General features: G+C 43.5%; 2 protein-coding genes and 3 long non-coding RNA genes across 5 annotated transcripts; 2 read left to right on the top strand and 3 right to left on the bottom strand.

Moving 5' to 3' along the window:
* Positions 1 to 12275: 12275 nt before the first annotated feature.
* On the bottom strand, positions 12276 to 13112 carry LOC121401152. The gene is made up of 2 exons (XR_005966146.1): positions 12915 to 13112; positions 12276 to 12364 (listed from the first exon to the last, which is right to left on the bottom strand). It is a non-coding gene; the product is annotated as an uncharacterized LOC121401152 (long non-coding RNA).
* An 18126-nt stretch (positions 13113 to 31238) lies between these two features.
* On the top strand, positions 31239 to 39744 carry LOC108704360 (protein FAM180A). Its single transcript, XM_018240863.2, has 3 exons — positions 31239 to 31563; positions 38088 to 38188; positions 38518 to 39744. Exons 1-3 carry the CDS (start codon positions 31488 to 31490, stop codon positions 38872 to 38874), a joined length of 534 nt encoding a protein of 177 aa, XP_018096352.2. The 5' UTR covers positions 31239 to 31487; the 3' UTR covers positions 38875 to 39744.
* A 2874-nt stretch (positions 39745 to 42618) lies between these two features.
* slc13a4.L (solute carrier family 13 member 4 L homeolog) lies at positions 42619 to 58144 on the top strand. Its single transcript, XM_041585480.1, is given in 14 exon segments — positions 42619 to 43005; positions 43982 to 44110; positions 45960 to 46096; positions 50108 to 50147; positions 50431 to 50505; positions 50693 to 50877; positions 53731 to 53850; positions 54226 to 54327; positions 54473 to 54574; positions 55161 to 55267; positions 55469 to 55599; positions 55721 to 55882; positions 56073 to 56210; positions 57531 to 58144. Coding segments are annotated over 14 exon segments (1665 nt in total). The 5' UTR covers positions 42619 to 42906; the 3' UTR covers positions 57669 to 58144.
* Positions 58145 to 60033: 1889 nt separating this feature from the next.
* LOC121401151 lies at positions 60034 to 61772 on the bottom strand. Its single transcript, XR_005966145.1, has 3 exons — positions 61738 to 61772; positions 61579 to 61655; positions 60034 to 60309 (listed from the first exon to the last, which is right to left on the bottom strand). It is a non-coding gene; the product is annotated as an uncharacterized LOC121401151 (long non-coding RNA).
* A 3718-nt stretch (positions 61773 to 65490) lies between these two features.
* Positions 65491 to 67139, bottom strand: LOC121401366. Its single transcript, XR_005966182.1, has 3 exons — positions 66999 to 67139; positions 66056 to 66132; positions 65491 to 65920 (listed from the first exon to the last, which is right to left on the bottom strand). It is a non-coding gene; the product is annotated as an uncharacterized LOC121401366 (long non-coding RNA).
* Between the last annotated feature and the right edge of the window lie 4950 nt (positions 67140 to 72089).

Raw genomic sequence — 72089 nt, 5'->3', positions numbered from 1 at the left:
GGGTGCCTCTTCCGTCGGTCTCAGCCCCCCCCCCCCGTCTTTGGTTCCCCTGCATTTGCAGCCGCTGACAAAATGTAGAAAGAAACCCTCCGAAGAGGATTATTAGTTGAGATTATGTTAATGCCAAATCCCACACAGAAGGGCACAGTTATTCCACGGCGCTGACCCTGCTCAATCATTTGGCAGTTTATTTAAAGGGCACGTTGTTTTCCATCGCAAAGTCGCGCCCCTTGTTCTAGATAAGTTGGCAAAGTAGAGCCTGGGAATGAAGAGGAATATTATTTATCTTTAGAGGATAAGCCGAGAAGTATGTGCCCCAATGAGGTATCCTGGGATTCTCTTGCACCCCATAAGTTCTTTGGCATTTATGTGGGGCATGGAGAGTGTTAGTCTATATAAGAAGGTGCCAAGGGCTCCTCTATTAAAGTGGTGCAAAGTGCCATGTTTTTCCCACCAAGCGTCATGTCATTATCCAGCGCAAATCTTTGCATTTGATTCCAGTACCAGATCGAGCCTAGTGTAGAGTCTTGCAGCGGGTGGGGTATCATGGGTTACCTGAAAAATAGCAGGTAGTGGTCCAAACAGGTTCTGGGTCCAAGTGAAGGTTGTGGGTCACGGGTTTTTATAATTGAACCCACTTAACAATGAGTATACGTCACTTATTTGCCGTTGCCACCTGACACAGACGGCCATGGGTTGACCCAAATATGAAATTATGGCCCTTAGGTCAATGAAATCACATGGGGGGCCAGTAATACAATGTGCAAGCTAAGCCTTCATTTCTACACCAGGGGCTTCCTTTACCTCCTTCTGCTCTACATTACTTTACTCCACCAGGAGATAACTTAAGAAATATTCCTTTAAGGGACGTTCTGGGGCCCATCACCCTGAATCATCCCTGCTAGTGCTTGTCAATGTTACACTGCGATAAAACATAAGAATGGCAGATAAAGTGTATATAGTGTATAAGGGCTCACTGACAATTCATCTGACAACAAACCTATGGACGAAGGAGAGAAGGTCATTGGAGGATCCTCTTGTATCATTTGGGCTCCTGGCTCTTTCATTTTTACCCAACCCTCTGGTACTTGGTGGTGCTGGACTGGAAAATGAAATCTTAGCGCATCTTATTCTCGTTATTTTCTCATTAAAAAATGTAACTGGATGCAGATTCCCCGTAATGCCACTCATTGTCTGAGGCCTCAATCTTGTTATCTGTAATCTATAATGGCCGGACTTTGGCGGAACTGGCTTTGTAAATTTTCTGACTCTTTATAATGTGCGTGACGTCTAGGAGGAAATCCTCTCTAAGCACATTAATCCTCGAAGGGACCTCTCCCTACTATCAGTATGATGGGTGCAATGACGCATATTAACTAAGCCTTGCTTGGCTCCCACGCATGCCTTCTGTCTATCATCTGCCTATCTATCTATCTATCCATCTATCTATCTATCTATCTATCTATACATCTATTTATCTATCTATCTATTAATCTATCTATCTATACATCTATTTATCTATCAGGTCATTGAACTATAATCCACAGCAACCCCCATCCTATACAACTCCCACAATACCCAACATATTATTAAAGGGTAAAGCATGCTGAGAGCTATACCTATCCGTCTATCTATCCATTATCTATCTACCCACCCATCTATACATTATCTATCTATCAACTCATCTACCTATCTATCAACCCATCTATCTATCAACCCATCTGCCTATCTATCTACCCAACCATCTGTCCATTATCAGCCCATATGCCTATCTTTCTACCCAACCATCTATCTATTATCTATCTATCAACCCATCTGCCTATGTTCCTACCCAACCATCTATCCATTATCTATCTATCAACCCATCTGCCTATCTTCCTACCCAACCATCTATCTATTATCTATCTATCAACCCATCTGCCTATGTTCCTACCCAACCATCTATCCATTATCTATCTATCAACCCATCTGCCTATCTTCCTACCCAACCATCTATCCATTATCTATCTATCAACCCATCTGCCTATCTTCCTACCCAACCATCTAACCATTATCTATCTATCTATCAACCCATCTGCCTATCTATCTACCCAACCATCTATCCATTATCAGCCCATGTGCCTATCTTTCTACCCAACATCTATCCCTTATCTATCAACCCATCTGCCTATCTTCCTACCCAACCATCTATCTATTATCTATCTATCAACCGATCTGCCTGTCTTCCTACCCAACCATCTAACCATTATCTATCTATCAACCCTTCTGCCTATCTATCTACTCAACCATCTATCCATTACCTATCTATCAACCCATCTGCCTATCAACCCATCTATCAACTATCTATATATCCATTATCTTTCTATCAACCCATCTATCCTCGCTTTGTCAACCCAACCATCTATCCATTACCTATCTATCAACCCATCTATCTATCTATCTATCTATCTATCTATCTATCATTGAACTATGGTCCACAGCACCCCCCATTGTACACAACTCCTGCAATACCCAACATATTATCAAGGGGTAAAGCATGTTGGAAGCTGTAACATAACATTGGGGATAGTCTAGTAAAGTTTTTGTGCTGCCTTACTTTCCAAAGAAACAACCACAACATGCAAAGGATGCTCCAATGAGAATCAGCCATCTTGCTCTTCTCTAACATAGGGAGATTACTGTACAATTGTTGTGTGCCGATAAAGTCAAGTGTTAAAAGAGCAGGTTCTTGAAGGTTCTAACCTTTCTCCAGTTGGGCTGTAATCCAGCAACATCAGTATACTTGATCAATAGTCCTTGATAAAACTTTTCTCTATTAGAATGAGAAGAATCCCAGATGATCTGTGTAAATTTGACTAACCCCACAGTTTTTAGCACAAAAAAAAAGTTTGTATAATAATCCCAAAATGACAAAGTAGTCTCCTCATGTAAGATAAAAGCAAAGGCTCACATAGTGCTGCTAATCAGCATTTTCATTGGTCAGTCATCTTGCATATATAATGAAGTTCTATAGAGAACTAAGGGGAGCAGTGAGGTTGGGTTTAGATCCTCTTTAAAGAGAAGACAGAACAGTAATAAATTGTGCTGATGAAGGAGCCCAAATACGCGGACAGATCATGTTTCATTAATTCATTAATTCATGTATCATTAATTCATTAAAGACGCAGTCGGATGAAGTTACTGTTATGATACTCGGGCGCAAACATCCGTGTATCCCCAGCCTGTGCTTACTAACATTATGTACCAACAATAAATCAATGACATAAAAGCATTTCACTTAATGTCACAATCGGCAAACGCACGTCCGACCGACAAATAGAGAGCCGCGTCGCTGCCGAGCGTTATTATCTTCCAAGGGACGGCCTGTCACTGATACAATGGGAACACCAAATGATCATTCAGATATATTGTTATTATTCCAGATTCATCCCTTTTGTCACTGAAGAATGTGATGTAATAATTAGTCATTCTAGAAACACATTTCTTTCTTTCATTCTTTTAATTATATCTTGCCATCTGGGATCAAACAGCTTCTGCAGCTTCTCCCTCAGGGGATGGACACCCAAGCCCTAGTTAGTGATTATTCCTTGAGAATCATGGAAAAAGCATAACAAATTACAATCCTGTATGTCTGTTTAATATAGTGGCTGTCAAACCTTCTTGGTTTAAGCCCTCTTTGAAGGTCCAACCTTAGGCCAGGACCAAGTTTATGGTCCCACCTTTGGCTAGAGCCCTCATTTAAGGTCTAACATTTGGCCAAGGACCCTGTTGAAGTTCCAGCCTTTGACCAGGACACCCTTGAAGGTCTAGCCTTTGGCCAGGGCCCTCATTAAAGGTCTAACATTTGGCCAAGACCCTTGTTGAAGGTCCAGCCTTTGGCCAGAACACCCTTGAAGGTCCAAGGCCCTTGTTGAAGGTCTGAGTTTTAAACAGGGACCCCTTTTGAGGTCCAGCCTTTGGCGAGGACACCCTTGTTGGTTCACCCTTGTTGAAGTTCTAAGCTTTAAAGAAGAACGCAACTCCCCACTAATAAAAACCCCTACCCAGTACCCCACATTGTCCTCTCCTCCCTGCTCTCCCCCAGCATAGGTAATAACACCTATAAGTGCCCCTAATCCTTTACTCAGAGTAAGTAAAGTAAGCACAGAGGAGCTCACAGGCACCATCTTCCATCTTTTCAGACTTCTTTGGGCCCTGTTTCTTCCCTTGTGCAATTTCCATCACTTTTGGTGCAAGCGCAGTTGCTACAAGCCGGAAGACTGCTCCAACTGCGCATGCGCCAACATGGCGCTCACTTCCCTAAGAAATCCGAAGAGCCATAAGATGGAGTCCATGAGCTTGGCTGCGCTTAGTCTGCATCTATAGGTGAGTAAAGGATTAGGGGCACTTATAGGTGTTATCACTTATGCAGGGGGGAGCAGGGAGGGAGGACTATGTAGGGTACTGGGTAGAGGTTTTTATTAGTGGGGGGGTTGAGTTCTCCTTTAAACAGGGACCCAATTTGAAGGCCCTACCTTTAGCAAGGACCTCATTGAAGGTCCAAACTTTGCCCAGGGCCCTTACTGAAGGTCTAACCTTTGACCAAGGACCACCCTTTGATCAGGAACCCCTTTGAAGGTCAGGCCTTTGACCAAGGACCACTTTGAAGGTCAGGCATTTGACTAGAGACCCCCATGATGGTCCAACCTTTGGCCAGGACACTCTTGAAGTTCCAACCTTTGGCCAGAACCCTCAAAAAGGGTCAAACATTTGAAAATACCTCCTTAGCTCATGAAATGAGTACAGATATAGGAAAATATATCTCGCCCTGATTGACCTTCAGCCCAAGTGCCCGTTTCAGAGCCATGCCATTAGATGCCAGCACCCAAGGCAATATCCACCCCACCCACTTGAACGCGACCCCCCCCATGCTTGGTCATCTGCCGTCCCACCAGCCCCTAACCCTTTCCTGACGCTCTTCTCTCCGTCAGCCTCACATTGACTCTTCATTATGTCAAAGCTCTGCTAAAAACAGTCTCCTCAAAAAAAAATCGACTTTTGTGCAGAAACGGGCAAATAGCATTCCATTAAAACTAATCTTCCCCTCTAATTACTCTTCCTCCTTCATTATAACTTTTAGAAGAATTAGGCATTCTTTTGTCACCCGATCGGCTAATTGCAAAACTTCCAACCCGAGTTACCGATTGATGCAGAAAAAAAAATACATGTCAATAATGCAGCACTTGCCGTTGCCGTGGATACGGGGAGACGTATTAGAAGAACAGAAGAATAAAATATTTAGGTTTCTCTTAATGATGATGATCATTAATCTTAATCAACTTAATTAGCATTTTGCAAATATGTCGGCCTCGTCGGAAGGTGGCGGACTGAAAGGCCTTTTAAGGAAATTAAAGGCAATTCTTGAAAAATAAAAGTTTGTAGATAAGTAAAACTGAAATGAAAGTAGCACTTTTTTATTTTCTTAAAGGAACGGTAACATTTAGATAGCAGAGGAGCCCACCTGGATTAGTCTTCCTGTAGCAGGCAATTGATATAGAGCTTTCTGTAGAATTCTCCTACTGCCTTACTTCTTATCCATTAGATATAGGCAAGGTCATTTATCCAGCCCCCCAGTAATAAAATGTTTAAAGGGATACTGTCATGGGAAAAAAAGATTTTTTCAAAATGGGTCAGTTAATAATGCTACTCCAGCAGAATTCTGCACTGAAATCCATTTCTCAAAAGAGCAAACAAATTTTTTTATATTCAATTTTGAAATCTGACATTGGGCTAGACATTTTGTCCATTTCCCAGCTGCCCTTGGTCATGTGACTTGTGCCTGCACTTTAGGAGAGAAATGCTTTCTGGCAGGCTGCTGTTTTTCCTTCTCAATGTAACTGAATGTGTCTCAGTGGGACCTGGATTTTACTATTGAGTGTTGTTCTTAGATCTACCAGGCAGCTGTTATCTTGTGTTAGGGAGCTGCTATCTGGTTACCTTCCCATTGTTCTGTTGTTTGGCTGCTGGGGGGGAAAGGGGAGGGGATGATATCACTCCAACTTGCAGTACAGCAGTAAAGAGTGACTGAAGTTTATCAGAGCACAAGTCACATGACTTGGGGCAGCTGGGAAATTGACAAAATGTCTAGCCCCATGTCAGATTTCAAAACTGAATATAAAAAAATCTGTTTGCTCTTTTGAGAAATGGATTTCAGTGCAGAATTCTGCTGGAGCAGCACTATTAACTGATTCATTTTGTAAAAAAAAAAAATGCCATGACAGTATCCCTTTAAGTCCCGACAGTATACAATAAAAAAACTATGACTTTAAATAACAAAATCGATACTTTTTTAAATTGTTACCTTTTTAGACTCAATTTCTTCCTGAACATTCAGAACCCAAAATAGCACTTTCAGCCCTGGCTCCTCTAAATAATTGGAATCCTATTAAAGGGCACAGTGGTTCTTTAGGGAAATCTATCCTGTCGGTTCCCCATATAATCTGCTCTCGGAGAGATATAATGTCATTACTCGATAACATCACTAATTGGCTTAAATATTCCAGAAATGAGCCTGGGCCAAGCCCCCGTCACTCATTCAGATAGATTTCTGCACAGGCAATTTCACAGTAAAAGAAGACTTTTGTGCTTAAAGAACGGGGTTCTCTTCCTAAAGACTATCAGAAGGGAAAGCTTTACATATGATGGGGCTGGGGCAATACAGACTTATGTCCCCATTATATACAGCAGTGATCCCCAACCAGTAGCTCGTGAGCAACATGTTGCTCTCCAACCCCTTGGATGTTGCTCCCAGTGGCCTCAAAGCAGGAGCTTATTTTTGAATTCCAGGCTTGGAGGCAAGTTTTAATTGTATAAAAACCAGATGTACTGCCAAATAGAGCCTCAATGTAGATTGACAATCCACATAGGGGCTACCAAATGGCCAATCACAGCACTTATTTGGCACCCCAAGAACATTTTTCATGCTAGTGTTGCTCCCCAACTCCTTTTACTTCTGAATGTTGCTCACGGGTTCAAAAGGTTGGGGATCCCTGATATACAGTATATATACTGTATATATTTAAAGTAGGATGGTCCAGCCAATGGTCCAATTCATAGGAGCTAACTAATGAATGGCTGCTGGTTGTGCAACACTGATATAAAGTGTCTTCACCTTCTGTCTCCATCTTATCCTAGGATCACTATCAGCTTGGTTGTTGCCATCTCAGTCTATTTTCTTCATCTTGTTCTACTCTTTCCAAGGTATTTTACAGTCTCTGTCTTTCCACACATTCATCTCGTCTTACATTTGTCATTTGCCCCTACCGTGCCCATTCTGCCATGATATCTCCAATTTAGTTTCACTATCCTGCTTGGTTGTTGCCATCTCATTCTGAGATAGTTATCTTGCTCTGCTTTTGCCAACATATTCTACGGTCTCCATCTTCCTTTACCACTGACATCTTGTTTTACTGTCTCCATTTTTCTCCATCTCCATCTGAACCTACTGTCTCCATCTTGCTCTGATCTTGCTCCATATCTCCCTATCTTATCCTACTGTCACCATCATGCTCTGTTGTTGCAATCTTGGTGTACTGTCTCCAGTTTGCTCAGTTCTTGCCAACTTCTTCTACTGTTTCCATCTTGCTCAACTGTATCCACCTTGTTCTACTGTCTTGATTTTTCACTGAGCTCTCCATCTTGTCCTGCATTTGTCATTTGACCCTACTGTCTCCATCTTGCTCAGCTATCACCATCTTACCATCATGCTCTGTGGGTGCAATCTCAATCCTCTCCATCTTAGTCTACTCTTGGTGTTTTGCCATACATCTGCATCTTCCCCTGTTCTCACTATCTTGCCTTATGTTTGCTATCTCACCCATCTTTTCCAGTTGTCACCATCTTGCCCTTCTCTCCACTTGACTCTGTTGCCACAGCCTTGTCCTGCTATTACTCATATGTTGTCATCTTCTTTACTGTCTCGATCTTGCTTTTACCATCTTGTCTTATATTGTTATCTTGTTCTACTGTTGCCATACACTTTACATATTGTCCTGTTTTTGCCATTAGGCTGTACTTTTGCCATCTTGACCTACTGTCTTCTCCTGATGTTTCCCTATTATCTTTGTATTGTCCTGCCATTGCCAACATGCCCTTCTGTCACTGTCTTTCTCTGCTGTATTTGCTTCCCCACACTTAAATGTCCAAGTGCTGTTCAGCAGAACCTCATATTTCCACAGTTGTCCCACCCAAAAATAGCTCTGACCAATAAAAGTAGGATGTTTCAACCAATGGTCCAATTCACAGGAGCTGAAGTTTGTTAACAAATGAATGGCTACTGGTTGAACAAAATTGATATACAACGTCTCCATCTTGTCCTGCTGCCTCTATGTTGCTCTACTATCTGCATTTTTTGTTTTACAGGCTCCATCTTGCTGTCTTCATCTTATCCTACTGTCACCATCATCCTTGGTTGTTGCCATCTCGGTCTACTTCCATCTTGTTCTACACTTGCCAAAGTGTTCTACAGTCTCTGATACTGTATCCACCTTGCCATGCTATCTCCTTTTTTGTTTTAGTGTCTCCATCTTGCTGTCTCCATCTTATCCTACTATCACCATCATCATTGGCTGTTGCCATCTCGTTCTACTTTCTACTTGTTCTACACTTGCCAAAGTGTTCTACAGTCTCCTCTACTGTGTCCACCTGGCCATGATATCTCCATTTTTGTGTTACTGTCTCCATTTTACTCTCTCCATCTTATCCAACAATCACCATCATCCATGGTTGTTGTCATCTCGGTCTACTTTCATCTTGTTCTACTCTTGCCAAAGTTTTCTACAGTCTCCTCTACTGTGTCCACCTTGCCATGCTATCTCCTTTTTTGTTTTAGTGTCTCCATCTTGCTGTCTCCATCTTATCCTACTATCACCATCATCCATGGTTTTTGTCATCTCGTTCTACTTTCTACTTGTTCTACACTTGCCAAAGTGTTCTACAGTCTCCTCTACTGTGTCCACCTGCCCATGATATCTCCATTTTTGTGTTACTGTCTCCATTTTACTGTCTCAATCTTATCCAACTATCACCATCATCCTTGGTTGTTGTCATCTCTGTCTACTTTCATCTTGTTCTTCTCTTGCCAAAGTTTTCTACAGTCTCCTCTACTGTGTCCACCTGGCCATGCTATCTCCATTTTTGTTTTACTGTCTCCATTTTTCTGTCTCCATCTTATCCAACTATCACCATCATCCTTGGTTGTTGTCATCTCGGTCTACTTTCATCTTGTTCTACTCTTACCAAAGTTTTCTACAGTCTCCTCTACTGTGTCCACCTGGCCATGCTATCTCCATTTTTGTTTTACTGTCTCCATTTTTCTGTCTCCATCTTATCCTACTATCACCATCATCCTTGGTTGCTGCCATCTCGGTCTACTTTCATCTTGTTCTACTCTTGCCAAAGTGTTCTACAGTCTCCTCTACTGTGTCCACCTGGCCATGATATCTCCATTTTTGTGTTACTGTCTCCATTTTACTCTCTCCATCTTATCCAACTATCACCATCATCCATGGTTGTTGTCATCTCTGTCTACTTTCATCTTGTTCTACTCTTGCCAAAGTTTTCTACAGTCTCCTCTACTGTGTCCACCTGGCCATGATATCTCCATTTTTGTGTTACTGTCTCCATTTTACTCTCTCCATCTTATCCAACTATCACCATCATCCTTGGTTGTTGTCATCTCGGTCTACTTTCATCTTGTTCTACTCTTGCCAAAGTTTTCTACAGTCTCCTCTACTGTGTCCACCTGGCCATGATATCTCCATTTTTGTGTTACTGTCTCCATTTTACTCTCTCCATCTTATCCAACTATCACCATCATCCTTGGTTGTTGTCATCTCTGTCTACTTTCATCTTGTTCTTCTCTTGCCAAAGTTTTCTACAGTCTCCTCTACTGTGTCCACCTGGCCATGCTATCTCCATTTTTGTTTTACTGTCTCCATTTTTCTGTCTCCATCTTATCCAACTATCACCATCATCCTTGGTTGTTGTCATCTCGGTCTACTTTCATCTTGTTCTACTCTTGCCAAAGTTTTCTACAGTCTCCTCTACTGTGTCCACCTGGCCATGCTATCTCCATTTTTGTTTTACTGTCTCCATTTTTCTGTCTCCATCTTATCCTACTATCACCATCATCCTTGGTTGCTGCCATCTTGGTCTACTTTCATCTTGTTTTACTCTTGCCAAAGTGTTCTACAGTCTCCTCTACTGTGTCCACCTGGCCATGATATCTACATTTTTGTTTCACTGTCTCCATCTTGCTCTCTCCATCTCTCCAAAAAGTCCATCAAGTTCAACCCCTCCAAAGGAACCCCAGTGCATATATATATATATATATATATATATATATATATATATATACACACACAACCCAGGTTCAACAACAAAGTATTGGAGCAACACTATTATGGAAGGTTTACGTTCCCTTTAAGTATTCAGTCAGAGGCTCCAGACTTTAAATGTGTTTGGGAAATAAAAGAAAGAGAAGCAAAGATTAAGAAAGGATCATATAAAAGGTTTTGTGCTGCAGTGCTCAGTGTGATCTGAGGACATGAAATTGTTTGCTGGTTCCTATTATTTGTGTCTCAAAAGTAAGAAGAAAAAAAAACATAACTGGCCTATTGAGCGAGGGAAAGGAGAAGACAGATACAGAAGCATTTGTGATAGATGGTAGATTTGTGTTTGTGAGCAGGAATATTACTGCTTAGAAATCTCTGCAGGTATTAAATTAAGCCGATGCCCGCGCCTATCTCCGTATATATCTTTATCAGCCGCGAGAGAAAATAACCACTCAGCGTTTCTCTATGGCGTCCGTTTCGCCAGACTTGTTTGGAGCCCGGAGATAAGTGATAACGTTTCCTTCAGAAATCAGAATTCTGTTTTGATGGAATAAATCCTCAGATGTGTTTCTTTTTGTATTTGCAACAGAATGGGGTGTCAGTGACCCAGCCTGGGACTCAGAGGGGAGCTGATTGGAGGCAATTAACTGTGAAGTTTCCGTAAGAGTGTTAGTCCCACCCACTGCTTGAGTGACAGACTCCCAGACCTGTAGAAATAAAGAATTCCATTCTCTTACGTTAGGCAAAATTTTACATTATGTGATCCCACGTGTTCCTCTATGAGGGGGCGGCCATATTTGTACAACAATAGTCCATCGGCATTAGCAATGTGACAGGTTGAGAAGGGACAGTCTGGTTGAGAAAAATAGGTTTAATACCTTCCAGTAATAATTCCTTACAAAAGCAGCCGTACCAGGGAAAAAACCATCAACATGACCTATAGGTAACTTTTAATGGACATTCATTTTTGATGAGAAGTTTTTTTTAGTGTCAGTATCACTTTAAAGGAACAGTAAAGTGTTTTAAAGATATGAAAATATCATGGCTGCCCCCATGGCTACACAGCAGCTTGTTTATATAAACTATAGTAGTACTTATCTGTTATCTACTGTGTATCCTGTGCTTGAATGGCTGCCCCCATGGCTACACAGCAGCTTGTTTATATAAACTATAGTAGTACTTATCTGTTATCTACTGTGTGTCCTGTGCTTGAATGGCTGCCCCCATGGCTACACAGCAGCTTGTTTGTATAAACTATAGTAGTACTTATCTGTTATCTACTGTGTATCCTGTGCTTGAATGGCTGCCCCCATGGTTACACAGCAGCTTGTTTATATAAACTATAGTAGTACGTATCTGTTATCTACTGTGTATCCTGTGCTTGAATGGCTGCCCCCATGGCTACACAGCAGCTTGTTTATATAAACTATAGTAGTACTTATCTGTTATCTACTGTGTATCCTGTGCTTGAATGGCTGCCCCCATGGCTACACAGCAGCTTGTTTATATAAACTATAGTAGTGCTTATCTGTTATCTACTGTGTATCCTGTGCTTGAATGGACGCCCCCCATGGCTACACAGCAGCTTGTTTATATAAACTATAGTAGTACTTATCTGTTATCTAATGTGTATCCTCTGCTTGAAGGGGGTACTTTATTCACTATATATTCTCCTATCTAATTAGTTTATAGTCTGGAGGTGCAATAGCTGACTACATTGTACAAGCCAAGAGCTGGCAATCTAATGCCACACTGATTCAAAATAAATTACAAATCGTTAATGGACTGAAATAGACCAGGGGCGCAACAGTCCATGAGAAACAAAAGGCCTGGGGACATAAAATTTCTATAATAATAATAATTACAATCTAATATCATTTATTCCCTATTTTGGATTCCTTACCAGATTCATGACCACGTAGATAAAATACACCAGGTTCGCCCTAGTCAGGTACTGGTGGGTGGCTGCATATCGGATCAGGAAGTTGGCTCTGAAAAAGAATTGCCATTGAGCATTAATACAAGGTTTTATCTACTGCTGCATTGCATTTCTACTAGGGGCCCTGGTTAACCTATATAGAGCCCAAATGATCCAAAAACAGTGAAAATAAAAGGGCACTAATAAAAGAACAATTTCCGGCAAAATAATCTTTTTTAGAGATAGTTGAAGGAGGAAAAGTCAGCTATAAATGTTCTAAATTGCTTACGATGAATATTTATAAATAGGGCCCTTGTGTGGAGCCGATGGGCAAAGTCCATCCAATCTTGAAGCAGGGGGTTTATTTACTATGTGATGCTGCAATTAGAGAATGGGTGATTGGGTGCATGTGTCTGGCCCCTGGCACACCTTGTACTTTATTCAGACCCCCAAGTGATAGTGTCTCAGGGGCCAAACAATACAGGACAGGTCAGTTGACCAAATTCTGAGGCCAATGAGGGATCCCATTTTGCCCCCTTATCTCTCCTACACACACCCCCCCCCCCCCCCCCGGGGCAATGGCCAACAATTCCCAAAAGTAAGCAGATTTCTCTTTTACTTACAAGTCGTCGATCTTCCCGAACTGTCTCCTGTAGTGATGTTCTGCAAGGGAAAAAACATTTCCATGAAACACTGAGCTAAAGGAGGGAAGGACATTCACATATAATAAACTAGTGCTACAGCCTTTGCCTTTGAAACCCTAGCAGCCTACTGAGAAGCCCATTGAATGAAGGAATGGATGATTAATATAATATTTAGTGTTGGACTGGCCCACAGGGATACCAGGAAAACTCCCGGTGGGCCAAGGTGTCAGTGGGCCCTCATGCTGCTAAACTTTTGGCCAATTTCATGGCCATTCCCTTTTTCTATGAGAACAAAGAGGCTAAATAGATGGAATAATTGATTATAGTATGTATAGAAAACAGACTAGGAAAATAGAGGTTGATTGAGGAGATGAAGTATAATAGTACTGAGAGTGGCCCCTGGTCTAAGGTTTTTGGGTGGGCCCCAGGTGTCCCAGTCCGACACTGATAATATTTTCCATAAAAATAGAGGAGACTCTCAGTGTCTGTTTCTTCTTCCAACTGTCACATCCCCAGGTGTGAAGTCACCTCTGTTCCCTGCTCTTAAAGGCAAGTGTCCCCTGTTAATGAGTGAGGTTTATATGGCATTTACTTCTAATTAGATGTGCAGTACATACACAGCCTATTAAGTACACTGAGCATTGCTTTGTATGTGTGGCCTATTGAGTCAGCCAATGGCAACCCACGTAACAGAGAGGAATGCTGAAGCAGCAAACATAACCCATTAGTGAGCCAGTACAGAGCCATATGGGTAAGTCATTAGACTGCAGGACATTGATTCAGAAATCTCTGGATCATCCACAACAAAGAGATGAGAATTAAATGTCTGGCCGTTCTGTCCCTAATTGTTGGACAGATTTTCCCCCTTCTCTCGGGGCGTTGAAAAAACACCATCAGGAAAATGAATTTTTATGCATAAAGTGTCCAAGAATCAAAGCCAAACATTGGTTATAGATTAGAGAGAGAGGCTTCAGTTATTTACATTGGGGCAGTGCCGGCCGCCTCTTTAATTTCAGTTACTGTGAACATTCAGCATCTCATTTATAAAGTCGCTACTTGAGAAAAGCTTGGCAGAGAAAGTGCTAACATGGCGCCCGGACGCCAATGGCTGCCAACTGCCTCCCTATCATAACTGGATCCTTCAGAAAATGTTGCTCATTGCAGCAAATGTGTAGAGTAAATTCCCTTTAAATAGTGGCCAAATGTGCCCTCTCTGTATTTCAAGAGCTGAATGTGCCTCCCACTCAGAATATTAATGTATGTACCAGGGGGTTACAAGAACTCCAACAGCAGAGTGTCTCATCTGCTAGCAAAAGATCAATTAAAGAGTGGAGACAGTAGGGTAAGATGGAGACAGTAGAGTAAGAAAGTGACAGTAGGACAAGATGGAGACAGTAGGACAAGATATAGACAGGACAGTAGGACAAGATGGAGACAGTAGGACAAGATATAGACAGGACAGTAGGACAAGATGGAGACAGTAGAGTAAGATAGAGACAGTAGGACAAGATGGAGACAGTCGGACCAGATGGGGACAGTAGAGTAAGATAGTGACAGTAGGACAAGATATAGACAGGACAGTAGGACAAGATGGAGACAGTAGGACAAGATATAGACAGGACAGTAGGACAAGATGGAGACAGTAGGACAAGATATAGACAGGACAGTAGGACAAGATGGAGACAGTAGAGTAAGATAGAGACAGTAGGACAAGATGGAGACAGTAGGACAAGATGGGGACAGTAGGACAAGATGGGGACAGTAGAGTAAGATAGTGACAGTAGGACAAGATGGAGACAGAAGGACAAAATGGAGACAGTAAAGTAAAATAGGGACAGTAGGACAAGATGGAGACAGAAGGACAGAATGCAGACAGTACAGTAAGATAGTGACAGTAGGACAGGATGGAGACAGTAGGGCAAGATGGAGACAGAATAACTAGATGGAGACAATAGAATAAGATGGAGACAGTAGGTCAGGATGGAGACCTTAGAGTAGGGCAAGATGGAGACAGTAGGGAAAGATGGAGACAGTAGGGAAAGATGGAGACAGTATGGCAAGATGGAGACATTAAAAAGGCTGGACTTGCAAACTGTGAGTTCTGGAAAATGTCAGAGGGGCTGCTGTAAGATGCCACAGACAGTAACTATAGATTGGGCTGGTGGGGAGCTGTTTGTGTCTCTGTAAAGTAGGGTAAATTGGTTACTACTACATCTTACTAGGTAAGATGGTGAAGGAATGGAAGATGATGACAGTAGGGCAACGTGGTGGCAGTCTAGCAAGTTGGCCAATAAAATAGCAGTATGGCAACTGTAAGACAAGTGTAGGGTAATACTGTATGTGACAGTAGGGAAAGATGGCAAATAGTGACAGTAACAATGTAAATCAGTATTGCTCAAGCACCGAGCAGGGGATACACTACTCTGATGGTACAGAGAGGAGGAACCCCTAGTTACTTGGACCAGTGAGGTCACTCAATGCTAAATGAATAAATAGAAGCCGATTGGCTCCCAAGCCTTTGATTGGCCAAAGCTGATGTCCTACTTTCATTTGCTACGGCAGATTTTCTCAGAAGCCTTCAGATCCCATGAGGACAACTACACTGAGTTTCTCCACCCTCACACGCTATTGGCACCATCTTTCTACATTCTGTTCATTTAATATTGAACCTAGAGTTTCTGATTCACCAAGTTGCTGTAAATACACTTAGTGTCTGAGAATCAGTGTGATTAATCTGTTCCATGGTTGCTATGGGTTACAGGACTGATGCAAATCCTGGTTACGAAAGAACTCTGGTTGATTTATATTGTATCCATGTTACTGGGTGATACATATGTACTTTTATTATTTAGAGTCATTCAGCATAAAATGAATTTAGTGTCAGCGTTCTCTCCCCGGCATCGGCCCACCAGACGTTGGAGAATCAAAGAAAAGTCTTGAAGACATCTGGGTATGGAATGATGAGTCCATGTGTCTGCCCTCCCCCAGGATATTCTTTCTTTTATCTTGTAGTAGCGATGGTTGAAGGTTTCTTTCATAGTCAGGAGGAAACATTTGTAGCAACATGGGGCTGAGATCCTACAACAAACCTCTTATGTCCATATTGAGGTTTACTTCCTACACTGAGCAGATTCACTTTCATCTACATCACATACATTCTGAGATTCCTACAGTATTTCTCTCTTATTGATGCCAGATTCCTCTCTGCATGGATTCACCCATCTACCTCTTACTTCTACATCATGTTCCTATCTGCTTCTTGCACAAGCACATACAATTACTTGGGAATTGTTTGTACAACTACTCCAGAGAAAAACTCATCACATGGAGCCTGTAGTAACAGTGAATAATAGTCTCTGGGAAGGGAGTGTGACTGTGGGATAGCAGGTATAGTAGGGAGAGATGGTGCCTATAGTAACAGTGGATAATAGTCTCTGGGAAGGGAGTGTGACTGTGGGATAGCAGGTATAGTAGGGAGAGATGGTGCCTATAGTAACAGTGGGATAATAGTCTCTGGGAAGGGAGTGTGACTGTGGGATAGCAGGTATAGTAGGGAGAGATGGTGCCTATAGTAACAGTGGATAATAGTCTCTGGAAGGGAGTGTGACTGTGGGATAGCAGGTATAGTAGGGAGAGATGGTGTCTATAGTAACAGTGAATAATAGTCTCTGGGAAGGGAGTGTGACTGTGGGATAGCAGGTATAGTAGGGAGAGATGGTGCCTATAGTAACAGTGGATAATAGTCTCTGGGAAGGGAGTGTGACTGTGGGATAGCAGGTATAGTAGGGAGAGATGGTGTCTATAGTAACAGTGGGATAATAGTCTCTGGGAAGGGAGTGTGACTGTGGGATAGCAGGTATAGTAGGGAGAGATAGTGCCTATAGTAATAGGAATATAGTAGAAGGAATATCAGGGAGTTTCTCCAACTAAGTGGCCAAACCTTATAACCCCTGGAACCTGCTCTATGTCAGACACCTCCAAGGTTGTAATTTAACCCCATCCTTCCCAGGATCCCAGTTGATGGGTCAATAAAAGCCCATAGTCATGTGATGCAGGGGGGGGCCAGTGTTCAATCAGTTAATATTTAGAGAGCGGCGTCAGCACATTATTTGATCCAGATTATTTTTGGTGAAACCTTTTTATTCAGCAGAAAATCACATATTAACCACAGGCAGAACATTTCCGGAAAACAAAGGCCCTTTGATGTTCAGATCCAGTTTCCATTGGATTTATCTTTCATACTTTACCAGTCACAGAAGGAATGTCGGGCGGTGCGGCTGATTAAGAGAGGCCCCTTCTCATTGGCCAATGCCTGGCTTGTTTGATAAATAGGAGCAGACACAATACCCATGATCCTCAGCGGCACCAGCCAGACCCACTCACATGGGCTCAGAGAATAGTGTCATTAAATGTTCCGTGTAATTACCCTCCTGGCCTGCAGATGTCACTATAGAGAAGAGAAACAATATCTGGAGAGGTGCTTTCAGTTTTATGTTTAGACCACACCCATTTTGTGACCACGCCCCTATATACCACTCCCATTTTATCAAAATATACCCCAGACATGTCAGTATATGACTAATGAGCATATTAACCCCAGGCGTGCCAGTATCATCATTACATAAAATGGCTAATGGGCATATTAACCCCAGGCGTGCCAGTATTATCACTACATAAACTGACTAATGAGCATATTAACCCAAGACGTGCCAGTATCATCACTACATATACTGACTAATGAGCATATTAACCCCAGGCGTGCCAGTATCATCAATACATAAAATGACTAATGGGCATATTAACCCCAGGCTTGCCAGTATCATCACTACATAAAATGGCTAATGGGCATATTAACCCCAGGCGTGCCAGTATCATCAATACATAAAATGACTAATGAGCATATTAACCCCAGGGGTGCCAGTATCATCACTACATAAAATGACTAATGAGCATATTAACCCCAGGCGTGCCAGTATCATCACTACATAAACTGACTAATGAGCATATTAACCCCAGGCGTGCCAGTATCATCACTACATAAAATGGATAACGAGCATATTAACCCCAGGCGTGCCAGTATCATCACTACATAAAATGGATAACGAGCATATTAACCCCAGGCGTGCCAGTATCATCACTACATAAACTGACTAATGAGCATATTCACCCCAGGCGTGCCATTATCATCACTACATAAAATGGATAACGAGCATATTAACCCCAGGCGTGCCAGTATCATCACTACATAAAATGGATAACGAGCATATTAACCCCAGGTGTGCCAGTATCATCACTACATAAAATGGATAACGAGCATATTAACCCCAGACGTGCCAGTATCATCACTTCATAAAATGACTAATGAGCATATAAACCCCAGGCGTGCCAGTATCATCACTAGATAAAATGATTAATGAGCATATTAACCCCAGGCATGCCAGTATCATCACTACATGAAATGGATAACGAGCATATTAACCCCAGGCGTGCCCGTATCATCACTACATAAAATGGATAACGAGCATATTAACCCCAGACGTGCCAGTATCATCACTTCATAAAATGACTAATGAGCATATAAACCCCAGGCGTGCCAGTATCATCACTACATAAAATGACTAATGAGCATATTAACCCCAGGCGTGCCAGTATCATCAATACATAAAATGGAGAACGAGCATAATAACCCTAGTAATTATTGATAATGGCTAGAGTACTTCTACTACAATTAATTTAATACTGGTTATTAGGGTAACTGCTTAAATCACATATTTCCATTAAAGGGGTGGTTCACCCTGATGATAACTTTGAGCGTGTAATCGAATGGCCAAGTCTAAGCAACTTTCATTACTTATCTTTTATAGTTTTTGAATGATGTGCGGTCTTCTTATAACTCTTTCCAGCTTTCAAATGGGGGTCACTGACCCCATCTAAAAAAAAACAAATACTCTGTATTGTTACTTTTTATTACTCATCTTTCCATTTAGACCTCTCCTATTCATATTCCTGTCTCTTATTCAAATCAATGCATGGTTGCTAGGGGGATTTGGGCCTTGGCAACCAGATGGCTGAATTTGCAAACTGGAGAGCTGCTGAATAAAAAGATAAATAACTCAAAAACCACAAATGATAAAAAAGTTAAAACCAATTGCAAATTGTCTCAGAATATCACTCTCTACATCATACTAACAGTTAATTTAAAGGTGAACAACCCCTTTAAGTTTATTTAAGGTGCAATAAGCAAACTTAGGCTGATTTTGACTACATTGTGCTAAAAGAAGAGCACGGAAACTGCAATTCAATGGCGCCACCTCTTGGCAGTACCTGGGAGTAACAAGTAATGGATATTTAAAGGGCACATGTCTCAAGTTTATTTAGTTTCCTATTTTGTGCCTACTCATTTCTTGGGTTTTGCTTTCCCTTTATAAAGCATAACGAGATACGAATGTGCAAACTTGGCAATGTACCACGATGCATCTCTAATGTATGTTGACAATCGCAGTCAATGAGCCTGAAACCTGTTAAGTATTATGTGCAATGTGAACCCCCTCCCCCCCCATAGTGAAGATTTACATCCCGATGTATTGAAACCAGCTAGAACATATGGCTGGAAGCCTGTAACTCCTGGGACATATGGGAAGTATTTGGGGCTATATAGAATAAACGCATGAAATTACTGGGAATTAATTGTACCCATGTGTAGCTGAAGAGCCCTGAAAGATTACCCAGTGCATTGAAAAATGTTATTTTGGGGTCTATACCTTTAAGGACTTTGGGGGTGAATATGAAACTTTAGTTTTCCCATTAATAGGAAACACAGGATCTGTAGGAAGAGAAAAAATGGAAATGATGTTGTTAGTCTTGTTGAAACCTACATTACTAACATGCACCACAGGGGGGCGCTGTCATCAGCATCTGAATCACATCAGGGGATAATTCCTCTCTCAAGGTGCCAAGAGCAGGAGCAGCCAAACTGATCAGTAATGACCTTGAGATTTCAGCAGGAACAGCACAGTGGAACAGTCAATGTTTTCTTCCACTTTTGGATGATCCTTTGGATGAACGCTGATCCCTCCTGATGACTGGGGGCCTTCCCGGGATATAAAAGCCCAGAATGTGCTCCTGTCCTGTGCTTGAGAGTGATAAATATTCCAGGACAAAAGATAGATAGAGAAAGAGAAAGACAGAGATAGATAGACAGACAGTCAGAGACAGACAGATGTTAGATAGATACATAGATAGATGATAGATAGATAGATAGATAGATAGATAGATAGATAGATAGATAGATAGATAGATAGAGAGATGATAGATAGATAGATAGATAGATAGATAGATAGATAGATAGATAGATAGAGATAGATAGATAGATGATAGATGATAGATAGATAGATGATAGATGATAGATGATAGATGATAGATGATAGATAGATAGATAGATAGATAGATAGATGATAGATAAATAGATAGACAGACAGACAGACAGACAGACAGATAGATAGATGATAGATGATAGATGATAGATAGATAGATAGACAGACAGACAGACAGACAGACAGACAGACAGATAGATAGATAGATAGATAGATAGATAGATAGAGATAGATAGACAAATATACATATATATAGAGAGAGAGAGACAGACAGATAGAAAGAGAGAGAGGGATACAGAGAGAGAGAGAGAGAGAGAGAGAGAGAGAGAGAGAGATAGATGAATAGATAGATAGATAGATAGAGACAGTATCGGACTGGTCGGTGGGCCCCGACCCTAGTGGGCCCCCGCCGGGCCAGACCCTCTCTCCCAACCAGTTTTTTTTAAAAAATAAAAAAATTTCGGCGCATCGCAGCGCCGTTTGCGCATGCGTGCCGAGCGCCGTTTGCGCATGCGCGATGCGCTGCCTGGGCAATTATGCCGAGCGGCAATTCGCCTAGGTAGCGGGGGCCAGAGGGGGGCCCTGGACACCAGTCCCGGTGGGCCCCGGGCCCCCCAGTCTGACCCTGGATAGAGATATATATATATATATACATACATACAGAGAGAGAGAGAGAGACAGAGAGAGAGGGAGAGAAATAGATAGAAAGAGAAAGAGAGAGTGCCTTCACTGTGACTCCAGAAACCCACCTGTCAGACCATAATCAAATACTTCTATATATTAAATCTAGCAACAAACCACCGGCACAACCCCACCAGCACAGCCTCCACAACCTTCCCTCTCCCTTTAAATGGACCCAACACTCTGCCATGAAGTACAGGGAGGTCCCCAAAAGATCTGATGTCAAACAACTGCTTGAAAGCTTCCAAAACAAACCATACGAGAGAACCCCACGAGGGGTGAACAAAGCAGCAAAGGAGCTCAACTAAATACTACACTTCGTAGCGGAACTATCTCAGCTTAGAAGGAGCAGCTGCAAGAAACAAGCCAATAAAACCCCCAATAAATGGTTTGACAGGGAGTGCAAGGCAATAAGGAACTGCCTAAGGAAAACCTCTAACCAAAAACATAGAGAGCCAGACAAGCCAGAGCTGAAGGCAGCCCATCACAACATACAATACCAATACACACAGATCCTTCGAAAGAAAAAGCAAAATCACATCTCAAACAATCTCCAACAATTGGAGGATGCCCTGCAAGAAAACTCATTCTGGGACATCTGGAAAAACATGGCGACCCAATAACAATTCCCTCCATATACAAAATGGCAACATCTGGCTAAATTATTTCAAAGATCTGTACAAAGAAATTCCCCCAGTTGAGCAAACCCTGGAACAAAAGCAGATAAAGACAAAGCTTCATCTTCTGGAAGCAAAAATAAAGGATTCCCAAACCCCTCTAGACACCCCAATAACAACACCCCAAGAATTAGCAGAGAAAATAAAAGACCTACAATGTAAAAAAGCTGCCGGTACAGATGGAATCCTGCCGGAGATGGTTAAATACAGCCTCCCAAAACTCTTGAACCTTGTCCTTAGTGTTGGCCACTTCCCTCAGATATGGAACCAAGGCCAATACAAAACATGGAAAAAGATTTGCCTGTTTTGTAGATTTTAAAAAGGCTTTTGACTCAGTGTGGCGCCCAGGTCTATTCCTGAGACTTCTGGAGAGTGACATCGGAGGGAAGACATATGATGTCATAAAGAGCTCATATACGGAGAACCAATGCAGCGTGAAGATTAACGGGAAGAGAAGCGAAGTCCAACTCTATTTAACATCTACATCAATGAACTGGCAGCAGCATTAGATTCCTCCTCAGCACCAGGATTGAAATGACAGAGAGGTGAAGTTCTGCTGTATGTTCCTGATCTCCTTCTCCTCTCACCAACAGAGAGTGGCCTGCAAGCCTGGCAGTACTGGAGAAGTACAGCACAACATGGGCACTGCCCATTAACCCAAACAAAACGAAGGTCATGGTTTTCCAAAAGAAGAATAAACAACACAAAAATCCCTCCTTCATACTAAACAACTGCACACTGAATGGCACTGACCGCTATACCTACCTTGGCCTAGAAATCAGCCAATCAGGAAGCTTTAAACCAGCAATAACTGCCCTAAAAGACAAGGCTTGCAGGACGTTCTATGCCATCAGAAGACACCTGTACCACCTTAAACCACCAGTGAGAGTCTGGCTTAGAATCTTCAACAGTGTCAACGCTCCAATCCTCCTCTATGGAAGCGAAGTGTGGGGTCCTGTCACTTACCCAGACCAATCCAAATGGGATTCTAGCCCAACAGAAATATTCCACCTGGAATTCTGTAAGAACCTTCTCCAGGTCCACAGGAGCACCTCAAACTCTGCCTGTCGGGCTGAGCTGGGCAGATTTCCCCTAATGTTTGCCATACAGAAGAGGGCGCTCTCATACTGGGCACACCTACAGAACAGCAGCCCCATGAGCTACAACCATAAAGCCTGGCTGAACAACCAGACCCAGGGCAAACCATGCGCCCTAAAACAACTGATCAGCACCCTGAAATAACAACTCATCAGCACCCTGAAATAACAACTCATCAGCACCCTGAAATAACAACTCATCAGCACACTGAAACAACTCATCAGCACCCTGAAACAACTCATCAGCACCCTGAAACAACGCATCAGTACCCTGCCCACCCAACACTCCCACCAACTAGGGATGTAGCGAACGTCGGAAAAAATGTCCGCGAACATGTTTGCGAACTTCCGGACAAAAATGCGAACGGTTCGCGAACGTCGCGAACCCCATAGACTTCAATGGGAAGGTGAATTTTAAAAGCTAGAAAAGACATTTCTGGCCAGAAAAATGATTTTAAAGTTGTTTAAAGGGTGCAACGACCTGGACAGTGGCATGCCAGAGGGGGATCAAGGGCAAAAATGTATCTGAAAAATACATTGTTGACACAGCGCTGCGTTTTGTGCTGTAAAAGGCAGAAATCACACTACGTCACTCAGGTGATGTTTCTGGACACGGAATGTGAAAAAGCTCACACAGCTAGGTGGCACTTGGTTAAAGACTGGGCAAACAATGCCTGCAAGGTCAACATATACACTACAGCAGTGGATACGGAATATGTTATTGCTGCTTGAAAAACGTCACTCAGGTGGTGTTTCTGGAGACGGTATTATTATTGATATTTAGACAGAATGTGAACAAGCTCACACAGCTAGGTGGCAGTTGTTTGAAAATGAAGAACACACTGGGCAAACAAATTGAAACAATGCCTGCAAGGTCAACGTATACACTACAGCAGTGGATACGGAATATATTATTGCTGCTTGAAAAACGTCACTCAGGTGGTGTTTCTGGAGACGGTATTATTATTGATATTTAGACAGAATGTGAACAAGCTCACACAGCTAGCTGGCAGTTGTTTGAAGAACACACTGGGCAAATAATGCCTGCAAGTGCACTACTATTGGTGCACTACTATGAAGAACAGCAAACAGCACTGGACACGTTAAAGAACAGTAAGATAAGTAAAATAAAAAAATATATATATATTAAAAAAAAAAAATTACTCTGGTTGGTGCTGAACTACTAGGAGCAGCAGCACACCAGTCCCACTCCCCAACACAGCTAGACTAATAGCACTGGGCTCTTATAGTAGCAAAGTAAAAAAACAAAAAAGAAAATAAAAGCAGTCCTTACAAGGACTATTGGGTTACAGGCAGCAGTCAGCAGATGAGAGATCAGCAGCAGTGCCCACAGCAGCTACATACAGAGCACTGCAGTAGAAGGTAGATTACTAGTCAGCAAAGCTAACTAACCTAAACTCACTGTCCCTCAAATCCCTGCAGAGTTCTGTCCCTACAATACAGAGCAGTATCAAGTAGATTACTAGCCAGCAAACTTACTATCAACTGTCCCTCAAATCACTAACAGCTCTCTCCCTACACTAGCTCTTCCAAGCACACACAGGCAGAATGAAAAAACGCTGCAGGGCTTCAGTTTATATATGGAAGGGGAGTGGTCCAGGGGGTGTGGGGGTGGTCCAGGAGGGAGAGCTTCCTGATTGGCTGCCATGTATCTGCTGCTCTGGGGTGAGAGGGCAAAAATAAGCGCCAGCTAAGGCGAACCCAAATTGGCGAACGTCGCGCGACGTTCGCGAACATTCGGCGGACGCGAACACCCGATGTTCGCGCAAACTAGTCCGCGACATCCCTACCACCAACTGACAAAAGGCCAAATAACACAAAAAATAAACAAAGTCAAAGAGCAATACGTCTGTGACTGGAGGAAGGAAGTATCAAATTCCCAGAAACTTTCTATCTACCAATCACTGGGGAGAGAGTACAGACTGGCCCCATATCTGGAAAGGCTACAGAACCCCAAAGCCAGACAGATCGTGAGTATGTACAGACTGAGTGGCCACAACTTGCAGATAGAACTGGGACGGCACAGACAGACCTACAGACCCAGAGAGAACAGACTGTGCCAGCGATGTCACCAGGAGGCCATGGAGGATGAGCCCCAAATACTCAGCACTGAGGGATCCCCACTTCCAGAGATTCTCCTGTCACATCCCAGAGTTCATATTCATAAAAGAAGAAACTCCACTTCCTACTGGGAGAAGAGACACTGACAGTAACAATAGCTGCACAATATATAAGAGACTGTCATAGACTGAGAGAGACCCCACTTTCCCCTATTCCCATAAACTGCCCCCCCAACCCCACCCATTTCACCCCTCTACCTGCTTTGGCAATGCTTAATGTATTTGGTCCTGCCAATAAAGCTCATTTGATTTGAGAGAGAGATAGACAGACAGAGAGAGAGAGATAGAGAGAGAGAGAGAGAGAGAGAGAGAGACAGAGAGACAGAGAGACAGAGAGAGAGAGAGAGACAGAGAGAGAGAGAGAGAGAGAGAGACAGAGAGAGACAGAGAGAGAGACAGAGATAGATGGATAGATAGATAGATAGATAGATAGATAGATAGATAGATAGATAGCGAGAGTGAGAGAGAGAGAGAGAGAGAGAGAGAGAGATGGATAGATAGATAGAAAGACATAGATATAGAGATAGATAGAGAGACAGAGAGAGAGAGACAGAGAGAGAGAGAGAGAGAAAGAGAGATAGATAGACAGACAGACAGAGATAAAGATAGAGAGAGAGAGAGAGAGAGAGAGAGAGAGAGATAATAGATAGAGAGATGGATAGATAGATAGAGAGAGAGAGAGAGAGAGAGAGAGAGAGAGAGAGAGAGAGGGAGAGGGAGAGGGAGAGGGAGAGAGAGAGAGAGAGAGAGAGAGGGAGAGGGAGAGGGAGAGAGAGAGAGAGAGATAATAGATAGAGAGATGGATAGATAGATAGATAGATAGATAGATAGATAGATAGATAGATAGATAGATAGATAGATAGATAGATAGATAGATAGATAGATAGATAGAGATAGATATAGATAGATAGATAGATAGATAGATAGATAGATAGATAGATAGATAGATAGATAGATAGATAGATAGATAGATAGATAGATAGAGGGAGAGAGAGAGAGGGAGAGAGAGAGAGACCCCCCACCCAATTTGAAAGCCGGATAGAGTCAGAAAAAAGGACAAATAATTCAAAACCTATAGAAAATAAATAACGGAGACCAATTGAATAGTTGTATGCTAAAAGGGGACTTAGGGCTGGGACACACTGGGCGATTTGGGGAGATTTAGTCGCCTGGCGACTAATCGCCGCGACTTTCCACGACCAATCTTCCCCGAATGCTTCCCCTCTCTCTGCGCCTGGCTAAAATGAAAAATCGCCTGCGCTAATCACACGCGGCGATTCGTTTTCCGAAGTCGCCCGAAGTTTCCTCGTGAGGCAACTTCGGGCGACTTCGGAAAACGAATCGCTGCGTGTGATTAGCGCAGGCGATTTTTCATTTTAGCCAGGCGCAGAGAGAGGGGAAGCATTCGGGGAGAAAAGTCGCTGCGATTAGTCGCCAGGCGACTAAATCTCCCCAAATCGCCCAGTGTGTCCCAGCCCTTAAAGTAACTGCTAATAACATAAAAACTAGAAGAAGAAATTTGTGAAATTCAAAAGTGCTCAGAAAATTGCTCTGATTTTGCATTCGTTTGTTTTGAGCGTTTCATTCCCTGCCAGACTGTTGTTTCATTCCTTGAAATCATTATTTCTCAGGGGGATTAGAATATGTTTATAAAACAAGACAGACAATTACTTCTCATTAATCCTCAATCCTCATATAACTGCTGTTTCCTGTGTTCAACACCACTGATTATCTACTGATATAAACTGTAATCTACTGGGTCAACTATCACACTTACTGCCCCTAAACTTGAGAAATGATGCTTAGTATACGGGAATACTTTAGGGCTATGAGCAACCTTAGGGACTGTTCCTGCTGAATTGTGCTTAGTACAGGGAATACCTATGCTGCCATAGTTTTATGGGATCTCTCTGTACAGACTATGAGCAACCTTAGGGACTGTTCCTGCTGAATTGTGCTTAGTACAGGGAATACCTATGCTGCCATAGTTTTATGGGATCTCTCTGTACAGACTATGAGCAAACTTAGGGGACTGTTCCTGCTGAATTGTGCTTAGTACAGGGGAATACCTATGCTGCCATAGTTTTATGGGATCTCTCTGTACAGACTATGAGCAAACTTAGGGGACTGTTCCTGCTGAATTGTGCTTAGTACAGGGAATACCTATGCTGTCATAGTTTTATGGGATCTCTCTGTACAGACTATGAGCAAACTTAGGGGACTGTTCCTGCTGAATTGTGCTTAGTACAGGGAATACCTATGCTGCCATAGTTTTATGGTCTCTCTGTACAGACTATGAGCAAACTTAGGGACTGTTCCTGCTGAATTGTGCTTAGTACAGAGGAATACCTATGCTGCCATAGTTTTATGGTCTCTCTGTACAGACTATGAGCAAACTTAGGGGCTGTTCCTGCTGAATTGTGCTTAGTACAGGGAATACCTATGCTGCCATAGTTTTATGGGATCTCTCTGTACAGACTATGAGCAAACTTAGGGGACTGTTCCTGCTGAATTGTGCTTAGTACAGGGAATACCTATGCTGCCATAGTTTTATGGGATCTCTCTGTACAGACTATGAGCAAACTTAGGGACTGTTCCTGCTGAATTGTGTTTAGTACAGGGAATACCTATGCTGCCATAGTTTTATGGGATCTCTCTGTACAGACTATGAGCAAACTTAGGGTCTGTTCCTGCTGAATTGTGCTTAGTACAGGGAATACCTATGCTGCCATAGTTTTATGGGATCTCTCTGTACAGACTATGAGCAAATTTAGGGGATTGTTCCTGCTGAATTGTGCTTAGTACAGGGAATACCTATGCTGCCATAGTTTTATGGGATCTCTCTGTACAGACTATGAGCAAACTTAGGGACTGTTCCTGCTGAAGTTAATATAAATCCCTGTACTGACCGTTGCTCCTTCCCTGTAGTACTGAGCTACTTTGCACCTGGTTGCACTGCTCTCAGCCCCACATATTAAATGTAGCACAAGGTGCAGAAGTCATGTCTCCAGGTGCAGCAGGTAAGTACATGGCCCATAGGGGGTCGTTTTTAACTCCTTACTGCCCTCAGACATGGATCTGTGGGTGTCAGGGGGGATGTGAATGGCAAATTAGTTCAGGCTCAATCCTCGTTTGCTCTATTTATTACCAGTACAGTAACAGGGGGTCAGACAGAGAGGAAGGAAATGATTATAATGTGTTTATATACAAACTATTAGTAATTACCTTGTACAGCACATTCCCTAACACAGCTGCCTCCTGTATATCCACATCCCCCGCACCTTAGTTATGGGTTTTGGGGTGATTTACAGATTCATGCCACAAACTGCTGTCCCATAAAATCCACAGATTACAAATATATATAAATATATAGAGGGGCTCATCTCTCGTCAGTTCCAGGAAATCTGATGGATTCAGTTCATAAAACATCCAGGAAATCTTCATTTCAGTGGAATCTGCCATGTGCTCATGTTTAGCCACCCAGACTGTCCCACCCCTATATCTGTATTTCTTACATTTTCTTTATAGAATGGTAGTTAGAACACGGGAATACTTCAGGGCTATGAGCAAACTTAGGGACTGTTCCTGCTGAATTGTGCTTAGTACAGGGAATACCTATGCTGCCATAGTTTTATGGGATCTCTCTGTACAGACTATGAGCAACTTAGGGGACTGTTCCTGCTGAATTGTGCTTAGTACAGGGAATACCTATGCTGCCATAGTTTTATGGGATCTCTCTGTACAGACTATGAGCAAACTTAGGGACTGTTCCTGCTGAATTGTGCTTAGTACAGGGAATACCTATGCTGCCATAATTTTATGGGATCTCTCTGTACAGACTATGAGCAAACTTCCATAAATCTCCAGTAATCAGCTGGCACCAAGGTCAAAACTAAATGATCCCTCTTCTCAGGCTGGATTGGACCCAAGAGATTAAAAAACAGTGGCAGATAATTGAGAATCTGCAGTACACCCCCCCCCCCATAGAAAACTGTCACACAAACAAAAGAAAGACTAGTTAAAATTCTCAAGAAAGTGCAAACCGAGGAATGTTTCTGATAAAGCTGCTGAGAAAGGGGAAATGTGCAGCAATCCCAGGAATTTCCTTCATTTTCAACATTACACTTTCTGCCCAGTTTGATGAAATTAAAACAATAATGTTTAAAGAAGAACTGTCCCTTCTATAAACACCAAGATTGAAGAGGAGGCTTAATAGCTATATGTTATATAGATATCTAGAATCTCAGCTGTCATAAAGCAGGACAGGACTGTTGCTTACAATGGGGATCAGATAGGATCTGTGCAGCCACTGGGACAGAATGTTCTGTTATACAGATAGCTAGAATCTCAGCTGCCATAAAGCAGGACAGGACTGCTGCTTACAATGGGGATCAGATAGGATCTGTGCAGCCACTGGGACAGAATGTTCTGTTATACAGATAGCTAGAATCTCAGCTGCCATAAAGCAGGACAGGACTGCTGCTTACAATGGGGATCAGATAGGATCTGTGCAGCCACTGGGACAGAATGTTCTGTTATACAGATAGCTAGAATCTCAGCTGCCATAAAGCAGGACAGGACTGCTGCTTACAATGGGGATCAGATAGGATCTGTGCAGCCACTGGGACAGAATGTTCTGTTATACAGATAGCTAGAATCTCAGCTGCCATAAAGCAGGACAGGACTGCTGCTTACAATGGGGATCAGATGGTAGATGAAAACAGTAGGACGCGATGGAGACAGTAGGGCAAGGTGGAGACAGCAGGAAGAGATGGAGACAGTAGGAGAAGATGGAGACATTAGGGCAAGATGGCAAAAGTAGGAAGAGATAGAGACAGTAGAACAAGATAGAGATAATAGGAGAAGATGGAGACAGTAGGGCAAGATGGAGACAGTAGGGAAAGATGCAGACAGTAGGGCAAGATGGAGACAGTAGGAAAAGATGAAGAAAGTAGGACAATATGGTGAAATAAGGAAAAGATGGAGACAGTAGAACGAGATTGAGACAGTAGAACGAGATGGAACAGTAGGAGAAGATGGAGACAGTAGGGCAAGTTGGAGACAGTAGGGCAAGATGGAAACAGCAGGAGAAGATGGACACAGTAGAAAGAGATGGAGACAGTAGGAGAAGATAGAGACAGAAGGGCAAGATGGTGACAGTGGGACAAGATGTCAAAAGTAGGAAAAGATGGAGACAGTATAACGAGATGGAGACAGTAGGAGCAGGGCCGGATTTACATGGCGGGCACCCCTAGGCCCACTGGAGTTTGTCGCCTCTGTCCCCTCCCCTTTATTCGTGCAAATTTTCAGTGTGACTGGAGAAATGGGGATTGACTCATGGGAAATTTAAAAAAAGATTTTATCTCCTGCGGATGCCCAGTTTTTTTTTAACCAATGTGGGTGTGACTGGGCAGCATGCCGCCCCCTAAAATCCTGCTGCCCTAGGCCTTGGTGGCCTTTCCACAAATCCGGGCCTGAGTAGGAGAAGATGGGGTAAGTCGGTTAAGATGAAGACATTGGACAAGATGGAGACAGTAGGACAAAATGGAGACAGTAGGAGAAGATGAAGACAGTAGGGCAAGATGGAGACAGAAGGACAAGATGGAGACAGTAGGGTAAGATGGAGACAGTGGGGTAAGATGGAGACAGAAGGAGAAGATGGAGACAGTAGGGTAAGATGGAGACAGTAGGGTAAGATGGAGACAGAAGGACAAGATGGAGACAGTAGGGTAAATGGATACAGTAGGGAAATATGGGGACAGTAGAATGAGATGGAGACAGTAAAATGAGATGGAAATAGTAGGAGAAGATGGAGACAGTAAAATGAGATGGAGACAGTAGAACAAGATGGAGATAGAATGAGATGAAGACAGTAGAACAAGATGGAGACAGTAAAATGAGATAGAGACATTAGAACAAGATGGAGATAGAATGAGAGGGAGACAGTAGAACAAGATGGAGACAGTAGAATGAGATGGACACAGTAGGAGAAGCTGAAGACAGAAGACAGAGGAGACAGTGGAACGAGATGGAGACAGTAGGAGAAGATGGGGTAAGCAAGAAAAAGATGGAGACAGAAATATATTATATTAGTGCTAGCCACCAGTAAAGCCTCACTATGGGTAGAGTTGTACAGCTGAAGGGCCATTATTTGGACATTCCCATTTCACATATATTTAATCTGTTCCAGAAATACTTCTGCATCTGACCCAGGCACCAGTAAGTACAGCTGACAGGCTAAAGCTGAAATTCTGAATAAATGTAAAATTCCCCATTCTGTGGGGGGGGGGGTCACCCTGAGTCTTGGCACCGTCACAGCCATTAATTCATTCTCCTGGGTCAGGCCGAGAAGCAATAAAACCCAGCACTGGGGTCCTTCCCAGGAACAGGGATGTGCAGTAGAGAAACTGGAGCAGCTTCACGTGCCGCATTCCAGACTCCGGCCAGATGTGAGTGAGGGAAACAACCTCGTCTGAAGTCAGAACACAGGCAGCGCCGAGGGTAGAACCCGACCAGTGAGGGACGGAGACCCGGAGAGAATCCCGAGAATTCCCGAGAGAGAGAAGCCGGAGCCGCAGGAAGGATGATCCTGGAGTCGTGCCTTTTGCTCCTGTTCTATAATTGTGTAGAGGGCAACTTCACCAGCAAGTGGCAGAGAGGTAAGGGCAATACATGGGCATCTCTATTCCACATTATATGGGATTCTTCATCTCAAATCCAGAACAGCAGAAAGTTCACCAATGGACCAGTTGGGCCCCTATAACTCCTGGGGCCCCTATGCATTCACAGGGTCTGTTTTTTTCTATAATAACACCCCATTACTCCATGTGACACCTATAGAATGATGGGGAGGTGATAACCCTAACCACTAGTTTTATGGGGTGTGCTTTGGGGTCCGGTTTGTATGTATCACTTTAAGAATCCACACCTTGATTCAAAACTCTTACCTGATGACTTAACCCCCACCCAGTGTTAAGTCAGGATTCTCAGTGTACTCTGCTATTAGTCTACTATTAGTCTGCTATTAGTCTGCTATTAGTCTACTATTAGTCTGCTATTAGTCTGCTATTAGTCTACTATTAGTCTACTATTAGTCTGCTATTAGTCTGCTTTTAGTCTACTATTAGTCTACTATTAGTCTACTATTAGTCTGCTATTAGTCTACTATTAGTCTGCTATTAGTCTGCGAGCACTGCCCCTGCTGGAGCCATGGGAGAACTGTCGCTCCAAGCAACTGAAAAGGGGTCTTTATACTTTGATGTTATTATTGGGGGGTCGGCAGAAAGGTATAATCGACTGAAAAACATCCATTTTGCTGAATTTGTCTAAAAAGTCAATAAATGCAGGTAGGAAATTTGTATTTTTCCCATGAGTTGGGATTTCTCCGGGAGCCGGCTACACCCCCTGCCCAGAGTGAATTCAACCGAGAGGAAAGACTGTGCATTTAGTAGGGATGCACCAAATCCAGGATTCGGTTCGGGATTCGGCCAGGATTCAACCTTTTTCAGCAGAATTTGGATTCGCCCGAATCCTTCTGCCCGGCTGAACCAAATCCTAATTTGCATATGCAAATTAAGGGTGATGAGGGAGAATTATGCAAATTAGGGATTGGATTTGGGTTGGTATTCGGCAAAGGCTTTGGGGGTTCGGCCAGAATCCAAAATAGTGGATTGGGTGCATCCCTAGCATTTAGGAATCCTTTTTCAGCTTTTCATTGGCTGCCGAATAATCAGCTTCATTCAGCATCAGAGATACACAGAGAGGGGCAGACGGGGTAATAAACAGGGGGTTCAAGCCTCAGCGTGGGCATGGTGGGCCCTTACAACTATGTCACCCCCAAAATTTCAATCTAATTAGATCATGCCCCTCTCTGCCCTGGTTTTACCTATTGCCCCCAAACTTGCCCCTGATCTTTCACAACTGCTGCCTGTTTCTGGGAACCCTCTGTGCTCTTCAAAGCCAAGATTAGGGGTCCCCAAGGCAAGGGCTCCCCCACACCCTGCTCCTCTCAACTTGACACGCACACGTCTCACCCCCCCACACACACACACACTTTGGTGTGTCTCTTCTGCCTACCCCTAGTCGGCTGTGCAGGGGGGCCTGCTAACTATGTAGGCACAATGCCTGTGATGTCATGCTATGATGTCATCATGAGAATCCAGGGTAACCAAGGAGGTGCTCCAGTGAATTCTTTTCCCCGGTCCCCCAGAACATGAAGTTAGATATGTTAGAGACTGGCATCAACCAGTGTAGTTCCCGGCACTCATTCTATGGGTATAAATATACATACGGCTGGAATCTTGGCACCGGCACGTGGTTACTGCCGTGGCAACAGGAATTCATGAGACTGTGCCAAATACTCAGTAATCCTGTTCCACCTTAACCCCCAACAATATCTGCTTTTAATAAACTCAACAATATCTGCTTTTAATATTGTTATTATTCTTACATAACGGTAATTACATCTTGCTGTTATTTACTAACAGGCAGAACAACGGGTGCAAGGTTTTATTTCTAAATAGTTTATATGCCCGGCTGCTGTATGTTATGTTTACTCTAGACCCTACTGTATTATATCCTGTATTCATGGTTTATTTGTAATACATACTGATATAACTCTAGTCTTCTCACCTGAGCACAATTCAGCAGGAACAGCCTCCTAAGTTTTCCTGCATCACTCCTCTCCCAGTGTTCACTCTAGTGTCATTAAAGAATAGGAACAATTTGGATGCCCATATGGGTTTTGTTTGGTCCCATCTTAGGAAATCCTGATCAAAGGTTCGGTGAGATTTATAGACTTTAACTGTTGTGATCTTTGCCCTTCCACATATTGATCCCATATGGGTCCCTATTAGCTACAACTTCCCTTATATCTCCTCCCTCATCCCTCCCTCCAACAGTGACTACAGACATTTATTTATCATATAGCACAAGCTGGAAGTATTTATATATTCTCTGGCACATTCAGTGTAGTAGGGAGAGATGGTGCCTATAGTAACAGTGGATAATAGTCTCTGGGAAGGGAGTGTGACTGTGGGATAGCAGGTATAGTAGGGAGAGATGGTGTCTATAGTAACAGTGGATAATAGTCTCTGGGAAGGGAGTGTGACTGTGGGATAGCAGGTATAGTAGGGAGAGATGGTGTCTATAGTAACAGTGGGATAATAGTCTCTGGGAAGGGAGTGTGACTGTGGGATAGCAGGTATAGTAGGGAGAGATGTTGTCTATAGTAACAGTGGGATAATAGTCTCTGGGAAGGGAGTGTGACTGTGGGATAGCAGGTATAGTAGGGAGAGATGGTGTCTATAGTAACAGTGGATAATAGTCTCTGGGAAGGGAGTGTGACTGTGGGATAGCAGGTATAGTAGGGAGAGATGGTCCTATAGTAACAGTGGATAATAGTCTCTGGGAAGGGAGTGTGACTGTGGGATAGCAGGTATAGTAGGGAGAGATGGTGTCTATAGTAACAGTGGATAATAGTCTCTGGGAAGGGAGTGTGACTGTGGGATAGCAGGTATAGTAGTGAGAGATGTGTCTATAGTAACAGTGGGATAATAGTCTCTGGGAAGGGAGTGTGACTGTGGGATAGCAGGTATAGTAGTGAGAGATGTGTCTATAGTAACAGTGGGATAATAGTCTCTGGGAAGGGAGTGTGACTGTGGGATAACAGGTATAGTAGGGAGAGATGGTGTCTATAGTAACAGTGGGATAATAGTCTCTGGGAAGGGAGTGTGACTGTGGGATAGCAGGTATAGTAGGGAGAGATGGTGCCTATAGTAACAGTGGATAATAGTCTCTGGGAAAGGAGTGTGACTGTGGGATAGCAGGTATAGTAGGGAGAGATGGTGCCTATAGTAACAGTGGATAATAGTCTCTGGGAAAGGAGTGTGACTGTGGGATAGCAGGTATAGTAGGGAGAGATGGTGTCTATAGTAACAGTGGATAATAGTCTCTGGGAAGGGAGTGTGACTGTGGGATAGCAGGTATAGTAGGGAGAGATGGTGTCTATAGTAACAGTGGATAATAGTCTCTGGGAAGGGAGTGTGACTGTGGGATAGCAGGTATAGTAGGGAGAGATGGTGTCTATAGTAACAGTGGGATGTGGGAGTAGTAGTAGTAGATATTATAGGAGCAGGTGCACTTTGACGTCAGGCAGAAGATTACTTGTGTATGTTACACCCTGGGATGTGTATGAATCACCTACAATATTTCTATTCATTTCCAGTCTCCACCCAATAGCACACTGACCAGCTTGGCACCAAATGTTCCTTCCTTGGCCACATCTGTATGCCAACTAAATACTTTTCCAGTGTTTTATGTGAAACCTAACTATTTTTAGAAAATTCTCTAGAAGATTCATGGAAACACTTGTTGAGTCACATTCAGTACAGTTCTGAAAGTACATACTGTACATGAGCAGAGTCATCAGAAATAGGGATTGGTAACACTAGATAGGTACCTAATATATAGAGACAAGAGGAAAGTGTTGGAAGGGTTACTGTCTGCTCTCTCTCATTTCCCTACAGAAATAGGGATTGGTAGCACTAGATAGGTACCTAATATATAGAGACAAGAGGAAAGTGTTGGAAGGGTTACTGTCTGCTCTCTCTCATTTCCCTACAGAAATAGGGATTGGTAACACTAGATAGGTACCTAATATATAGAGACAAGAGGAAAGTGTTGGAAGGGTTACTGTCTGCTCTCTCTCATTTCCCTACAGAAATAGGGATTGGTAACACTAGATAGGTACCTAATATATAGAGACAAGAGGAAAGTGTTGGAAGGGTTACTGTCTGCTCTCTCTCTCATTTCCCTACAGAAATAGGGATTGGTAACACTAGATAGGTACCTAATATATAGAGACAAGAGGAAAGTGTTGGAAGGGTTACTGTCTGCTCTCTCTCATTTCCCTACAGAAATAGGGATTGGTAGCACTAGATAGGTACCTAATATATAGAGACAAGAGGAAAGTGTTGGAAGGGTTACTGTCTGCTCTCTCTCATTTCCCTACAGAAATAGGGATTGGTAACACTAGATAGGTACCTAATATATAGAGACAAGAGGAAAGTGTTGGAAGGGTTACTGTCTGCTCTCTCTCATTGTGAGTTTCAGTTCAGGTTGGACACTGAGTTTATTATTTCGTGACTATTTAGTGTAATGAGTCAGCTGTGTACAGACTTTAACCCACGAGCAGCCAGACCCAAAAATGTGCCAGACATCTGTAGTAAATAAAGGAATTCTGGAGTTTTATTGCCACTGAATGAAAATATTTTACTGACGAAAAGGGCAAAAAAAGCATTAAAAACTGACTTTATCTAATAAAGGGGATATAAGCCTGTAGGTAAAATGTTTCCTAATAAAAGAAAATGTGAAAAAGAAATATAAAATAGGGGCACTTAGGCCACGCCCTGGTCTGTCTGGCCACGCCCAATTCAAAAAAAGCACCACCTCTTTTCCAGATTCAATATCTACGTTGGCCCTAAACTTTGGGGCCCAATTTTTTTCAGAGGCAAATGAAACCCACCCATTAAGATTCCACCAAAAGCCAACTCAGATCCCAGCCCCCCCCCAGCACTGGTTTAATATTCTTCTCCCTTTTAAACTGGAAATTCCACTTTGTTGGAAGGGAAAAGCTTCCAGGGAGGATTAGGGAGGAACAGAGTGTTCCTTTCACAGGAGCCAAAGGATTGGACTTTCCCTGCAGGTGCCACGGGGCCTCCCCTTCTCTTTAATGGTAAAGTCGGGGTCACTGGGGGGAGGAGCTACTTGGGGCCCCTGGGAATGAGGGTCCTGTTTATTATTATGGGGACATACAGGGCTGTTGTTAATGGGACACAGTACATCAGCTCTTCGTGTTTATTTAGAAAGTACCTGTATCTGTGTTTTGTTTCCCCTTTAATATAATGCAATTGGCCTAGTGCAGAAGTCACTGCGAGTATCCAGCACCCCCTGCACCGACTACTGCGTCTGTGTCTCTGCAGTAGCCAATCCCCTTCTGTTTGTCTGGCTCAGTATAAAAGGCAGAGAGTTGGGCCAAACAGAACTGGTCCAGGCAGAACCCCAGTCCAACATTCCACTGGATCCCAGTACTATACACACCCTGTCCTGTATATACGTCTCGCTCCTTTAAATTAATTAATAACTGCTCATTCCCCCGATGTCTGTACAACACTATGTTATATGCAGGCGCTGCTTTACATCAGAATGTCACCCCCGAATACAGCTGCTTCTTATTTGCTTTGATAGATTCTTGGCTGCACATGTTTTGTACAACCTGAGTCGCCAGCATCAATATTTGTAAGGGCTGGAAATTCAATGTTTTTTTCGTTGAATATAAGGATGGATCATTCTCAGGCTTGTTGTATTAGAGACAATTCAGCAAGAACAGCCTCTAAATTTGCTCATAGTCTGTACAGAGAGATCCCATAAAACTATGGCAGCATAGGTATTCCCCTGTACTAAGCACAATTCAGCAGGAACAGTCCCCTAAGTTTGCTCATAGTCTGTACAGAGAGATCCCATAAAACTATGGCAGCATAGGTATTCCTCTGTACTAAGCACAATTCAGCAGGAACAGTCCCCTAAGTTTGCTCATAGTCTGTACAGAGAGATCCCATAAAACTGTTCCCCTGTACTAAGCACAATTCAGCAGGAACAGCCCCTTAGTTTGCTCATAGTCTGTACAGAGAGATCCCATAAAACTAGGCAGCAAAGGAATTCCCTGTACTAAGCACAATTCAGCAGGAACAGTCCCTAAGTTTGCTCATAGTCTGTACAGAGAGATCCCATAAAACTATGGCAGGATAGGTATTCCCCTGTACTAAGCACAATTCAGCAGGAACAGTCCCCTAAGTTTGCTCATAGTCTGTACAGAGAGATCCCATAAAACTATGGCAGCATAGGTATTCCCTGTACTAAGCACAATTCAGCAGGAACAGTCCCTAAGTTTGCTCATAGTCTGTACAGAGAGATCCCATAAAACTATGGCAGCATAGGTATTCCCTGTACTAAGCACAATTCAGCAGGAACAGTCCCCTAAGTTTGCTCATAGTCTGTACAGAGAGATCCCATAAAACTATGGCAGCATAGGTATTCCCCTGTACTAAGCACAATTCAGCAGGAACCATCCCCTGAATTTGCTTATAGCTGGTACAGTCTGAATTTTATTTGTTGTATATTCCAGTTGTGTATTTCCCATCGGCACATCGTATCCGACGTTCCTCTGCTGAGTTGCTGAACCCTGTCCTGCAGAGATCGGTGCCTGAAGTGGAGCTTCTGTACGAGGCAAGTGAAAACAGTCTACATGGAATAATGCATTGTTTCCTGTCATCAGAGGGTTTTAGCCCCACCTACTGAGCGAGTCACAGACTCCCTGCCCCTCCCCTGTACACTTGTATCAGAGCCTTCTAGTCGCACCAGCTGCTTGAGTCGAAGACTCTGTGCCCTCCCCTGTAAGCTGCCATCAGAATCTTCTAGTCCCACCCACTGCTTGAGTCACAGACTCCTTGCCCCTTCCCTTTAAGCTGCCATCAGAGTGTTCTAGCCCCACCCACTGCTTGAGTTCTATTTTAGAGCGGAGTTTCCCTTTAACCTATCATTTCCTTCCCTTCCAGTTTCTGCTGAGTGGGGTGATGCTCAATACAGACCAAGTGATGACCCTACAGGACCCTGAATTGTCCTCCCTAAGGAAAGCCACCACCTTCCATGTCATTTGCAATGACGTCATACCCAAGACCGTCTCTGATATCCGCAGGCTGGGGGCCAAACTGTCTCACGCCCAGGGGCCCCTGAAGAGGCAGGACTTTGAGAGAACCCTGCTGACCATGGCTTACACAGCGATGAAAACACCCAAGTCTGACACTGGCCACCAACAGAAGATCTGGCTGGACTCCCTCACTGAACTCTTTGTGGCCCTTAGAAGAGACTTGATGTTTCCCTACCACAAGGAAGGGGGCAGTGACCAAAATTAAGGGGTTTTCCCCACTATTCCTGCATGCTGAGCTATTACTCAATACTCTAATTTATTCTACTCAATATAATGGGATTGAGGGGTAACCCTGATCATCATCCATTGGACCCCCCAGTTAAGTTTATTATTGGCCAATACCAACACCCCACTTGTGACCAATCATATTCCTGTGGGTGAAGTCAGGCTGAAACTTACGAAAAATGATCAACAGGGAGACCCTAACCCTCCCTCTCCCAACCTTGACCCAACCCAACCAACTCTGAGGTCCCTTTAATGGGGTGGCCAGAGTATATAAATATATGACGGCCCCGTGACTGGAGGAGGAATGCCAATGGACTGGGGCTTGGGTGGGGTGGGCTGTGGGGGCACCTTACCCACTAGAAACACACCTGTTAGTAAACCCTGTGGTTATAGGCCAACCCACCCTAATCTACTCCATAGTTACAAGGTTTGCTCCAGGGCCACCATCAGGTAGTTACAGGGGGTTCTCAAGTCAAGCACCCCAAGAAATGCAAAGGTCAAATTTGAAAACCACCAAAGGGTTGGCCTTGTGGATGAGTGGGTGGAGTTTGGGTGGGGTGTTAGTGCTTCATTGGATGTGGTTGGGATGAATTGAGGGCATGGCCAGGAACACAATTAATTAGGGTTTTTTTTTTTCTATTTGGGCCCCATTCGTAGGGCCCACCTCTTAGGGAACTCAGGGATTTGATTGAATAATTACCTGAGCCCCCTGGGGGATAACCCTACAAACTATGTTACTGGGCCATTTTAGTGCCCCAAAATATTAGTACGTTCACCTATTTTACCAATATACACATGTGTTAAAATTGCTCATTAAAGCATAAGTAAACCTTAAAGGATAAGTAAACTTTAAAAATAAGTGAATATAAAATTGATGAGGGGGTTGTTCTAAGCACTTTTGTTATTTACATTCATTATTTATTCTTTTTACATTCCAAGATATTAAGGGATACATGTACTGTGAATATGAATGAATTTGATTACAACAGCGCCAACCTGCTGGTCAAGGTTTCCCACCAGTCTGCCAGCAAAGTAGTCAAGGAAGTTGTCAGGAGAAAGAAAGAGGCTGATGTTCTTCTGCTTAGGAATAAAATTAGAAACCTTGTCTCACATCTTTCCTAAGCAGAACGAGAACATCAGCCTCTGTTCTTTCTGCCTGACAACTTCCTTGACTACTTGCTGGTCAGACTGGTGGGAAACTGACCAGCAGGTGGCGCTGTTGTAACAAAATTCATTCATATTAACAGTACATGTATCTCTTAATATCTTGGATAAAAACAAAATAAATAATGAATGTAAATTACAAAAGTGCTTAGAATTGCTCCCTCATCAGTTTTACATTTACTTATTTTTAAGGTCTACTTATCCTTTAATTAAAGGACCAGTAACATTAAAAGAAAATTTTTAAAAAATTTGTTTGTATATATTGAAAAAAAAAACCACCAATACAAATTAAACTCTGCTTGTGCTCCTCTTCAGAAAAGGCGTCAGTGCAACGCCGCACGATGGATCACCCGATCGGTTTCTGAAGAGGAGCGCAAGCAGAGTTTTAGTAAGTTATTTCTAAATAAAGATTTTAAAATTTAATTTGTCTTTTGGTGTGTTTTTTTTTTCAATGTATAGCACTACGAAAATTTTTTTTTTAAAAAAAAAAAAAAATATTCATGTTACTGGTCCTTTAAGGCCTTACTGGTCCCTCTATAGTCCCAGTCTGGTGTGCTCCCCCTGCAATCCGGTTGCTCATAGAAACATGGGAGCAGAAGACAAAGGGGTAGGATAATAATAATAATATAATAATAAAATATAGGAGGTTCTACTAAATCCGGGGGCTCATGTACTAAGGTGGGCTGGGGAAGGTTTGCTTAATGTACATGTACAAATATATTCTATAAAGGGGAGGGGCTTTTTGGTGTCGGTACTCATGTGACAATACTCAGTCCGGCTGTATTTGCACAGACGTTCTCTATGTATCTTTATTATGGTGCTGGCTTCCCTGAAATAAATGTGAGAACATGCTGAGCCAATAGGATTGGAGAAATCTGCGTATGTTTCATTAAACTGACCAACCGTCTCTGCAGCATCAGTGATCCAATCAGATTGCAGGCAGCCACTCCAGCACCAATCAGATCACGGGTGGGGCGGATTCTGCGCAATTTTGTGATGTTGCTCTGTTTAGAGGATGCAGTTAGTGAGCAGGGAAAAGTCATGTCAGACTTTCCTCTGCTCACTAATTTAATATTCTGCTGGACTGTGGCTGAACTGAACAGTAGATGGTACGGTCTTTATAGCAGGGATATTAGCTATTTGATTTGTGTCAGACCTAAATAGAAGTCTCCTGTTCATTTACAGCACTGCTGTCTGGAAAAGCCTTTAGCTATAAGAATAGAGAAGATACGAGCAGGACTGTTATAATAAATAATATATAAATTGGAGATGCACTGAATCCAGGATTTGGTTCTGGATTCGACCAGGATTAGGCCTTTTTCAGCAGGATTCGTATTAGAAACCCAAATCCGAATTTGCATTTGCAAATTAGGGGCAGGAGGGAAATCGCATGAGTTTTTGTGACAAAAAAAAAATGTCTCCCCCTTCCCACCCCTAATTTGCATATGTAAATTAGGATTTGGTTCGGTATTTGGCCGAATCTTTCGCAAAGGATTCAGGGGTTCGGCTGAATCCAAAATAGTGGCTTCGGTGCATCCCTTATATAAATCAATTAAATCAGAGCGAAAAGCAGCGATAATATTGTTTCTTCTAGCAAAAAAGTGGAATTCAAAGAGGAAGGGTATGTGACACTGGCCGTTTAAATTTGTTTCAGGCACCTCTTATAGCAGATCCCAACTGGAATTGAGTTTTTTTTTAAATTCAGATTTCAGAACATCTACTGACTTTTTTATCGCCTGCTTTGAACAGGCAGCCATAATAATATTGAAGTGAGAAAGCCCTTTCCTTGACAGATGGCAGCTTCCACATTAAAGTACAGGAAAAGGCACTTTATAAATATATTTAGGTAAACCATATCTTAGTTACCAATTTCCCATCATTTTCTTTGTTAAGGGAGAAATGAGAACGAGAAGTGCAGACATGGTAACCCTCATCCAAACAACAACTTCCTCTTGTCTCTACTAATATGTACACCCATTCACTCGGTACCTATCTCTTAGTGTTACCAATCCCTATTTTTACTGTAGGGAAATGACGAAAAGAGGCAGACAGTAACCCTTCCAACCAACTTTCCTCTTGTCTCGCTATATATTACGGTACCTTAATCTAGTTGCTACCAATCAACCTATTTTCTTGTAAGGGAAATGATCGACGAGAGCAGGACAGTAACCCTTCCATGCCACCTTTCCTTCTTGTTCTCTATAACATTAGGTACCTATCTTAGTGTCTAACCAATCCCTATTTCTGTAGGGAAATGATCGAGAGAGCAGGCAGTAACCCTCCAACACGTTCCTCTTGTCTCTATATATTAGGGGGTAACCTATCTAAGTGTTACAATCCCTATTTCTGTTAGGGAAACTGGAGACGAAGAGCAAGACAGTTAACCCTTTCCAACACTTTTTTCCTCTTGTCTCTATAATATTAGGTAACCTATCTAGTTTTACCAATCCTATTCTGTTAGGCGAAAATGAGAGAGAGCAGACAGTAACCCTTCCAACACTTTCCTCTTGTCTCTATATATTAGGTACCTCTCTAGTGTTACCAATCCCTATTTCTGTAGGGAAATAAGAGCAGAGCAGACAGTAACCCTTCTAAGTGTGTTGCTACGTCTGGGTGTGAGCAGCCGACTCCATTAATGTGGGATTAGAGAGGAGGTTGATTGTCACTAATCCCAAAAATTGTAGCAGAGAAACTATTCGCAGCTGAGCAGCACAAGGGCAAGTTGTAACACAGAGAGAGCAGCCGCGCAGGAGGAACAGCTCAGGGATTAAGAGAAGTCGCCACTTTGCGTTGGTGCCGGGATCTCAGAAGACAAGACCGGGGGGCTCGGGCAATTGAGAGCCAAAGGATGGGTGTGTGGAAGAGGCTACTCAGATCCAAAAACCTCTTGCTGGCCATCTTGGTTCCTCTCCTCCTTCTCCCTCTTCCCTTGTTGCACCCGAGCAGTGTAAGTACTGGGGCCACAGGGCCCAAACAAAGATGGGATGTGGCCCTACTGTACTTATTCACCCCTTTAACTAGAGGAGTAATATTGACCTTGGCCACCAGAGTAAGGAACTTGGTCAGGACTTTAGCTCTAGTCTCTGGGCCAGTGATTCGATACTAGGGTGGCCCAAAGCAGTGACTGGGTGCTATTTAGGGTAACATATGGGAGTGAGGGATGATTTACTATTTCGGATACCCCTGGAGCTAGAGGGTCTGTTAGGGTCGGGGTTTTCCTAAGTCTGAGATCTTATGAGCTACAGAAGACCTTTGGGTTATGAGCTAAAGAAGACCTTTGGTCTGGGCTTTTTGTACAACAGTGCCAGTGCAGCTCCGAAATAAGCGACAAGAGTTTGTTGGTTAGGGTTATGGTAAGGGCTAGGATTACAGTTAGGTTTACAGTTAGGGTTAGAGCTAGGTTTATGGTTATGGTTAGGGCTAGGGTTACGGTTGGGTTAGGGCTTGGGTTGCAGTTAGGGTTAGGGCTAGGATTACGGTTAGGATTATAGTTAAATTTAGGGCTAGGGTTACAGTAAGGGTTATGGTTAGGGTGATGGTTAGGGCTACAGTTACAGTTAGGGTTATGGTTAGGGTTTGGACTAGGGTTATGGTTAGGTCTAGGGTTAGGGTTATGGTTAGGGCTAGGGTTATGGTTAAGGTCTATGAACACAATGGTGTTAATTGGTTCCTTGAAGGCTATCAGTGGAAGAGTTAAAGATTCATCCCTCTATAGCATAGAACTGCACAGTGATCCCCATTAGCCCCCTATAACCCTTTCCTTTCCTGTCACATGAGGAGGAGACACTACAGACCTTCAAAATTTCCCCAGGAGTCACTGGGTTTATAGATTGGTGTAAATGCTGTTGCTATTCAAAGCATATTCTCTGCACTGCTGGTTCTGACTCCTGCCACTGATGCTGCTCCCTCCTTTGTCCTTGCAGGAGTCGTCCTGTGCCTACGTGCTGATAGTCACCGCCGTATATTGGGTGTCAGAGGCTGTGCCCCTGGGAGCGGCGGCTTTGGTTCCTGCTTTCCTGTTCCCACTATTTGGGGTGCTCAAATCCAGCCAGGTCAGAATCTACTCCCCCAACCTCTTTCCTCTTGTTTCTTGGCAGGCTGCTCCCTACAGGCAACTTTTCTATACCTGTTTAAGGTAAAGAAGCATTTATAGCCTAAAAGTTCCCCTTTAAGATTTGCTGTTGCAGAACTACATCTCCCTGGGAGTTGCAAATTAGCCTTGGAAAGTTTGTGTTTGTAGAAAGGAACACGGGAGTCCTAATCTCTGCCTGCAAAGCTTTTACTTCCACAGCAGGACGCCGGGCGGATAATGACAAACAATAAAGTCCTTTCAGCCGCGACCCACGGGATCCCTGCACCCCGGAGTAAAGAGGTTTTTATTAGAAATAGCAGCAGAATAAGGGCAAAGAGGCCACCCCAGTGGGGGAAAGGTCAGCCAATTAACAAAGGCTGCATCACCATGGCGACCAAGAAAGCTTTCTGGTTGCTACTTAAAGGGGAAGCATCTCATTAAAGGGATTCTGTCATGATTTTTATGATGTTGTTTTTATTTCTAAATTACACTGTTTACTCTACAATATAAAATTGAATTCCTGAACCAGCAAGTGTATTTTAGTTGTAATATTGGTGTGTAGGTGCATCTCAGGTCATTTTGACTGGTCATGTGATTTCAGAAAGAGCCAGCACTGTAACTGAACTGTGTCTCAGTGGGACCTGGATTTTACTATTGAGTGCTGTTCTTAGATCTACCAGGCAGCTGTTATCTTGTGTTAGGGAGCTGTTATCTGGTTACCTTCCCCTTGTTCTGTTGTTAGTAGGGATGCACAGAATCCAGGATTCAGTTTGGGATTTGGCCAAGATTCGGCCTTTTTCAGCAGGATTCAGCCAAATCCTTCTGTCTGGCCCAACAGAATTCTAATTTGCATAGGGGCGGGGAGGTAAATAGCATGACTTTGTCAAAAAAATAGGAAGTAAAAATGTTTTCCACTTCCCACCCCTAATTTGCATATGCAAATAATGATTTGGCTCGGTATTCGGCCGAATCGTTCATGAAAGGATTCGGGGCTTCAGCCTAATCCAAAATAGTGGATTCAGTGTATCCCTAATTTAAGGCTGCTGGAGGGGGGGGAAGAGAGGAGGGTAATATCACTCCAACTTGCAGTACAGCAGTAAAGAATGACTGAAGTTTATCAAAGCACAAGTCACATGACTGGGGGCAGCTGGGAAACTGACAACATGTCAGGTTTCAAATTTAAATATAAAAAAATCTGTTTGCTCTTTTGGTAAACGGATTTCATGCAGAATTCTGTTGGAGCAGCTCTATTAACTGATTCTTTTTGGGGAAAAAACAAACATTTTTTTTCCATGACAGTATCCTTTTAATAACGTTTCAATTGGTATTCCTTTTTTTTTTAAATAGTTTTTGAGTTATTTGCCTTTTTCTTCTGACTCTTCCTAGATTTCACTGACCCCATCTATAAAAGAAGTGCTCTGTAAAGATATTAACGTATTGTTACTGCTGCCTTGTATTACTCATCTTTCTATTCAGGCCTCTCCTATGCATATTCCAGTCTCTTATTCAAATCAGTGCATGGTTGCTAAGGGTAATTTGGGCCCTAGCAACCACATTGATAATATTGCTGAATAAAAAGCTAAATAACTTAAAAAACACAAATAATAAAAAATGAAAACCAATTGCAAATTGTCTCACTCTCTGTGTCATAATAAAAGTTCATTTAAAGGGGAACAACCCATTTAAAGGAACGCTGTCAAAATGTCATGTGATTACAGTTTAAAGGGAACATAACCTTCCTGATTCTGATAGGAGATTCCCTTTTGTATAGGAAAGGAGGATGCGCTAGTGCAACTGTACCCATTATTCTTTGGGGTGTTTCCGTGCAGGTGGCGGGTGAATATGTAAAGAACACCACCCTGCTGCTGATGGGGGTCATCTGCCTGGCTGCGTCGGTGGAGAAATGGAATCTGCACAAGAGAATTGCGCTGAGGATGGTCATGTTGTCTGGGGCTAAGCCGGGTAGGTAAGTAATTAAGGGGTCATTGATGAGGCCCTCCTGCTGCACCCCTCTGGGCAGTTAAATAATGGGCTTATATAGTAAATAACCAATCAGATACTTGCTTTTACTAGTAAAGCTCCTTTGGTTGTTATGGGTTCTTGTAGAGCCTTACAACACATTGTCCCAGTCTTCCCAATGTTGTAACCATGCAGATGTTCCTAATTGTCACTGATCTAGTTGGGTTTTATTGCGGCTTCGTTTCTGCACCGAGGACCGGGGTTGGTTCCTAAGCGTTCCTGCAGGGGTACTCCCTGGCGTTCATGCTCTGCCGCTCTGCTCTCCATGTGCTTCCAACAGCCTCCCCATCCTCCCGCCGATGGTCATGCTATTGTGGAGGCCGTTGCTGCAGCAGCTGATCTAACACCGAGCGAGAACAGCTGAGGAAATTGTGGGCGAAACAGGATCTTCTGCAACTGAGCCGGCCCGGAGAAAGGTCGATTAAGCTCATCGTACGTGGTCTTCTAAAGGGAATCCAAATATGGCAGGCCAACTCCCCATATTAATTAAATAACCAATATAATCACGAGAAGGGAATGTTTGGGCACACAATAAGACTATACCCTCATACTGTAAGGCTGTCTAAAGGGAATCATCTGGCACCTTCCTCCGCCCATATTAATTAAATACAAATATACAGAGAGGAATGTTCTGGGCACCAATATAGCTTATATCCCTCATACTGTACTGTCTAAGGGAATCAAAATTATTTGGCACCGTCCTCCTGCCATATGTATAAATACAAGATTAATCATGAGAGGAGTTCCTGGGACACACAAAACGCCTTATACCCTCCAATAACTCGTACTGTCTAGAGGGAATCAATTGGCACCTTCCCTCCTCCCAATATGTAAGTAAATTACAGAATATCAGAGAAGGAATTGTTCTGGGCAAACCATAAGCTATAACCTCACTGTACTGTCTCAGTGGAAGTCAATATGGCACTTGCCTCCTCCCATAATGTATGAAATACAAATATTACAGAAGAAGGAATGTTTCTGCGCACACATAAGCTATACCTCATACTGGTACTGTCTAAGGAATCAAATATGGCACCTCCTCCTCCCATTATTGTATAAATCTAAAATATACGAGAAGGATGTTCTGGCAGACAATAAGCTATATTCCAACCTCATACTGTACTGTTAAGGGAATCATATGGCACCTCCTCCATAGCTGTATATAATACAATCATACAGAGAAGGAATGTTCTGGGCAGCCATAAGATACCCTCATACTCTTCGTCTAAGGGAATCTGTATAGCATTCACTCCTCCATATGTATTACAATATTTCACAAATATACAGAGAAGGATATGTATCTGGTCACACAATAAGCTATATCCTCATACTGTAGGCTGTGCTATTAGGGAATTCCCAATATCGGCACCTTTCACTCTCCATTGTTTATAATAAACAATAATACAAGAAGGCATGTTCTGGGTACACACAATAAGACTATACTCTTTCTCATACTGTTACTGTCTTAAGGGAATCAAATATGGTCCCTTTCTCTTCCTGGCCAATGTATAGACATTATCTTCAAATATACGAGAGAAGGAATGGTTCTGGGCACACATAAGCTATACCCTCATACTGTAACTGTCTAAGGAACTCATAATGGCACTCCTCCTTCCATTTATAATAAATATAACCAAGATGTGATGTGTCTGGTTGTTCACACAATAAGCATAATAGCCTTCATACTGTATATCTGTCTATTAGGGAATCCAAATGGGGCACCATCCTCTCCTTCCAATAGATGGTTATATAACTACAAATATAAGGCAGAGAAGGAATGTTTCCTGGGCAAACAATAAGCTATAACCTCATGACTGTACTGTCTAAGGAACAACAATATGGCAAACCTCCTCCTCCCATATGTATATAATAAAATATAAGAGAAGGAAGTGTTTCTGGGCACACAATAGCTCATACCCTCAGATACTGTACTGTCTAAGGGAATCAAAATATGGCCCTCCTCCTCCCATAGTATAAATACACAATATACAGCAGACGGAATGTGTCTGGGGTCACCACAATAGAACTATATCACTCATACTGATAGGCTGTCTAAGGGAATTCATATGCAGCCGCTCCTCCCATACTGTATATATAATATTTAAAGTATATTCCCAGAGAAGGAATGTTTCTGGGCACACAATAAGTCCTATAAGCTCTCATTACCTGTAGCCCGTCTAAGGGGATATTCATTATGGCAACCGTCCCCATTGTATAAATATCAGGAAATAACAGAGAAGGATGTTCTGGGGCACAGGGTAATCAAGCTATACCCACTCATAGGGCTGTACTGTCTAAGGGAATAATATGGCACCAGGAGATCCTCCTCCCATGACCATGTAAATAGGCTATTAAACTGGGGCTCAAATTTATACAGAGAGGATATTTGTTTGGGGCACACAATAAGCGTAGGTACCTCTCATAGCTTAGGCTGTCTGAAGAAGAATGGGCATATGGCACCGTCCTCCCATATGTTATAAATACAATATACAGACGAAGGAATGTTCCTGGGCACATTTGGGGTTTTGTGCCTTTCGCGGAATATAGGCTATACCCCTCGCATAGCCTGTATCTGTCAAAGCGGAACTCACACGATGGCACCAGTTCCTCCTCCAGTAGTGTGAGACAGTCAAATTAGACCAGTATATCGGATTGTCTGGCACCACAAGTAACAGCTATAGCTCATACTGCTACTGTCTAAGGAATCAATATGGCCCTCCTCCTTGTATAAATACAAATATACAAGAAGGAAAGTTTCTGGGCAAACACAATAAGCTATATCTCCTCATAACCTGTATTCTATCGGGAATCAAATGGCAGCCCTCCTCCCATATGTATAAACTACAAAGTGATACAGTAGAAGGAATGTCTGGACAGCACAGATGAAAGCCTCATCCTCATCCTGTGTCCTGTCTAAGGGAAACACCTCTCAATCAGATCAAGATAAAGTACCTGAACAGGCACTAAATTCCTGTACCAACAGCCCATTCTCTCTAATTGCAGGGGGCGGGTGAATTGGGAAGCAGAACCAGCTTCGATTGAGCTCATCTTGATCAATGAGGTTAGGATAAGAAGTGGCTTTAGTAATGCCAGTGGGCTACTGGGCTGGGCCACACAAGAACCAGAGAGGAACCATGATGCTGATATAGTGATTTCAGTTGTAAATGTGGAATGTTTCCGATTAACGTAAAGGGGACATATGCCTTCCCTATTATGTTCAATACCAGCAAGGTGGTTCTGATAGAGAGAGTTGGGTATTTAAGTTTGAGGTGGAGTTCTAGCTAGAAGTGGAGGCACAAGTGGGAGAGTTCCCTAGTGAAGGTTTGTATCCCCTTTAATCCATACAAACATGATTGTTCCTATTGTGAGCCCCAATTGAGTATTTTGGTGGCGTGCTTTATCATTAGGTTAGAGGGTCTGGGACCACAGGAGTATATAGTAGTATTAGTATATTAGTTCAGTATTAGTATATTGGTAGTATTGGTAGTATTGGTAATATTTGAGTAGTGGATAGTAAGTATTAGCAGTTAAGTTAGCAGTATTAGTATGTATGTTAGTAGGTCTAGAGTAGTATATTGTAGTTATTAGCATTATTCAGTTAATTTCAGCAGTATTAGTAGTAGTAGTAGTAGTAGTAAGTAGTAGTAAGCATTAAGTAATTAGATTTAGTAATAGTATGAGCAGTCATTAGTCAGTTAATTAAGCAGTATTCAGTAGAACATAGCCAGTGTTTTGTAGTCGTAGATAGTAGTAGTAGTAAGTAGTAGTAGTAGTAGTAGTAGTAGTAGTCGTAGTAGTAAGTAGTAGTAGTAGTAGTAGTGAGTAGTATTGGGTAGCATTTAGTAGTATTAGCAGTATTGAGGGAGCTAGTATTAATAGTATATCAGTATTAGTAGTATTAATAGTATGAGAGTATCTTTTTCAATACTGCTGTTAATTGATCTGACTTACTTTGCAGGGCCACAGCCAAGGATCTGAGCAAACTTATCCAGAGCAAGGTATCTAACCTGTTCATATCAGCCAGCATGTTTCTAAGGCCCCAATGCATAGCGATAAAATTAAAGGGCAACCAAAGCCTGTTATAAAAGTGGCCTAATTTATTTGATATTGTGGCTCAGGTGAAGTTATCTATCGCAACACGGTGCCCCTATTCTTGACCCGTTGATCACCTGGGACCTTGGGCAGAGCGGCAACGTGTAGAAAAATAGACTGCGGAGGGGGGGGAATGGGATATGTCATGTAGAGGTGGGAAACTAACCATCGTTGTGTTTGATTCAGCAGAACCTGAATGGCGTGCACATGATTGCTAACCCAATCCTCATGAAACCTCCCACCAATGGTCAGTCCCTCCCTCAGGTTAGTAGAGACCGACCCTGACCATGCAGGAAACCATAGCAACCAGCAAGCAGTTAGCATCTTGTATCTATCGCCCCCTGATATCAGAACGTCTTACCCTTGGAAGGGCACCTAAATACCATTGTATGGGGGAACTGGGGCATTTATTAAAGGGAAACTAAAGCCATGATGTTGTGCTTTGCCATAGACACAAATCCTTGTGCTGCCGCCTACTGACTCCAAAAACCAGAAGGACAAAGGGAAGTACCAGTCCCGGCATGATCACATGATCTGCAAGTGCCTGTCACTCAGTGTCTCCTACCAGCAACCATCCGGAGGTTTGACCACCATCATAGGAACTTCCACCGCATAATTCCTGGAGCACTTCAAGAAGTAGGGATGGTACACACAGCATCACATGTTATCTTCCTGTCTGTTTCCACTTATCTAGTTCTGCATTATCTGATATCTCTCCACCCACCCTACATCTATCCGATCTCTATAAATATCTACTACCTTACACCACATCCATTCATCACTGACCTTATCTACCCACCTACCACAACCAATTTGATTGGACCATATCTACCCACCTACCCTCATCCATCCATCATTGCCACATTCTACCGGTCACTCTACCCCTCATCCTATTGGCCAGGTGCATGTGGTCTTCATCACTGTACCTCCTAACCAAACGACCTCATCCATGCCATCATTCCCAGTCTTCTGACCTATATTTATACTCCCACCCTATACCCTCATCCATCCATCATCGATCATCGTAGGGCTACCCACATCCATACATCGATTTGCCGCAATCGTCTCTCACACCTACCTCTATGACCCGATCCCATCATTGACTCATGATTATACCCCAACTATTCATTCATTTCTTCCATCCATCATCGAGCTCAATTATACCCTAGCTGGGCACATCTACTCCGATAAACATCGAGGGCCGATAGCAATTTTTATATAGGCCAACCCTACCCTCATTCCATCAATCATCGATCATAATCATATCCAATATATCCATCATTAGTCCAATCTAGATCTTATTATTTACCCCACTAACCTCTGCAGTTCGCATTCCAATCATTGCCTCATATCTACCCGACGCTAGCGCCTGCGAGTCCACCACTTCCATGCCCCAACATACATTCAGATCATTATCCTACCCACATCTTTATCCACACATTTGCCCATTTATCTTTAACCCATCTATGCCTCAATCCATTGTTGGTTATACCCAAGTTCAAATATTGCCCCTAAATTCCTGCCCCCCACCTCATTATCTAAATCTCGCACCGTACTCAGATACCATCCATCATTTGTCTTCATTTCCCCATCTATCTATGCTAATGACTCCGCCTCCATACCATCCGTATATGTTCCATCATCGCCATAATACCGTCACGATCTATCCAGCATAGAAACCCCCATTTTCGGATATTAGGGCCCACGCTACCTCGCATTCATCATCATCCATCCAATTGATCATAATCTTTACTTGACGTTTAACTACTGTCTTTAACCCATCTGCTATATGCTTATGATTGTCTGCGCATGATCATCTACCTTGGCGTTTGTTCACAAATTCTATCTCAGTTCATCGATCTATCATATACTGCCTGCACCTAATCCCTTCATAGTCTCCACAATTTAATCATCAACCATATATTACCCACCTACCCCCTCATCCACCATCATCGTGATCATCATCTACCCGCACTAATCCATCCTATCCATTGCGCCAACTACCCACTCTACTTTTCATCCATCCAGTCATCGATCCATCATACCTTTTAACATCCACAATCTATCCATCGATCGGACCATTTATATAGCACCTACCTCATTCATCATCATCGATCATATCACCCACTACCCACATCTATCTATCATTTGCCCATATATACCCACATCTAATCTATCCCATTATATTACCCATCTGACCATATATAGTGCCCACGTTACCATCATCCATCCATCATTGACCACTAGTACCACACTACGCTCATCCTACCCCTCATGCCTGCCCGATATAAGCGATATCAGTACCCCCTTTCAGCAATATCCATCCATCATTGCCCATATCTACCACCTACCGGCTCATTTTGCCATCATTCATATGTTCATCAGGGCTTGGATAACCACACGTTAACCCCTCAATCCATACATCATTCGACATATACAGTAATACCACAATCTATCCATCATGCCCGATATCTACCCAGCCTACCCTCATCCATCTCATTCTTGCCATATCTACCCATCACCTGCCATCGCATCTCCATTGTCCTTCATATTTTCCTTCACGTTTATCCCTCCTCATTTCCATTCCAGTCTCATCGACCATATATACCCCATTCTAGTCCAATCATCGACCAATAGCCACCTAAACCCTCATTCATCCATCATCGCATTCATCTACCCACCACCCACACTTATCCATCATGCCCATAATCTACCCATCTATCACAATTCCATACATCATTGCCATATCTACCCACCCAATAATACTAACCACCTGAAACTGGCAAACAACTTTGTCTCATCAAGCAAGCAACCTATCCTACTGACACTATATAGCCTTCTTCCCTAACCAATTATCCATTGGCACCCACATCTCATCTACTTTATCCAAATCCTCTCCACAACCAAGCACTATCTATTACCCTTCACCATCATATCTCTCGGGCATCCAACCACATCTATCGTTCCTTACTCATTCGTCTATCCACCCAACCACATCCCTCTGCTATCTTACGTCATGTCTATCCAGCCACAACCACATATCTCCTTTCTTAACTATACAATCTTGCAACCCCACATCTATCCATACTCACTCGTATTTATCCACCCTACCAACCACATATGTCCTCCCTTGACTATAACTATGTGCCCACTCCCCCAAGTCTATCAGCCCACATCCATTGATCCTCATCCACATCTCTTCAACCTTATATATCCACCCACCCACATCTATCATTATCCTTCTCCATCCACCAGCTCACATCCATCAATCTTTATCCATATCTATCCTCCCACCCACATCAGTCTATATATTTATGGATGTATCTGCCAATATCCACATATTATCCATCTATCAATCCATTATCTATTCTACTGCAGTGTATCTGCTTCTCCATACTCAGTGCCCTTATCTCTCTGAGCCTGATTGCTGAGACATATAGTTTCTCATTGGTGCCACAGAGTGATGTCCCCTCTCTTCTCTTATTGCAGCCGGTATCCAGATGCCGAGGTGGTTAATTTTGGCACTTGGTTTGTATTCAGCGTGCCCATAACTATTATCTTCCTCTTGATGACCTGGGTTTGGATGCACTGGCTCTTTCTGGGTTACAAGTGAGTAGACAAAGTGGGAGATGTTTTGTGTGGGGCAATCACTTATGTAACTGTCCTTCTGGTGTTTGTCAGCTGCCAAAATTGCCCAATAATCTCCCTATGTTGGATAACAGTTGGAATGCAGGATTCTCATTGGCTAATTCTTTTGCATTTCTAATAAAGCTTGTACTGTTTATATTTGGAGAACTCGGGAAGGGCAAAATGGATGATTTTAAGGACTCTTTATGTTCCCTTTAATAATTAATATTGAGTTTGGTCTTATACAACCCCCAGCATGCCTCACTCAACGACAGCTACGAGTTGAGTCCCCCCCCTACGCAAACAAAATTTGTGTTTTTTTAACCAGTTTATTTGTCCTTGTGATCAATGTCCCAGCTTTAAGGAAACCTGCTCATTTAGCAAGAAGACAAAGACCAAACGAGAGGAGCTGTCAGAGCGGAGAATCCAGGAGGAGTATGAAAAATTGGGGGATATCAGGTAATGATTTCTCATATATTGTCCCTTTAAAGGGGATGTATTGTGCACGGCCATCACGCAGCTGCTTTGTTACTAAGTATTTACACCCAGGTGTTAGATCATAGTTTATATAACGTATTATATATGGTGTTGTGTATATTTACAGTTACCCAGAGAAGGTGACCATCTTTTTCTTTGTCCTAATGACGGTTCTTTGGTTCACAAGAGAGCCCGGCTTTGTGCCTGGATGGGAGTCTTTATTTGAGAAGTAAGTGTATCCCTTTAGCATTGGGGTGTCAGGGTTATTTCCTTTTAAAGCCCCTCACAGCTGTCTATTATTTCCCCAAATATTCTCTCTACCCCCTTGGCTCATAACAAGGTTACAGATATATAGAAACATTGGGGTAACAGTCACCCTGCTATAGTTCCAGGGGTACCCAGGGTACAAATAAGCACTCACCCCAAATCTCCCCCTAACTGGCCTTCAGGCTGGGCCCCCTTAGCTCATAACAAGGTTACAGATATATAGAAACATTGGGGTGTCCCCCTGCTATAGTTCCAGGGGTACCCAGGGTACAAATAAGCACTCACCCCAAATCTCCCCCTAACTGACCTTCAGACTGGGCCCCCTTAGCTCATAACAAGGTTACAGATATATAGAAACATTGGGGTGTCACCCTGCTATAGTTCCAGGGGTACCCAGGGTACAAATAAACACTCACCCAAAATCTCCCCCTAACTGACCTTCAGACTGGGCCCCCTTAGCTCATATCAAGGTGACAGATATATAGAAACATTGGGGTACAATATGCTTTAATGTACCACGTGTTTCTATTGCTTTGTTTTTCTTTAAGGAAGGGGTTCAGGACCGACGCCACCGTCTCTGTTCTACTCGGATTCCTACTCTTCCTCATTCCATCCAAAAAACCCACATTTCTGTGTTTTAGAAAGAAGGAACCAGGTAAGAACCCTGCAATGGGCCTCATTGAAAACCAATAACTACCCCAGCACTTGACATTTCCAGGGTGTCGGGCAGAGACAGGCAGTCTAGGGCCCATTACTAGAGTGGCAACTGAGTTTAAAGGGGATGTAAACCCCCAAAAATTCAAATATAGCCGCATGATCTACTAGCAGTGATAGTGACAGTTTTGTTTCATTACAGGAGAGGGTGATGACAGTGAGGAAGATGGACACACGGACTCAATGCTGACTTGGCCAGAGTTCCAGAGACACATGCCCTGGGAGATTGTGGTGTTGGTTGGAGGAGGCTATGCTCTTGCTGCAGGCTGTAAGGTAGGTCTCTAATCTACTTACGGCACAGAAATTACTATTATTACTAATGAACCAATCAGAAGTCACCTTTTCCTTATGGACCCCCCCTATACTATAAACTGACTACACAACCCATTCCCAGACCTCCGGCCTCTCCACCTGGATCGGGCGACAGATGGAATGTCTCAGTAGCCTTCCTTCCTGGGCGGTCACACTGCTGGCCTGCACCCTGGTCTCTGCCGTGACCGAATTGGTCAGTAACCCGGCCACCGTGACCATCTTCCTGCCCATTCTGTGCAGCCTGGTAAGTATGGTGAACCACGTGTCTCTGGTTTCCAGATAAGGAGGAGTTCATGAGGGTGTTTAACTAGGAAGGGAAAATTGTTTAACTGCCTCCTCCTCTAAAGAACAATGAAATTGGAAAATGAGAGTCATTTCAGGTTCATGGTTAACCCTGCTTAGCGCAATGATTAAGATCTTTCTTTTCCCTACAGTCGGAAGCTCTGCACATTAACCCACTGTACACGCTCATCCCGGTTACCATGTGCATTTCTCTCGCTGTGATGTTACCAGTTGGGAACCCACCCAACGCCATTGTGTATAACTACGGCCATTGCCACATTCGGGATATGGTAAGTCACTCACTTTCCTAGCCCTTTTCTTTTGCCCCGATGCCCATGGGGGATTCTGTAAGAAACACTAGCCATAGCTGTAATCCTAGACAAGGGGAAATAGGGGCACACATCTCTTATGAAAGAGAAGGATGGGGGTTTAGGGCCTGGAACTCAACTGCTTAGGGTTGACCAAAAAGAGAACCTTCTTTTTGTGGTCAACCCTAAGCAGTTGAGTTTCATACAACCCCCAACGTTGTGCGTTGTCCTTATGTCCAATGTTTTCCTTCCAAGGGCAGATTATTTGACATGACCACATAGGCAGGATTCTACTAAATTGATGACAGGCTGGGGACCATTAAATCCCTTTAAGAGCTCCATCTGGCCTGGTGAACTCCAGGTGGGCAGCCTTGTTCTATGGATTCAGGACCATGGCCTTCAAAAGTAGAAGTGGAAGAAGGTTCTCCACTTCTCACTGGCCAGAAACCTGCAGGTTCGGTGGGTTATGGATGAAAACTGCATTTAGAACACAATGGGTTGGGATGAATTTGAGTAGGTTAGGGTCAGGTGGGGTTGTCAACGAGAGCATCAATGGCGATGACGTTTTGGGATATTGAACTTGGTTGAAGGATGGGGGTTTAGGGTCTGAAACTCAACTGCTTAGGGTTGACCAAAAAAAAACACCTTTTATTGGTCAACCCTAAGCAGTCGAGTTTCAGACCCTAAACCCTCAACGTTGTTCTTATGTCCAACGTTTTCCTTCCAGGGGCAGATTATTTGACATGACCACATAGGCAGAGGCCAGTTTCTACTAAATTGATGACAGGCTGGGGACCATAAAATCCCTTTTAGAGCTTCATCTGGACTGGTGAACTCCAAGTAAGCAGCCTTGCTTTATGGATTCAGGCCCATGTCCTTTAAAAGTAGAAGTGGCAGTAGGTTCTCTACTTCTCATTAGCCTGAAACCTGTAGGTTCGGTGGGTTATGGATGAAAACTGCATTTAGAACACAATGGGTTGGGATGAATTTGAGTAGGTTAGGGTCAGGTGGGGTTGTCAACGAGAGCATCAATGGCGATGACGTTTTGGGATATTGAACTTGGTGCATATTGTCTTCCCATGTTGAACTTACCCTTTCCTAAGCAATCAGTAAGCACTCTGCACCGTATGAAGTAAGGGCTATGGAATTTGTTGTCCGTTGGCTTATTTGAGGCAGCAGAGTTCTCCAAAATTATCCCACCTGCCTCCTATTCACAGTTTTGAGCGTTTCTCCTCCAATTGTATCATGAGCCTAAGACACAGTAGTAGGTGCCTTCGGTCGCCCAACTTTGCTCTCTCGTAGGTGAAAGCCGGTCTGGGAGTGAATCTGATTGGCCTCGCTATCATCATGGTCGCCATTAACACTTGGGGCATCAGCCTCTTCCAACTGGATACCTTTCCAGACTGGGCGAAGGTCGGGAACGCCACTGGGCGATTGTGAAAGCGTTGGAAGAAAAGAGTAACTTGGACTTGGGCGTGCAAGGGACGGAGACTCAACCAGTTGGCTGGGAATAACGGCAGCTCTTATTTGTGTTTAATGTTGGTCTCCACTCGTATTTATTCATCAATAACAGTCTCTTATGGTCTGACATTCTCACACTCCGTGTATCACATGCCTTTGTATCCTGCTAGTGCCTAACATTCAACTCTCTACTGGACTAACCTAGGGAAATCCAACCTGTGGCCTCAGCTAGTTAACCACAACTCCCGGCATCTCCCGCAATGTATAACCTACTCCAATCAGTGGAGGCCAAAGCAGAGATGGGCCAGGAGCCTTTAGTAACTAGGCCTTATGAGAATTGTGCCTTATAACAATTCCTGATTATATATGCGTACTAAGCCTCCAATCAAAACTCACACTGTTGTCTCTGGCACTGATGATAACTATGTATCCAAGTTATAGAACAAAGAAACCCAAAATCATTGCGCGATATCTTCCTACCCCAGTGAATTAAACGGTTACGTTTCATTGTTCTTTCCCTTTTATGGAGTTGCTTAAACCAAAGACGACAAACACCACTTACCTAGTCATTGGTACACACAGGGGGGGAACACACATTTGCCCTTTAGTTGGTAAGTGGTATTGCCCACTGTGAAGTGTAGATAAAAGCAGAGAATTGTTTTGTCATTTAATAAAGCCTTATTTAACATAAACGCATATTGTTTGTTTTTTAAATAATGTGCAACATTGCTGAAACCAACAAATGAGTCAGAGAGAGGGAGAGAGGGTGGGTGAGTGGTGAGTCAGAGGGTGGGTAGTGAGCGATTGAGTCAGTGAGGGTTGTTGGGTTTGGGTGAGTGAATCAGAGAGAGAGAGAAGGGTGAGTCAGAGAGAGGGTGGGTTGGAGTCAGAGGGTGGGAGTCAGAGGGGGGGTGGGTGAGACAGTTTTGGGAGTTAGAGAGAGAGAAAGAGAGGGTGGGTGGGGAGTCAGAGAGAGGGTGGGTGAGTGGTGAGTCAGAGGGTGGGTAGTGAGCGATTTAGTCCGTGAGGGTTGTTAGGTTTGGGTGAGTGAATCAAGAGAGAGAGAGAGCGAGAGGGTGGGTGGGAGTCAGAGAGAGAGAGAGAGGGTGGGAGTCAGAGAGAGGGTGGGTGAGTGATCGATTTAGTCCGTGAGAGAGGGTAGGTGGAGCAGAAAGAGGGGTGGTGGGAGTCAGAGAGAGAGGGTGGGTGGGAGTCAGAGAGAGGATGGGAGTCAGTGAGAGGGAGTCAGAGAGAGGGTGGGTGGGAGTCAGAGAGAGGGGGGAGTCAGTCAGAGAGAGGGTGGTGGAGTCAGAGAGAGTGGGGGTGGGAGTCAGAGAGAGAGGGTGGGTGGAGTCAGAGAGAGGGTGGGAGTCAGTCAGAGAGAGTGGGTGGGAGTCAGAGAGAGAGGGTCAGAGAGAGGGGGTCAGTCAGAGAGAGGTGGGTGGGTGGAGTCAGAGAGATAGAGGGGTGAGTGGGAGTCAGAGAGAGGGTGGAGTCAGTCAGAGAGAGGGTGGGTGGGTGGGAGTGGAGAGAGGGTGGTGGGAGTCAGAGAGAGAGAGGGGTGGGTGGAGTCAGAGAGAGGGTGGGTGGGTGTTAGAGAAAGGGTGGGTGAGTTGTCAGAGAGAGGGTGGGAGTCAGAGAGAGGGGGGGGGAGTCAGAGAGATGGAGGTTGTTTGATTGAGTCAGAGAGAGGGTGATTGGGTTTATAACTGATGACAGCACTAGTAACCATTTATAAGGATCTAATTTACAAGCTTTTGTGTATTATATAGTGAATAAAGTACCCCTATTATAAAATATAAGGATATTACAAGTCACCGAGGAGTGTAGGCCTCGTGCTTTTATACAGGTCATGGAACTCCGAGGTCACATCTAATATCTTCATTTTCCAACAAGGGGTACTTTATTTATTATAATACACAAGTTTTAGTGAGTCATGTGACAGAAATGACATCACTACTCACCGTTTGTAACTGATGACATCACTAGTCACCGTTTATAAGGATATAATTTACAAAATATTCATGTCTTTTGTGTATTATATATATATATATTCTGTGTTCTCTGCCCAAAGGTTCCCTTCAGGGTCCCCAGAGCATGTGACTTCTCACATTGGTGCCCACCCTGGGCATCTCCCCCCCCCACCACCACAAGAAATGAAACCAGTTGAGCAAAGCTGGAAGACTCCCTTCTGATGCGGGTTATCGCCATGGAAAGAATGCAATATGATTGGACGATAGGCGACGGTATCTATCAGGCTCCGCCCCTCAGACAGGGACTCGAGGGGACCATTTCTGTACAGGACCCACCGCAGGGTCCAGAAAAGACAAACTGGAGACAAAAATAAGGGATTATTATTATTTTGTTTAATTGATTCGCAAGGGGCAATAAAAAAGTTCCGTACTATGTCTGAAAAAAGTGAAAAAAAAGGGTTTTTTTGTAGTTATAACAGTTGTGTACGATCTCATGAAGCTCTGGATACTCGCAGGAGGCCTCTAATTCGCCGGACCAGCGCCTGGATGAAGCTGTGACGGGATCTCACCTTACAGTACAATGATTCAATATCTAACAGTCTCTTCTGCAGGGACTCCCCAAAACTATTGGCGCCTTCTCTCAGCAGCTGCAAATAAAAGGGATACAGACGTCAGCAAACTGTCACATACACAATGGGGATGCAAATATATGCGTGATGGGCGTGGCCAGGGCAGATCTATGGGTGCACGGAGCATCCGGGGGGCCTAGTATTATGGGGACCCATGATGGTTAAAGGGGTTGTTTACCTTTGAATTAACTTTAAGTATTATGTAGAGAGTCATATTCTGAGACAATTTGCAATTGGTTTTCATTTTTTATTATTGGTGGTTTTTGAGTTATTTAGCTTTGTATTCAGCAGCTCTCCAGTTTGTCATTTCAGTAGTCTGGTTGCTAGGGTCCAATTTACCCTAGCAACCATGCACTGATTTGAATAAGACACTGGAATATGAATAGGAGAGGCCTGAATAGAAAGATGAGTGATAAAAAGCAGCAAGAACAGTAAATGTGTAGCCTTACAGAGCATTTGGTTTTATATGGGGTCAGCGACCCCCATTTGAGAGCTGGAAAGAGGTAACAGACAAATAAATTAGGGATGCACCGAATCCAGGATTTGGTCTTTTCCTGTCTGGCCGAACCAAATCCTAATTTGCAAATTCGGGGCGGGGAGGGATATCGTGTTACTTCTGGTCACATAGAAGGAAGTAAAAAATGTTTTCCCCTTCCCATCCCTAATTTGCATACGCAAATTAGGATTCGTTATTCGGCCGAATCTTTCGCGAAGGATCCCTATAACAAGTAAACAATGAAGACCAATTGACAAGTTGCTTAGAATTGGCCATTCTATAACATGCTAAAAGTTAATTTAAAGGTGAACCACTCCTTTAAGTTCACGTTTAGTTTGTTACAGAATGGCCAATTCTAAGCAACGTGTCAATTGGTCTTCCTTATGTATTCTGTATAATTTTTGAACAATTTGCCTTTTCCTCCTGACTCTTTCCAGCTCTCTAGAAAACAAATGCTCTGTAAGTCTACACATTTATATTTATTGTTACTTTTTATTCCTCATCTTTTCTATTCAGGCCTTCCTATTCAGATCCCTGTTTCTTATTCAAATCAATGCATGGTTGCTAGGGTGACTTGGACCCTAGCAACCAAATGGCTGAAATAGCAGACTGCTGAATAAAAAGCTAAATAAGTCAAAAACCACAAATAATAAAATCTTTAAACCAATTGCAAATTGTCTCAGAATATCCCTCTCTTCGCCATACTAACAGTTAATTTAAAGGTGAACAACCCCTTTAACAGTCACCACAGTTTGGGGAATGGCTGACCCCCCGACTCGTCTTGTTTTTACCATATCTACGTCCTGATGGCTGACTTTATTCTGTCGGAGGTTCCTTAGGTCCATGTTAGGATCAGTGTTAATTGTATCTGAGAAGAGAGAGCAAAAGGAAAAGGTCAGCTATAATGGTACTGATTTGCCCCCCACCCAATTGGGGATATGTGGTCTCACCTTGAAACCTTCTGCTGCCTGAAGGTCGTGCTTGAGAAGAACGGGGTCTTGGGAATCGCTGGTGGTTGCAGTGGAGCAGGTAGTATTCTATAGTGGCGCCACAGAAATGTACAGACAGGTTTCTATAATATCTGCATACGGCTGGTTAAGGAGAGGCGCTTTAAACATCAAGGGGCAGATTTATTAGACGTCGAATTGAAATTCTAATTTGAATTTTTTTTTATGGTCAAAATTCCGACTAGGGAATTATCCAAACTCGATTTGAATTTCAGGATTTATCATACTCTGGCCCTTTAAGAACTCAAAATTTGACTATTTCGCCACCTAAAACCTGCTGAAATTACTGTATAAGTCAATGGGAGAGGTCTAGGGATCAATTTAGAGACGTCTTCCTGAAAATCCATTTTTTTCGGAGAAAATCAAGTTTGATCGAATTCAATTTCGAGTTTTTCAGGTCGTTTAAAATCGTCTGAGTTGGAAAAATCTGCTTTAATTAATACATTTTGATAAGTCGAATTTGGAATTTATGAGAGTTTAAGGGCATTATCCAAACTCCGATTCGAGTTTTAAAAAAAAAAAAAAAAATCTAATTTTATTTTCGAGATTTATCATCAGAATTTGAATTCGACTATTGGCCACCTAAAACCTGCTGAATAGCTGTTTATGTCAATGGGAGAGGTCTAGAGATCAATTTGGAGGTGTTTGCAGCCTTCCCTGACATTTCAGTTTTTTCGGAGTAAAAACTCAAATCAAGTTTGATCAAATTTGAGTTTTCAAGGTCAGTTTTGATTCGCCCGAGTTGGAAAAATTCGATTTTATTAATAATTTTGATTAGTCGAGAGTTAAGGAATTATCCCAACTCGATTCGAGTTTTTTAAAAAAAAAAAAAAATCAAATCTGATTTTCAAGATTTATCATACTCTGGCCCTTTAAGAATTCGAATTTGACCAATTCGCCACCCTAAAACCCTGCCGAATTGCTGTTTAAGTCAATGGGAGAGGTCTAGGGATCAATTTGGAGATGTTTGCAGCCTTCCCGACATTCCAGTTTTTTTGGAGAAAAAAACACATATGGTGTTTGATCAAATTAGATTCGATTCAAGTTTTAAGGTCGTTTTAAATTCGTTCAAGTTGGAAAAATTCTATTTTATTAACACACATTTCGATTAGTCGAATTCGAATTTATGGGAGTTTAAGGGAATTATCCAAAATCAATTTGAGTTTTTTTTTTTAAAAAAAGAATTGAATTCTATTTTCAAGATTTATCAATACCTGGCCCTTTAAGAATTCGAATTCAACTATTCGCCACCTAAAACCTGCCGAATAGCTGTTTAAGTCAATGGGAGAGGGCCAGGGATCGATTTGGAGATGTTTGCAGCCTTCCTGACATTTGAGTATTTTCGGAGAAAAAAACTTGAATTGAGTTTGATCGAATTTTATGGCACATTTTCGTCCTAGTTGGAAGAAAAAAAAAAAAAAAAATCGATTTTATTAATACGTTACGATAAGTCGAATTTCAAATGGATGAGAGTGAATTCGAAATTCTACCCTTGATAATGTGCCTCCCAATATCCCACCCACATGCTGATTGGATGCCAGAGACTACATTGTAGTAGGAGTTAAACCTACCGACTATGATGTCAGCATTTATACTACAATATAACCTGCTGTAGTGAGAGGCCTGAGATCTATAGAGGTGTAAAAACAGGCAGTTGGACCAATCTAAGGACCAATCAAGCAGCAAGGTAGTGACCCCCAAACTGAAAGGATACAGCTACAAAGGGAAAGCAGTTTGGCTCGGCTGTTAATAAGCTTCACGAGTCGTCGCCGTGCCAGCGCGTAACTTCTGTGTGGTTGAGATTTTATCTACTCCAACTGTCATCTCAGACTGGCAAAGCTACGGGGAGCAAGAAAGAGATAACACGAGGCAGATTATAAATCAGTCAATGCCTCACCGGGGGAGGGTAATTGGCATGGTCTGCTTCCCCTCCTTCAGTTAAACTCCGGCCAATCACAGGCATTGGGAAGGTACCTCTTTAATTTCATCCGGTGGCAGTTGCTCGACGTTCTGCAGCTTGCCCACGCTCTGCCGGTGGATGTTCGTAGTAAGCGAAGAAGTTGTTGGCGCTCTGCTTCAGAAGGTGGATCACTACGCCCAAGCTTGGCAAACCCCACGAGGGGAGAACGGACACTTGGGAATCTACAATTGATCGTCACAGAAGATTATGCAAAAAACCTTTAAAAAAAGTCAAAAATTCCAATGCCATAGGGCTAACAGTCCTTAGCAATCATTTCTAAATCGTTTTAAAGGAGAAAGGAAAGCTACCAAAGCAGTTTAATTGCCCAAAATATTAGACACTATTGTGCAAGCTATAACACTTATATTTATTCTGTAGGAATGCTTTATCATACCCTGAGTAACAGCTCTAGACGTTCTATTTGGTTGTTTAGGATAAGCAGCTGCCATATTAGCTTGGTGTGACATCACTTCCTGCCTGAGTATCTCCCTGCTCACTCAAATCTCTGGGCTCAGATTACAGCAGGAAAGGGGAGGGTGAGAGGAGCAAACTGAGCATGCTCAAGCCCTAGCCCTGGAGGTTTAAGCTGAAACAGGAAGTCTGATACAGAAGCCCATGAGTACACTGAGCAGCATTACTTCGAGGTAGGGATGCACCGAATCCAAGGATTCGGTTCGGGCATTCAGCCTTTTTCCAGCAGGATTCGGATTTTGGCGAATCCTTCTGCACGGCCGGAACCAAATTCCTAATTTGCACGATGCAAATTAGGGGCGGGGAGGGACAGCGCTGGACTTTTGGTCACAAAACAAGGAAGTAAAAACAGTTTTTTCCCTTCCCACCCCTAATGTGGATTTGGTATTCGGCCCAAATCTTTCGCAAAGGATTCGTGCATCCCTACTTTGAGGGTCTACTGGTGTATTTATATAGACCTTTCTGATAAAACTTACTTACTCCTTTAAAGCAGCAGAGTAAATGCTGCAGGCTAACTGGTTGCTAGGAGTTACTAGACCTCGAATGAGGCAGCGGACACACATTTGCTATTACCTTGCCGTGTCCCATCTCGGCTGGTGCTCTCCATGAAGGCTGGGGGTTGAAGAGACACACCCAGTTTTGCTGGAAGCTCGGAGAGTTCTGGATCATGAGCGCCTGGCAGGTACTCCATCAACGTTGGAGGCAGATCTGTAAAGCAGGTCCAGAATGCATAAACAGACGATGCACTTACAGCAGAGCAAGGCCTATAGCAACATAATGGGGATCTGTCCCCTTCTAGTGATTTGTGCGGAGGCAAAAGGCCGGTTGAAAGTGTCAGATATGGGTTATGGCATGTATTTACCGTTATATGGAAAATTGAGCAGGCACTTCCAAGGACCAATCTTCCAGGCAGCTAAAAAGTATTTTAATTCATTATTCCAGTGCACTAGGATACAACCTAACGCGTTTCGTATCGATGGATACTTAATCATAGGCCTACGATTAAGTATCCTATCGATACAAAACGCGTCAGTTTAAAAAAAAAAAAAAAAAAACACTTTTTACTGACAAGTCTGCCTGGAAGATTGGTCCTTGGAAGTGCCTGCTCAATTATACGGTTATCCGGCTCCCTTAGCTGAAGGTTCAGCGCGATGCACCTGGACCCCTTCTCTAAACTGGTGAGTTTTTACTAGGGATGCACTGAATCCAGGATTCAGTTCGGGATTCGGCCTTTTTCAGCAGGATTCAGCCGAATCCATCTGCGCGGCCGAACCAAATCCTAATTTGCATATGCAAATTAGGTGCGGGGAGGAATATCGTGTTTCTTTTTGTCATATAACAAGGAAGTAAAAATGTTTTCCCCTTCCCACCCCTAATTTGAATATGCAAATTAGGATTTGGTTCGGTATTCGGCTGAATCTTTCGGAAAAGATTTGGGGGTCCGGCCGAATCCAAAATAGTGGATTCGGTACATCCCTAGGTTTTCCCTTGAGACCTGAGAAATTGACTGCAACATCATTACCTATTAGTGTTTATGATTCCATCTTGATGTATTTTAACCATTACCTGTTGCATGGCTAATTCCATGGCGTCCCTCTTGCTTACTCCGTCCAGCTGGGAGGAATCGTCTTGCAGACTGAGCTGCCGAAGTCTATCGGACCCACCAAAGCGGTTTAATAATGCAAGACACTGGCGCTGCGGGGGTTTAATGAAAGATCAGTTCAGTGTAGGGGGGCCGTGTAGGGGAAACACATACAAGCCCAACCGCTGGGGAGAGTAAAACGTGATCGTATAACATGGATCCTCACGGTCGGATGAATGAAGCGTTACCTGGAAGCGTCCAATATGTCCTTGTAGCTCCATCATTGATCCTTCATTTAAACCGATATCCAGCTCGTTGAGAACGCCTTCAATACAGAACGCACCATTGAGATTTAAGTCACGACAGAGAAATAAGGTCAGCAGATTCATTTGCAATTTAACAGCAACAGCACATATACGATGTAAAGTTTGTGCAAATAAAAAATGCAGGCTAACACAGGCAGAATTTAGTACGATGACAAGTCCTGCTTGGGTTGAGCACTGTAATGGTTACTCTGAGCTCAAGAGAAGGGTTAGGGGAAAAACTAGGAGCGGACAGCTAGAACAGAGTTTCTGTGGGAACAGCTAAGCCATCTCTTCATTGGCTGTTAGACTGGAGGGTGTGCTTATTAATCTGACTTGAGAAGAACAGAGCATGCTCATGAGCCAACAGCCAAAGGAAATTCCTAAAGGAAGGGGGCAGAGTGGGTTAGAGGAGCAGAAGAAATCCTAAGTGATTAACAGGATGCTGCAGCCTTACTATTAACCCTTGAACAACCAGAGTGGCAGGTGTTTAGATATTTCAAAGAGGCTCTTCAGTGATTAAATTTGTGCGTGGGGGGGTTTATGTGGCCTTTAATATATGGGAATGCCGGCAGCACAAAGGCAGGGAGCAGCTGATGGCCAGAAGACCTCTCATAGATTTATTTGGGGTCTGGACCAACATTTCAGCTGTAGGGGGGACGCTACTAAGAATTGGAGTAAATCAATCCCCGGGGGTTATTGGGAAGTGCTGGACAGCTCATACTTGTCACTGTGTGACATCACAACCCAAAACCCCTTCCCATCACCTCTCAACACAGAGTCAAACTAATGGACTGTGGTTAGAAGAAGTACATCTCAATACAACATATCTCCCCTAGAACAAAAAGTAGAGAATTGAATATTCCACCCTGCGGATCTTCATTCTTACCTGGAAGTGCAGCTTTGCTGATGATACCGGTGAGCAACGCCAGCTCCTGCAAAGAACCAAGACTTCCCTCCTGGCTCCTGAGAATTGCTTGAATGGTGGTCTGAATGAGCGACCAGGAACTGCAAGACCTGAGCAGGAGCATTTGAAATTAGAATTATTTTATATATATAAAAATTTTATTTAATGCATTTGAAAAAAACAGGTCAACGTTTCGGTCTAAGACCTTTCTCAAGACCATACATCATATCGTATGGTCTGAGAAAGGTCTTAGACACAGACCGAAACGTTGACCTGTTTTTTTATATAATATATATTAATAAATTTGGATTGGCTGAACCCCCGAATTCTTAGTGAAAGGTCCGGCCGACCCCTAATTTGCATATGCAAATTAGGATTCGGTTCGTTTGGCAGAAGGATTTGGCCGAATCTCAATCCTGTTGAAAAAGGCCGAACCGAATCCTGGATTCGGTGCATCCCTAATATATATAGCTTTATTCTTGACTACCTATGTAGGATGGGAACATTCTGGATTACCCTTCCGCTGCGCCTGTAAGTGCTGTGCGGTGCTGGAGTCAGGTGAGCCGACAGATTTCTGGAGTGCGGGGAGCAGGATTGTCGGTTATTTCCCACCGGGGCCGGGATAAACACAGGAGTCTCCTCATGCCGAACACTCGGTCCAAGAATGCAATTCAGAAACGTAAAGCTTCGAGGACAAGTTTGTGTAAAAAAAATAAAAACATAAATACAAAACATGATCACAGAATGGCAGCATTATTCCTGTGACATCACAGAGGTGGGGCCAAGCATAATGCAATGTTACAAGAAGGTAAGGGGAGGGTGTAATCTGTAGGGAATGCACTGATTCGGCCAGATGCCCAGAAAATACTGGTGAAAGATTCGGCATGAATACCAAAATCCAAATTTGCATATGTGAATTAGCTGGCGAAAGGAAAAAGTGGAAAAATCTTTCTTTTTGACAAAAAGTCATGTGATTATCCTCCCCCGCCCCTTAATTAAACATATCGAATTAGGATTGTTTTCGGCCATGCAAGAAGATCGGCCGAATCTGAACGCCTGCTGAATCCGGCCAACATCCTAGTAATCTGTTAAAGGGAAACTTTACATTAGGGATGCACCGAATCCACTTTTTTGGATTTGGCCGAACCCCTGAATCTTTGCAAAGATTTGGGCCGAATCCCGAATCGAATCCGAACCCTAATTTGCATTGCAAATTAGGGTGGGAAGGGGAAAGGAGATTTTGTTTCTCACCGTAAAAATCTCTTTCTCTTAAGTCGCTTGGGGGACACAGGGACCATGGGTAGCTAACACCACTAGGAGGCAGGACACAACCCCTAAAAACAAAACTGACTCCCCTTCACTTTGGCTATACCCCAGTAGGCGGAGCTTAGGTCAGTTGTACCAAAGCTCCAACAGGCAATAATAAAACCAAATTTTGGAATAAACAATCAAAAGAATTATAACACTTCATTAACCCGAAAACATCGGACGGAGTGAAGGCCAAACCAGGGAGGGAAGCCCTGTGTCCCCAAAGGATCTGAAAGAGAAAGAGATTAACGGTGAGTAAACAAATCTTCCTTTTCTCCAAGTCAGCTTGGGGAACACAGGGACCAGGGACGTACCAAAGCTGTCCCCAGAACCGGGTGGGATAAGAAGGCCTACAGAAAGAAAACCACCGCGGCCTTGCAGCACCCGTCTGCCGAATCGAGTGTCAGGATGCCGCAATGTATCAAAGTGGTCAAAATTTGGAAAAATGAATGACAGAAGTCCATGTAGCTGCCTTCGCAACAGCTCTCAGGTATCCGAAACTTGGTTACGGAACAACCCAGGAGGTAACTCACACCCCTGGTGGAATGAGCAGTGACTCTGTGTGGGGGATCCTTCCCCTTTGCCGTGTTAAGCCCGTTGGATAGCTTGTTTGAACCCATCTGGAAATGATCTGTTTGGTAGCGGGAGTACCCTGGCGCGGTCCCGAAAAGGGATCACCACAAGCGCAATCACACTTCCGGATGTCCTGACCTGATCAGGTAGAACTTTAAGGCTCTCACAGGATCAAGGGTGTCAGGCTCGTTCCTTAGGTTCGCTGAGCAGGACAAAAAGACGGCAGGACAATTTCCTGATTAGGTGAAATTCGAACGACCTTCGTAGGAAGGATGGAAAGTCCGAAGAACAGCCTGTCATGAATGGAAGATGAGGTAAGGAGCTGTACAGGTAGTGCACTGAGTTCAGAGCACGTCTCGCAGAGGCGATGGCCAGTAGAAAAACGACCTTCCAGGTGAGCACTGGAGAGCACAAGAAGCGAGTGGATTCGAATGGAGGCAGTTGAGGCATGTAAAACCAAGTCAGATCCCACACAGGGAACTGGTGCGGCAAACTGGCGGGAGCGACTGAGCTACTCCCTGCATGAAGGTCTGACGTCTGAAGGAGAGCGAAGCCGTTTCTCGGAAGAAGAACCGATGGCAAGAGACCTGGATTTCAGAGACCCCAAGGGACAGCCCATGGAGAGACCGTCTTGCAGGAAACTCCAGGATTGTGCGGTAATGGATAAGGTCCGGAACGTCACATTGGATTTAGAGCACCACTGGCGTAGGTGGACACACCTATAGATACGCCTTGGCCTGAAAATCGGTTTCCGTGCTGCACACATAGTGTTGCAAACCTCGCTGCAGAAAAAACCCTTTTGGGTTTTAAGAATCTTGGTTCAAGAGCCATGCCCGTTAAGGAGAGGGTTGCTTAGGTTTGGGTGCCGGAATCGGTCCTGGGTGAGAAAGGTCTGGAAGTGATGGTAAAGGTCCACTGTTCGCACGGATAGATTGAGGAGATCCGAGAACCAACCATCTGGGCCACCGTGGAGCAATCAGAATGAGGGTGGTCCTTTTCTCTTTGAAGCTTTCTGATGGTGTCTGGGGATGCGTGCAGAGGTGGAAAGGCGACGCCAGCCGAACAGGGCCAGGAGCCGTTATGGCAGCGACGTTGTGAGCCCAGGGGATCTCGTTAGCGAGCCAGGAACTGCGGAACCTCCGTTGTGCCTGGTCCGCCATGAGTCTACTTCTGGACCCCCACTTTACGCGTTAACTCCTGAAAGACCGTCGGTCGTTTAGGGACCACTCGCCCGGGTCTAGGGACCGACGGCCTGAGAAAGTCCGCTTCCCCAATTCAGCAATCCCGGATGTAGTGGCCGACAGTGACCTTGTTGAAGGCCCTTCGGCCCACCGAAAGATTACCAGCTTTAATCTCGTGAGGCCTGCCGTGTTCTTGTACCCGGCCCTGGTGGTTGAAATGTAGGCACAGCCGTTGAGTTTCGGACTGACCTTCACCGCTTGGCCTTTGAGGACGTGTGTGCCAGTGGATGAGACCCACCGTAAGGCACGAACTTCTCGAGCAGTCTGATCTGCAAACCGGCGTTCGGAATTGCGACCACCGTCCCTGGGCAACTGGCCCTCGAGAACTGCTCCAGCCGAAGAGACTCGCATCCGTTGTCAGAATGCGGCCAGCAGGGTTTCCCCTAGACTTCCCTTGGTGAGATGTGGGATCTGTAACCACAAGCAGGAGAGAGGATCTCGTCAGCTGAGAGAAGTTGAATCTCCTGTAGAGGCGATTTCGTTCCAGATGAGAGATGTTCCACTGAAAGTTCCCTGAGGTGGAATTGAGCAAATGGCACTGCTTCGATCGACGGATACCATGACTCCCAGAACCTTCATCGCAGATCTCGCTGTGTGACGTGGCTTTTTGGAGTAGTGTCGTTCACCAGCTTCTGCAGGCAGAACTGAACATTTCTCCATGTGGAAAGAGAGATCGTTTGTGGATTGAGTGTTGAACGTCATACCAGAAAAATCATGGATGGCTGGGTAAACTAGTGAAGACTTGGTGAGTGTTTAGACCCAGCCCAGGTCCTGCAGCTTGATGAATGGAGGTCCGAGAGATTGTTGAGCCTCTTGAAGGGAAAGGTTTGCCTTGATCAAGCAAGGTCGTCCAAGCGTAGGGAGTGATGTTTATCCCTTCTGCTGCGAAGTCTGCGTGGCTGTGCCGCCAATAATTTTGGTGAAGACTCGGGGAGCCGACGTGAGGCCGAAGGGCAGACTCGGAAATTTGAAATGACGATTTTTGAAGCAAACCGCAAGAATTTCTGATGCGGAGGAAATATGGCACCGTGTAGGTAAGCGTCTTTATGTAGAGAGACAATTGAGGAATTTGGCCTGGTGACATCGTTGCGATGACAGACTGCAGGGATTCCATCTTGAACTTGCGAGGACGATAAAATTTGTTTAGCTCTTTTAAGTCAGATCGGCTTCGGAACAGATCCGTCCTTTTGGGGACTTTACGAAAAGATTTGAGTAGTAATCCCTTGAATTGGCTCCGCAGGAGTACGGGAATAATAACTTCTAGCGAGAGAAGAATCTGGCAAATCACATTTCTGGAAGGCTATAATCGTTTGTTTTGGCTGCCTGCGGACAGGCGTGACATTGAAGAACCGTGGAGGGGGAGAGAAGAAAAACCTAGGGTAAACCTCTGTGACATCCCCCCTTGAAATCCATGAGTCTTGGGTGGATAGTAACCACGTTTCTGAAAAAAGTCTTAACCTCCCCCCACTGGCGTAGTTACTCAGGGACATAGAGTATGTCTGAGGTAGTCTTGTCTTGGACTTAAGGTGTGTTCCGGTTTGGCCATGGAGGTCGTTGCTTTTCCCAACCGACCCTTGTTCGTGAATAATTTCGTGGAGGAAAAGACCTCGATCCCTTGGAGTGGGGGACACGAAAAAACACTTCCCTACAAAGGTGGGACGAGCTTTGGTTGTGGTAGAGAGTGCTCTTACCTCCGTAGCTGGCTAATTATCTATCCGAGGTCACAGGTCCGAAGAGAACGCTTACCCTTGAATGGGGATGGAGGGAGAGAGGAAGGCGGCGACCATAAGTTCATTCCAGAAGGGATCTCGTGCAGCAACTGCAATAGAGCCTGAATGACCCTGATAGACTGTGGTTGCGTCTAGTGAAGCTTTCGCATAAGTAGTCGTCGGCATTCTTAATTTGTGAGGCTAATTGAGACAGTTCGTGACGGGGAGCACCATCCCTGCCG

The sequence above is a fragment of the Xenopus laevis genome, chromosome 3L (assembly GCF_017654675.1).
Source record: "Xenopus laevis strain J_2021 chromosome 3L, Xenopus_laevis_v10.1, whole genome shotgun sequence".
Taxonomy (NCBI): Eukaryota; Metazoa; Chordata; class Amphibia; order Anura; family Pipidae; genus Xenopus; species Xenopus laevis.
The sequence above is the reverse complement of the archived record's forward strand: the minus strand, read 5'-3'. Positions and strand labels throughout refer to the sequence as shown.

What these genes read in the sequence shown, in the direction of transcription:
- LOC108704360 (XM_018240863.2), top strand. Translation starts at nt 31,488, where the DNA reads ATGATCCTGGAGTCGTGCCTTTTGCTCCTGTTCTATAATTGTGTAGAG. An exon ending in CACCAGCAAGTGGCAGAGAG is followed by an intron (nt 31,564 to 38,087) that starts GTAAGGGCAATA and finishes TGTATATTCCAG; the next exon opens with TTGTGTATTTCCCATCGGCA. An exon ending in AAGTGGAGCTTCTGTACGAG is followed by an intron (nt 38,189 to 38,517) that starts GCAAGTGAAAAC and finishes CTTCCCTTCCAG; the next exon opens with TTTCTGCTGAGTGGGGTGAT.